The sequence below is a fragment of the Helianthus annuus genome, chromosome 7 (genome assembly GCF_002127325.2).
Source record: "Helianthus annuus cultivar XRQ/B chromosome 7, HanXRQr2.0-SUNRISE, whole genome shotgun sequence".
Lineage (NCBI taxonomy): Eukaryota > Viridiplantae > Streptophyta > Magnoliopsida > Asterales > Asteraceae > Helianthus > Helianthus annuus.
In genome coordinates this window covers 97,066,701-97,138,789 of record NC_035439.2, presented here as the reverse complement: position 1 = coordinate 97,138,789, position 72,089 = coordinate 97,066,701, and the positions used below count along the sequence as shown (strand labels likewise).

At 36.8% G+C, this 72,089-nt stretch overlaps 2 long non-coding RNA genes and 1 pseudogene across 6 annotated transcripts; all 3 read right to left on the bottom strand.

The window, feature by feature from the left end:
* Positions 1-31,841: 31,841 nt before the first annotated feature.
* LOC110865367 lies at positions 31,842-37,093 on the bottom strand. 5 transcript variants are annotated; one of them, XR_002550573.1, is made up of 8 exons: positions 36,660-37,093; positions 36,407-36,510; positions 35,928-36,223; positions 35,766-35,829; positions 34,852-35,014; positions 32,394-32,458; positions 32,092-32,184; positions 31,842-31,956 (listed from the first exon to the last, which is right to left on the bottom strand). It is a non-coding gene; the product is annotated as an uncharacterized LOC110865367 (long non-coding RNA). The 5 variants fall into 5 exon arrangements; XR_002550571.1 differs by having other exon boundaries at positions 31,842-32,184; XR_002550574.1 differs by having other exon boundaries at positions 31,842-32,184; positions 36,780-37,093.
* A 3,284-nt stretch (positions 37,094-40,377) lies between these two features.
* On the bottom strand, positions 40,378-42,063 carry LOC110944685 (annotated as a pseudogene).
* A 3,927-nt stretch (positions 42,064-45,990) lies between these two features.
* On the bottom strand, positions 45,991-54,717 carry LOC110905627. Its single transcript, XR_002573287.2, has 3 exons — positions 54,509-54,717; positions 54,326-54,427; positions 45,991-46,087 (listed from the first exon to the last, which is right to left on the bottom strand). It is a non-coding gene; the product is annotated as an uncharacterized LOC110905627 (long non-coding RNA).
* Positions 54,718-72,089: the final 17,372 nt, after the last annotated feature.

Genomic DNA, 72,089 nt, shown 5'->3' with positions numbered 1-72,089 from the left:
AAGGTTCTCCCTTTCATTTTGAGTTTGAGAAAACTTCTCAACTACCATTTCTACATACCCTCAAGGGTTTGTTTCTTAAATGGCTTCCCCCCCCCCCACATTGCTTGCATTTTAATTTAGTTTGAGTAATACTACTCTTGATGACTTTTAGACCCGCATGATAGGATAAAATTATCCATATCTTTTTGTCAATGCAGTCATCCAATTATATTACTCTACTCAGATTAATATTGCTCATAAGAGCTTCTGAGCTATATGAGTTCTTCACATATGAAGTTATTTATAGTTTTGTTTTAGCACAAAATTCGTTATTATGTCATCACATATTTGAATGTTTAAAGTTAATTTAATATCCGTCGAGCATATAAATTAACAAGTATTAGTCTAGCATGCTTTAGACCACAATACTCTAACATGTGAACGGAAGATGCATCATTCCGATTCTTCACAGCCTTAAGAGATAACGCACTATCTCTTCCGAACATTCGTTTCTTAGTTTAGACACAATAATGAAATTTTATTTCACCATTGCAAAAACATCGGTTTTAGGAAGGCCTCAAAACCATAGTTAACTCCATCCATTAGGATCATAACTCGTTTGCCGTTTTATCTCCAAGGCTTCACCATTGACTTCCTAAAGACTTAAACATAAGTCTTAATCCAAGTCACTTTGATGAAAGATCTTTGTATAAAATCACTCGAGTCTTGAGATATAGTCAATTAGATTGACTCTCAACAACAAGACATTCACGTATGCCTATAGTGATATATACATTTACGTTGTTGTTTCATTAATACCATGTATTAGGATACTCTCCCAAATTGAGGACCAACCCTCCACATTGTTTAAACAACATTGATGGTGGTAGAAGAATCTACAAGTCCATCACTATTGTAAATTTCCCTTAATAAATTTCCCAAATTTATTAAAATCATTTACAATATTAACATATATTTCTTTCATATGTTATATTCTTTGAAAACTTACATGTGCATTTCCATGTTGATGCTCTCAATATTAGATGACATATCTCGTTTTCGTGCATTTCATCTCAAACCATTCACCACGTTTCTTACGACGTCGTTATGCATTTGATGTATGATTTGTGACTTATTACATAAGTCATGGTCACAACCCGTTCGTTGTGTTTGTGTAAATTTTTTACACTTTATATCAAAATGTGTATCCTTTTGAAAAATTATTAGTAGTCCAAGATAAATATTTATCTTTTACTATATTTTAATCCATTTGTTTATGTAAAATAAACCCAGACGGAAGTCCACCATTTTAAATAAAATAAAAGCGAACATATATAATAACGGATACACCAATGACATCTAAACGTCAAATCCCAAAGTGTTATTATCTTCAACACTTTCGACTGATATAAACGCAATTATATCGTTTCGTGTCATGTTTTGAGGTACTCCTTCATAGAACACATAACTTGTTGCAATTATATCGTTTCGTGTCATGTTTTGAGGTACTCCTTAGTGGAGAGTTCAAATGAGAAGGGATTTTTTGTAAGAAGAAAAAAGAAGAAATTTCAACCAATAAGAATGCTTTATTTTACTTTATTTAATACAAGTATTTAATGTTAGTATAAGGGTACATTGGTAAATCTACATAGGTCATTAATTTGTAGTCTTCCTCTTTAATAGCTAACTACATTAAATAATTTGTAACTTATCTTCAAAATATATATTTAAAAAAAATAAAATAAAATAATTTAAAGTGTAGGATAAATTTCGAGTTGTGTAGGATAAATTACGAGTTGCGTAGGATAAATTTCAACATGTAGGATGAATTTCGAAACATGTGGGATAACTTTTGATGTGTGTAGGCAAAAAAAGTTAGTGTGGAGGATAATAGTCTTTATGACTAATTAATTAGTAAAAAATGATATGAGATAACTGAAAAACTATTTAATGTTTTACAAAATTACCCTTTGTTCTTTATCTTCTCAATTTAATTTTCTTCTCAAATGAACCTTCCCCATAAACCTTAATAGTTTATTAAATAAACAAATTTCAAACTCGCTCGTTTGAAACTAAAACGAATACACATCGTTTTAATAATTGGTTTATCATATTCAAACCATTTCTAACCGCTGTTAGATAATAATGATTACCAATCATTAAAATGAGTGGTTTGTATGATAACCAATTCTAATATGCTAATTAGAATTTAAATGTTTAACAAACATTCAAAATATTCGGTTTTTATAAAGTAAACCGTTTCTAACGCGCTCGTTATAAATAAAATGAATAAATATATTCACTTTTGGTTTAAATGAACGTTTTCTAACACGCTCGTTAGAAATAAACACAAACCTTTTCTAACACGCTCGTTAGAAAATATATAAAACGGATACAAATCATGTTAAATAGTTTATCATGGTTAACCCGTTTCTAACCCGCTCGTTAGAAATTAACGATTGCAAATCGTTAAAAGGTTTCTAACACGCTCGTTAGAAAATAACGATTACAAAATTTTGTTTGGACGTTTATAAAATAATATAAACATTTCTAATACGCTCATTAGAAATAAACAAATACGAAACCGTGTTGGTGCACTTTGTGTCTGTACTTTGTCTGTATTTTGTAATGTATAAAACGATGTCTTTTGTCTGTTGTGTTTACGTCTTTGTATGTTGTTTATGTGTTGGAATGTGTGTTTGACCAAGTCAACCATCCTCCTGGTTTGACTTGGCCAAACATCCACACTTAGTGCTTGAAAGATAATGTGTTTCGAAGGATGTCATCGAAGGATGTTATGTATCCTTCGATGACTTCGAAAGATGTCTTTCGATGGATCTTTATGGACCTCGAAGGATATACAATCCTTCGAAGTATGTTTGGATCCTTCGATATCCTTCGATGGTATTTCTGGTCGATAGATGATCCTTCGACCAGAATACCTGATCCTTCGTGCATGGTTGTCTGTTATGGGTATATATATCCCATGAGGGTTTCACTTCAAGAGAAGTTCTGTGTAAGTGTGTGCAAGTTGTTGAGAGCTTTTGTGTGTGAACCCAAGTCTTGTAAGAGAGCATTTCAGTTTGGTCAAGGTCTGTAACCGTGTCCACTGAAATACAAGAGAAAACTTTGATACTTTGCTTGTCTACTCTTTCTCTTTGTAAACTTTGCTTTCATCTAAACTACGGTTTGCACTCTAGCTTGGATTCCGCACTTGCTAGAGTGTTGAACATAACAAGGAATAGGTTTATCCTCAACCTCCGAGGGACCTACAAGTGGTATCAGAGCCGTGGCTCTTTTCCTTGTTAAAACCGGGTTTGTGCAAGACTTTGGTTGTGTTTGGACAAAAACTTTCTTGGTTTAGCACCCGTTTTTAGTGTGTTTTCTGCATTCTTATCCATAAAAACGTGTTCTAAACTAACCGGGTGTGTTACGGGAAGGTTTGGGTAACTTAAAAAAAAAATCTTGTTTGAAAAGGTTTGTGTTTTCCGGCCAATATTCCGGTCAAACTCCGGTTGCTTGGTGTGGATAAGAAGCTTCCTTTTTGGGCATTATTTTCAAAGTCAAATCCGACTTGGTGAAAAGTTGTTGTCAGATCATCCTCTTTGCCGAAAGTTGGTCACCAACCACATCACCTTTTCACCAACCTGTCGTCCTTTCTGTCAGTGTGTCAGACCATCGAAAGATACCTTTCGAGCTCGAAAGATCATCCTTCGATCAAGGAGATTCGAAAGATAACCATCCTTCGAACATCCTTCGAAGTCAGTGAGTTATCCTTCGAGTCAAGGAATCTTTTCGAAAGATACATCCTTCGAGTTACTGTTCATTTCGAAAGATAAGGATCCTTCGTGTAGGTGAATCTTTCAAAGTTATCTTTCGAGGTTATTGTTCGAATCTCAACAGTGATCCTTCGAACACTGTTGATCCTTCGAACAAGTGTCATCTTTCGTGCATCCTTCGAGTCTTATTTGTTTAGACTTAACAGTTGTGAATTTCAGGTCTTTCGATCCTACATCCTTTGGCTGTTTGTTATCCTTCGAAATTTTTAACATAGTTTGTGAAAATCAATTTTTCTAAAGTTAATTTTCATCTAATATATTAATTATAAAATGGGAACAAACGGTCAATGGGATCCTTCTGCGTGGACTACAACAACTTTGACTCCACAGTCATCATCTACGCAATCATCAACCACGCAATCTGCGCCAGAGTTCAACAAAACTGCATGGATGCAGGCTATTGCCCCAACTCAAGCTGCAATGATAACTGCAAATCAATGGGCATTGGTCACTAATCAAAGCAACAGCATTCAAGCAATGATGCAGAACGATAGTGAAACTGGTACAAGCACGAAACCGCCAAAGCTTAATCACATCAATGATTGGGGATGGTGGAAAGAAAGGCTGAGAACTTATGTTCAGGGGCAAGGTCAAGACTTATGGATGTGTTTCTTCACTTCATCTGAAAATGAGTTGGAAGTTGCAGGATCAAATCCAGAAACTTACAGCACACTGTCTGACGAAGATAAGAAGAAGTTTGAATTGGAAAAGAAAGCATTTATGATTCTCACGCAGGCTCTTCACAGAGATATATACCACCAATTCGTCTACTGTACGACTACCAAAAGTTTGTGGGATATGCTCACGTTAAGGTGTGAAGGAAATGCTCAATCAAGGAAGATCAAGCAGGAGCTGCTAAAGAAAGAGTTTGAAGGTTTTACCTGCATGGAGAATGAAGGTCTAGCAGAGTTGTCTACAAGATTTCACCATCTGTTGAGTGAAATGTTTGCCTTCAAAGTCTCTGCCACTCCACAAGATATGGTGAAGAGATTTGCTGATGCCTTACCAGCAAGGTGGAGCAGTTATCTTGAGATTCTCAAGGAAAACGGTGTTCTGGATACAATTACCATTTATGAGCTAATACAGAAATTGGAAAACAAAGATGTTGAAGAAAAGCTCAAGGCGAAAAGAACAATCACTCCTCAGAATCCAGAGATGTATTTTGGGATTGCAGGTGGTATTACTGGAGAAAAGCCAGCTTCTCAGCATGCTAAGCTTCAAACAGCGTTCATCTCCAACACCGGACCTCCAACAGCAAATCAATTTGATCCTTCAGCATACACAATGATGTATTCAAGACCAGATTCTTCTTCTTAACAACAACAACAGCAGACGGCTCAACAATTCACTCCACCGCCTTTCTTGGATCCTAACAGAGCTCAACAGCAACAACCACAACAGCAGGGATTTTATGGAAGTTCTTCAAGCTTTCAAGCTACTTCCAATCCGAACACTGTCAGATTGGATACTTCCAATTTTTCAAAAGTCAGTGTTGAGATAGCCAAGGAACATATGGAGATGTTGAACACCTTGGTTAGCGCCTACTGTGGGTTGGTTGCGGGTCAGATTGGAAATATCAACCTAACCAACGAAGATTATCAGCAGGTTGATAAAGAAGAGTTTGAGATGATGGATATAAAGTGGGCTCTTGCTAGTGCTATCCGTAGAGCTAAAGAGTTTATGGAGAGAACGGGGAGAACCAGCTTGGAAAGCAACAACAACACCAAGTATGGTTTTGATAAGAATGCTGTCACCTGCTTCAACTGTGGTGAAAAGGGTCATTTCAAGCGGGAATGTCAGAAACCACCCAAGCAAGGCAATCAGAATCCTTTCAGGAATCAGAGACAGCCTCAGCAACAACAGAACAATTCTGACAGACAAATAGTTCCCGTGGGAGGAAATACATCTGGAACCACAAACTCTAATCCCCACAGAGGATTAGTTGTTCAAGCTGATGAGATTTGCAACTGGAATCTTCAGCTTGGTGAAGGAGGAAATGGTGGAACAGCATGTTATGCTAAGGTGGTTGAAAAGGTTGAAGAACCCGTGTCTGCTGGTGAATCTTCAGAAGATGAAGATAGCTCGGGTTATAGTGGAAGTATGGATGGGGAATCACTTGACGCTGGTGATCTATCAAGTGAGGCTTTAGATCTGGAGGTTGATGAGCTATTGGCTGATGCTGAAGCATTATGCAAGAGAAGATCTATTCTTTGCCAGAAAGCTGCTGGAACTTCTGAGAAGCTTTCTCAATTTTTCTCTGAAGATGGATCTTTTTCTTTTCATACAGCCTTCATGGCTCATGTTGAAGGACAAACCTCTCAGGTATGTGATTCTAAATCTGACTCTATTTCTGCTGCTGTTGAATGTGCTAAATGTCTAGAATATGCAGAAAAGGAAAGTCTTTTTGAAATCACACACAAACACAATCAAGAATTGATTGTTGATCTTTCTAAAGCAACTGAGGCTAACTTGTTTTTAACAAGAAATGAAAAGGAGTTTAAAGCAACAATTGCGTCATTAAAACATGATGTTTCTGAACTTCAAAAGGCTGTTTTGAGAAAACAACATGCTAATAATAATTTGATTGACACAATTGAGAAACAAATGGTAGAGTTAGCTACAGCTAGATGTGAATGTGAAACAATCAAGCAGAAATTGGAAAGCTATTCCAATTCCCGCTATGTTTTGGATCACATTATTGATGTCCAAAGGAAAAAGGGGGATACAAAATGTATTGGTTACAAATCATGTCCTCCCCCGATGAATCACAATTACTCCAAGTCGCCTAATGACGAGGATATGCCCCGTTTTGAACCTACTGTGCCACTCGGTCTAGATGACTTTGCAGCAGGCCTCGGGTTCACAACTGGTACATCATCCTCGGGGCAATCTGAATCTGAGAATGTGAAAAATTCATCGTCTGTTAAGGAACAGAGTCCTCCGATTATTGAGGATGCTGAGTCTTCGGACGATGAATCTGAAGAAAATGAGAAACCACAGCCTAACTCGGTTACACCAGACATTCCAATTGAGAATCACATCTTGTGTGATCCACCAGTGAAACCGAGTAAGGCTGAAACACCAAAGGCAATGAAGCCCAGTGTACCTAGCAGTGAAAAGAATAACTTGTTGTATACGCTCAAGGGAGACAGCAAAATTTATTCTGACAAAGATTTTCCAATCAAAAATGTAAATCAAGATTTAATTGAGAAAATTTTTGAAGGACGAACTGATAAGTTTTTGGGAAACAAAGGTAACAAAGTGACGGTCACTCAATGTGAACCAATTCCGTGTGAGCTAATTAGAAAACAATACGGAAACCAAAAACTGCCAGTTGAGCGAAAACAACAAGTGAATTCTGGAAAGGGTAAGGGCCAGGTACAAGAAAAGAGGGCTCAAAACAAGAATGCTCAAGCACCAAAGGCTCAGCAGCCTAAGACTGAACAACCAAGGGTTCAACAACCTAAAGTTGAGCAGTCTAAGGCTCCTCAACCTAAGGCTGCACAACCTAAAATTCAACAATCTAAGGTTGAGCAACCTAAGGTTCAAAGGGTGCAAAACAAAAGAGCTCAGGCTAAGAAAAGAGAACAGAAAGTGAACTTTGTTGGATCAAAGGGTACGGACAAACTTGAAACATTTCAAAATAAATCTAACATTGAATTTGTAAAACAAGTTAGAATTTTAAAGAGAAATGATGAGAACAATTATACCCAACACACCAATGGATGTGACTTAGATCCAAGCACATCTAGATCACAAAGTTCAGTATCTGGTTCTTCGTCTGGTCATCAACACGTTTCTCCGAGGTTTGTAGAGCGGAGAATGTGTTTTGAATGTGGAACAGTGGGGCACATTGTAAGATACTGCCCATACTTGCAAAAATTGAAAGGAAAAACAAGTGCTCCCCAAGAAACCAATTACCAAAAACAACCGGTTTCCCCGAAACAAGACCCACGTGTCTTGAAAGAAAGGGAAAAGAAGGTAAAACAAAAGAACAAAAAGGTAATTGAGAAGGCCTTAAAATCAGAGGTCAAGGATGAAAAACCTGTACAAGCTAAACCTACAAGTGTAAAATCAGTAAATACAAAAACAATTAAAACAAATACTGGTACAGGACAACAAGCTTGGAGACAAAAACAGGTAATTAAGTCAGGGGGAGCACCAGAGGTTTTATTTCCTAATCATCAAGTGATTGAGATCACTTTCCTTGATGATCAAGGACGACCCAAGTCCACAAAGGCTTGGGTCCCCCTCTCAAACTGATGTGTTAATTGCATGTGCAGGCGGCTCCAGGAGGAACTATTAATAGTCTTTGGATTGTTGATAGTGGGGCTTCCAGGCACATGACTGGCGACTATCGTCTTCTCTTTGATGTTCGAAGTATAAGAGGAGGATATGTTGCATTTGCTGGCGACAAGGGAGGTTATATCACCGGCGAGGGAATGATCTCTAATGGGATTGTGAGTTTCGACAAGATCAATTATGTGAAGCAATTGGATCACAATCTTTTGAGTGTTTCTCAAATCTGCGACAAGAAGTTCACCGTGCATTTTGATGATGCTGGTTGTTATGTGCTGAAGCCAGGATTCAAGATTCCCGCTGAATGGATTCTCTTATCAGCACCAAGAGTTAATGATTTGTATGTCCTTGATATGAGCCAAGCAATAACTCAGTCAAAACAAGTTACTTGCTTCATTTCAAAAGCCACTGAAAAGGAGACGATCTCTTGGCACAGACGGATGGGTCATATTCACCTCAGAAAAATGAATCACCTTGTCAAAAACAACTTGGTGAGAGGTGTCAATGTGAAGAACTTTCAACTTCAAGATGTCTGTGTGCCATGTCAAAAGGGAAAGCAGACCAAGAAATCTCATCCATTGAAGAAGGTTAACACTGTCAACATGCCACTCGAGCGTTTGCATATGGATCTTTTCGGCCCAGTCAAACACAAGAGTGTGCACGGAGAAGTTTTCTGCTTGGTAGTTACTGATGACTACTCAAGATTTTCATGGGTTGACTTCATGGTCCACAAGAGCGAGACTCCAGAAATTCTGAAGAATTTGATCACCTTGTTGGAAAATCTGTATAATCTAAAGGTGAGGCGAATTCGAAGCGACAACGGTACCGAGTTCAAAAACAGGGTTATGGATGAGTTTTGCACTGCGAAAGGAATCCTTCATGAATACAGCTCTCGGTACACGCCACAACAAAATGGAGTCGCTGAAAGAAAGAACAGAACCTTAATTGAGACTGCAAGAACCATGCTGGTTGAGTCTCAGCTTCCAGTTCGATTCTGGACTGAAGTTGTTGCCTCGGCTTGCTACACTTTAAACAGGGTTCTCACAGTGAAAAGACATGGAAAAACGTGCTTCGAACTCCTACACAAGAAGACTCCTGACTTGGAATATCTAGAACCTTTTGGTGCACCATGTACCATGATTGAGCCTGACGGGAAGTTTGGTGCCAAAGCTATTGAAGGTTACTTCCTTGGGTATGCTACTCCTAATCTGCGAGTATGGAACCTGACTACCAAAAGGATTGAAGAATGGGGTGAAGTAAGAGTTCAAAGATATTCTAATCTTCCGAAGCCTTCTGGAGATCCATGGATGTTTGATTATGATGGTCTTTTCGACTCATTCAATCTGCCGACATTTGATGATGATAATGTAATTGCTCAAATGTTGTCTGAAAGCGAGAATGCGACTGGCTCTCAGTTAGCTCGTCCAATCATTGTTGACTCACAAGCGTCTTCTTCTGTCAACAATCTCGCTTCAAATGAGGTGTTTAATGATGCTGTCGATTACAATTTGTCATCGGAAGATGAGGAGTATGTTGATGCAAATGATGGTGAAGCACTGCGTTCGGTTCAAGGTACTTCAGAAGCAACGGATCCAGTGTCTGCGCCAATTATCCAAGAAGAAAATGCATCATCTTCTACAACTCACCAGCTTCAGAATGATATCGGGAATTTAAATATCACTAACTTGAGGTCAAATGTTGAAGTTCCTCAAGTTACTGAAACCCGAATTCATAACATTCATCCTCAGCAGAATATAATAGGTGATGTTCTCAGTGGTGTAAGGACAAGAAATCAAATCAGAAACAACGAAAATGCTGGCTTGTATGCTGAGATACGAGAATCGGGACAACAAAATGATTGGTCTTTCGCCTGCTATGTTAGCCAAGAAGAGCCTAAATCTTGGAAGGAGGCATTGAAAGATGATTCCTGGGTGGAAGCCATGCAAGAAGAACTTCAGCAGTTTGAGAAGTTGGGCGTATGGAAATTGGTTGATAGGCCCGACAACTACAAAAAGATCGGAACTCGCTGGGTGTTTAAGTGCAAAAAGGACGACCGTGGGATTGTTGTCCGAAACAAGGCAAGGTTAGTGGTTCAAGGCTTCAGTCAGATCGAAGGTATTGACTACAATGAAGTGTATGCACCTGTTGCTCGTCTGGAGGCTATTAGAATCTTTCTAGCCTACGCATCCTTCAAGAAATTCAAGGTGTACCAGATGGATGTTAAAAGTGCTTTTCTACACGGAGTAGTCGAAGAGGAAGTATATGTCGAGCAACCACCGGGGTTTGAAGATCCATTACATCCTGACAGGGTTTTACTACTTAACAAGGCGTTATATGGTCTTCATCAAGCACCTCGGGCTTGGTATGAAACGTTGTCTACCTATCTGCTCAACAATGGTTTTCGACGAGGTTTGATCGACTGTACCCTCTTCATCAAAGAAAAAGGTGAAGATCTTCTGTTGGTACAAGTGTATGTCGATGATATTATCTTTGATTCTACCGATGATAAGTTATGCAAAGAATTCGAAAAGGTGATGCAAGATTGATTCGAGATGAGTGCGATGGGTGAAATGACGTTCTTCTTGGGTTTGCAAGTTAATCAGTCCGAATCTGGAATTTTTATTCATCAAACCAAGTACGTCGGAGACATCTTGAGCCGGTTCCAGATGTCCGATACGAAGCCAATTTCTACTCCTCTTCCGCAGAATCACGACATTACTCCGGATGAAGAAGGGGATGCGGTGGATTCTTCACTTTATCGTGCTATGATTGGATCCTTAATGTATCTCACCGCATCAAGACCCAACATTATGTATCCAACTTGTCTTCTCGCTAGGTATCAAGCGAATCCGAAGGTCTCTCACTATGCTGCTGTCAAGAGGATTTTTCGTTATCTGAAGAGTTACCCTGACACCGGGTTATGGTACCCTAAGGATGATAACTTCGATCTCAAAGCTTTCAGTGATTCTGATTTCGACGGCTGCAAGAAAGATGGAAAATCAACTACAGCATGATGTCAGTTCTTAGGCAATCGCCTAGTCACTTGGCAATGCAAGAAGCAGACATGTGTGGCTACGTCTACATGTGAAGCAGAATACATTGCTGCGTCTAGTTGCTGCTCCCAGGTTCTATGGATCCAACAACAGATGCGGGACTACGGTTTTGAATTTTCCTAACTACTCCTATTTATGTTGATAATGAGGCTGCCTTACAGATCACTAGAAATCCTGTACAGCACTCGAAAACGAAGCACATCGATATTAAATATCACTTCATACGTGATTGCTTTGAAAAGAGACTTATCGATGTGGTTCATATTCATACTGACCACCAACGTGCCGACCTTTTTACCAAAGCATTTGATAAATCAAGATTTGATTATTTACTTTTGGTAAACGGCATTAAGGTGAAGCAAGAGTAACCGACATCAGGAAATCGTTTTTGTAAATATTTTTCTAAAAACCAAAAATCCAAAAATATTTTTACTTCACTTTATTTTTGAATTTTAGGGGGAGAAAGTTTCAAGAAAAATACAAAAACATTGAAAAACCACAAAAATACAAAAATATGTCTTTAATTTATTTACTTTCTGCATTTAAGGGGGAGAAAACTCAGAAAAACACAAAAACAATAGAAAAACAAAAATGAGTTTCTTGGCAATATAAGAGAAAGTGATATTACATCAGAGGTCGGTTGAAACATGTTTCCAGAAATCAAAAGAAAAAGAAAATGATAAGTAGCTCTACTAATGATGTACCGGTAGACTCACGATCATTTTAAAATATGCAGGAGATATAAACATAACAGACTGAAAACCGCGTGGGAACCGTTCATTGGTACCGAAATTTCGTTTGATAGATTGCCGAGGTTCTGAGATATTCGGGGTTTATGCTGTTTATCATCTGGGTATCATGGTTGTTTCTATAAAAGACAAAGTCTAAGTTCTTCCATGATACCATACATACGTGTACATATCTCATACTGCATTCGACCTCAATAAGTGATAAACAATCACATGTCCATCAAATAAGTGATAAAATATCACATTTATCCGGGAGTCAAGTTCGTCTCTCTGCTGTACGGAAGTACTGACCTGTTCACGGACTTGCTCCTGTGCCCTCATGCATCGAAAATCAAGTTCCTCATCAATAAGTGATTCTATCACATAGGGCTTGTTTTCAAACTCAAATAAGTGACTTGTTCACATTGTAAATATATACGTTAAAAACGGATGATAAATGGTATACTCCCCAGTAAGATGAACTCTCGTGCATACCTTGATACGGGAATGTGTCGTGAGTGGATGAACACCGGTCGGTAAGTATAAATCATACCTTAAACGTATCTCATTGTATTATGATTACACCTGATCGTTGAGTTTAAGTGGACAACAATATCGGTAATTGTGGTAGAATACTTATCCGCTTCTGTAAAAGAATTTTAAAAGGAAGTGTGTTTTGACAAAAGACCGCAAGCTGATATGATTCTCTTCGCCAGAAACTCGCAAAAATATTGTTGTGTTTGTACATATTTACTTACTGCTTAATTTACTGCTTTAATTTTAAACAGTTTTTGTCGTTTGGTGCATATCAGCACGACATTAGCGGTGATGTCGTTTGATAACATTCAAAGGATTTTAAAATTGTTGCCTTTTATTTTATCAAACCACAAAATCCAAAAAGATTTTCAATTTAACATTATTTTTGATTAACTGATGTTGGTGCTCGATCCGATACCTGACAAGCCGAGATACTTCATAAAACTAACCTTTGCAGAACTTCATAACGGACAACTTTCAAAATGGTCATTATTGAAAAACCTCAAAATTTAAAGGGTTAAATTGGAAATTCCCTAAAAATCCAAAGTGTTGGTAGGAAATCTGATCCTTCGAGGAAGCAATGGCCCTCGAAAGATCAGATGGTCAAGAAGTCAATGAAAGTCAACTGTCGAAAGATGCTGGGTCAACGAAGGATTTGACCAAGTGATCCTTCGAGTTGACCAGACCCCTTGAAAGATGGTTTTAGATCGAAGGATATCTTTCGAAGGACTCATAAATATCTGGTATCTTTCGATCCAGATCCTTCAAATATCTGGATCCTTCGAACCATATATGGATCCTTCGAACCAAAAGTTATCCTTCGAAACAACTGTTCATCTTTCGAATGGTCTTGAGTCCTTCGAGGCGGTTCGACTTTCGAGGTCAGGATATATAAAGGCATCTTCTTCTTCATTGTTCATTATCAGTTTCAAAAGTATCACAAAAACCCTCTCAATCTACTCGAACCTCTGTCCATTTTTCTTTAGAAATCACAGTATCAGGATTTTGTATTTATATTCGGTAGGATCATCTCTATCATCATTATCATTTTAACTGTCAATAATTCAAACATAAACATGATTTTATGTTCTTATCTTTCAAAACTTATTAACTAGAAAAGATAAAATGTGAAGTCTGAATATGTTGTGAATAAATCAGTGATAGTTTTTGTTGATAATGTGGTGTTTCTTATCTGTTTGTGAATGTTCAAATGATGTTGTTGAATCTTGATAACTGGGGAGTTTGGTTTGGGTAAAACAGAGGAATGGTGAGGGTTTAGGGTTTGGATCAAAAGCATGTGTGTGTTCATGTCCGATTTGGGTTAAAATTGTTGATGGTTTTAAATGGATTATGATATAAGTGTTATCTGATATAAAATACACCTGAAACCATTTGACACTTTCACCGGAAAAATATTTAAAACCCACCGGAATTAAGGTTAAAACTCACTGCCGGAAAATTATGCCGATGAACAGTTGCCGGATCGGAAGATGATGAATCATCACCTCGATAGATGTGCTAAACAGCATCCTTCGAGGTGAATCACGAAAGATAGTAGATATCTCGAAAGATCATCTTTCGATGGATCAGCCTTCGAAAGATCAAGATATCTTTCAAAATCTCTTGAGTGTTCGAAAGATGATCCTTCGATAAGGTTGACATCTTTCAAGATAAATAACATCTTTCGAGCTTGATCAACATCCTTCGAACTGGTTTCCATCTTTCGTGCTTTGTTTCAATCCTTCGATGGATATATGGATCCTTCGAAGAGTTCAACACTTAGAATATTTTCAAGAAATTGAAAATTTTCTAAGTGTGGAATTCCAATGATTGACTGTTTGACCCTTACTTATTACGTGTCAATGTGATGTGCAGAAATGGCACCAAAGGCAGCGAAAAAGGAACGGGCCAAACCAACCAAGAAGGTGAAATCAGAGCTGGAAGCTATGTCTGAATCTAGACATAATATGGCGGCATATCTGCAACCGGAAGGAAGCATCAGTTCGGAATTTGCTGGCATCATGGAATATCTTCACAGGGCACGCATTAATTACGCTATCACAACTCAGCATGTCGCATATCAGTCTCACATTAAGGCTTTCTGGAATACAGCTGGGGTTGAAACGATGGATGATAAGGAAGTAATCAGGGCAGTAGTCGCTGAAAAGCCAGTGGTTATTACTGAAAACTCTATCAGAGAACGTCTACGGCTTGGAGATAAATCTGAAGACCCAACGTCTATAGAGCTACAGTGTCAGCGTGGGTTATTGTTGAGAATTAAGTACAGCCAGAACGTTCTTGCCAATCAAATCAACAAGAAGTTCCTGCCGCTTCGATATAAGTTCCTTCTGCACATTCTCATTCACTGCCTAAGCAACAAGCGCTCTGGGTATGATCTGTCTCCTATCGATTTGACGGGATTGTTTACGGCGCTGATACTGAACAAGCCGTTCAACATTTCTCGGTATATCTTCAATAATCTGAAGGAGAACACTCGGAGGCCACTTCCGTCAGATACACAGCGAACTAATACCAAGTTTTGGTTATACCCTCGGTTTCTGCAAATGATGATAGATGATCAGATTCCTGATCTTGCTAAAGCAGAGGCAGATGTGCTTCCTGTGAATCCGATGAACGATCGCACACTGCTAATCGTCAAGTCTATGGGGGTTTACAAGGGATCGGATCCGGATAGGAAACTGATTGGTCATCTTAATGCTCCTGACTATGAGGCTCCACAGAATCACAGATGGCGTCGTGAAGGAAGTGTTTCTGATAATGAAGAACCAGCGTTAATTGCTATGGCTGATGAGCAACTCACAGCTAAACATGGAATCAAGGCAACTAGAAGGTCTGCTGGCAGTTCTGGTGCAGCAGCTAGTACTGAGGTTGATATAAATGTGGCTGCTGAAGAGGTTCAGGATATGTCTGTTGATCCTGATGTTCATATTGTTTCTGGTGGTGATGGTGGTGCTGGTAATGTTGCTGGTCAGTCTGGTTCGGTTGCGACTGACAAAGGAAAGGGCAAGATAGATGAGGCGAGAAAGCTTATTGATGAAAGCAGTTCATCTTCCGAAGAGGAAGGAGGTTCAGGTGATGGTGATTCTTCGTCTGAGGATGATAATCCTCCTCCCCCTGGGATGATGAAAGTGTTTGATAGATGCGGGAACCCTCGGTTGATACATATTAAGAAGACGGGTGATACTGGAGACTCCGATAAGGATGATGAAGATTATACGCTTACTTCTCCAGGTTTTCGTAAGAAGAGGAAGGCAAAACGACAGGGTGTTCGTTCATCGAAGAAAACTGCTGATGACACCTCTGTTCCTGTTTCTGTTCAGCCTTCATCTGCTCCTGAGCAGCAGGTTCCTTCTTCTGGTGATCAATTTACTGAAAAAGAGACGCTGGAGCTAATGGCGTCTCCTCAGAGGTCTTCTGGGACACGCACGGCGACTGTTGATCAACAGCCGTCTGCAACTCCCACCTCAGGTACACATGCTCGACCCCCTCTCACTATTACTGGTCCTACAGGTGCTTCGGGTCAGGCTGGTCAGTCTGGTTCTTCAAGACCTGAGCCTTTAAGGCCATCTCTGGCAGAAACCTTGTCTGGATTTTCTGAAGCTGACAAGGTACAATTCCTGATTGAACAAATCAGTGAATTGGGTGATATAGTTGGTAGACACACAAGAACTATTGAAGAATATCGTGTCCTGCGAAAACAAGATGTAGTGGCACACAACCAGCTATGTAAAATTGTTGAAGCTCAGAATGTTAAGATCAAGGAACAGGCTGAGGAAATCGAAAGGTTAAAAGAGGCAAATAGGGCACGAGATAGGGAGGTGGAAATTATGAAAAGACATAGTACCAATTTGGAGACTCAGGCGAAAGCGTTGAAGGAGATGGTAAGTAATCGTGATGATAGACTGATGCAGGCTTTCAAGCCCATGTACAGCAACTTCAATAGGGTTTATTCAAGGGTTGGTACATTGTGGAACGAAAGGTGTAAAACCTTAGGAATAGTTCCCGCAAGGCGTGAGGATGATCAAGATGATGATGCTGCTAATCCAGATCAAACAACTGCCTCAGGCTCCAGTGCAACTGCATCCGGTGCTGCAGGCGGATCTGTTACTCCTCAAGATACTCCGTCTGCTCCTCCTACAGCTTCTACAGGCCCAACTGAGCAGACTGAAACACTGGAAATGTCTGTAAACCCTGAACAGATCAGCCTGGAACCGGAAACATTTACAACAGATCCTCCTGAATCTTCAAGTGTTCAAAAGTTTCATCCTGTCACGGGTGAACTACTGGAAGAGGGAGAGTTTATTTCTGAGATGACTGATGAACAGATTTCGATCTTGACCGATTTGGATGAAGTTGCTGTGTGTTTGATAGATGCTACTCCGCTGGTACAGGATCAAACTGATTTCTCCACAATTGAAGAAATCTTCATCAGTTCTGATCCTGAACGTCCTGTATATGTTGGAGAGGATAATGCGGAGGTGAATGCCCTTGACGATAACTTGGTTGCTGAAAAGACTGCTGAGTTCGACAATCTTTCTTCTGGTTCGCCATCAGCTCAGGAAAGCCGTGAGAAAACAGTTAATGAATGGCGAGCGGATTTCCTTGCTAGGAATCCTCCTCCGCTCGCTCCGTTGGAACAGGCTAACTATATGATGCTGGAGAAAAATCAGGCTCGGGGTCGGATTATTAGCTGGATGTTTGTCAAAGATCTGCACTGCATGGTTGTGAAAAGAGAAACGGGTCTTCAATATTTCAGAACTCTCCTTAGTATTCTCACACTTCCATATTATGATGTGGCAGTGTTGGCTCAGTTAGATGTAATCAATCGAGCTAAAGAACAGATGGTGGATCTATTCGTGAAGAAAATCAGGTTAGAGAGAAGATTGGGTTGGAAGGATCCTCTGTACAAGCCTCAGTTTCCAAGGTACGAGCAGATCAGGTTCACACTTGATCCAGAGACTAACACCGCTCGTTATCGTTTGGTATACGATCCTCCTAAGGTGATGAAGAAGATTCCGTTACTGAAAATGAAGACCGACTTTCTTGGAAATTTCCGCTGCTGGGTTTATGATGCGGATACTGGTGAGGCTGTGATCTTATTCAGAGATAATTCGGAGAACTTCAGGATAATCGATCCGATGTGGATTACGAATATGTCCAGATCGGATATCATTGTTTTGAAGGATCATGAAATCAACTACTTAGTTCAGGATCGAGATCAAGCTATGAAGTTTCAAAGGATGGCCCGATACTGCTTCAATCTGCTGGTGAACGCAGGAAGTGCATGGTCATCACATCATCTAACCGTGGAAAGGACGTCAGAGACTTAAGACACGAAGACCGAGACAAAGCTACAGCCAAGGGGGAGTTTGTTGGTGCACTTTGTGTCTGTACTTTGTCTGTATTTTGTAATGTATAAAACGATGTCTTTTGTCTGTTGTGTTTACGTCTTTGTATGTTGTTTATGTGTTGGAATGTGTGTTTGACCAAGTCAACCATCCTCCTGGTTTGACTTGGCCAAACATCCACACTTAGTGCTTGAAAGATAATGTGTTTCGAAGGATGTCATCGAAGGATGTTATGTATCCTTCGATGACTTCGAAAGATGTCTTTCGATGGATCTTTATGGACCTCGAAGGATATACAATCCTTCGAAGTATGTTTGGATCCTTCGATATCCTTCGATGGTATTTCTGGTCGATAGATGATCCTTCGACCAGAATACCTGATCCTTCGTGCATGGTTGTCTGTTATGGGTATATATATCCCATGAGGGTTTCACTTCAAGAGAAGTTCTGTGTAAGTGTGTGCAAGTTGTTGAGAGCTTTTGTGTGTAAACCCAAGTCTTGTAAGAGAGCATTTCAGTTTGGTCAAGGTCTGTAACCGTGTCCACTGAAATACAAGAGAAAACTTTGATACTTTGCTTGTCTACTCTTTCTCTTTGTAAACTTTGCTTTCATCTAAACTACGGTTTGCACTCTAGCTTGGATTCCGCACTTGCTAGAGTGTTGAACATAACAAGGAATAGGTTTATCCTCAACCTCCGAGGGACCTACAAACCGTTTTAACATTTATGTAAAAAACCGTTTCTAACTTGCTTGTTGGTTTAGACGAAACCGTTACAAGGTTAACTATTGATGTGTGTAAAATGCAACATATAAATTACATCAAATGAGGCATAAAACTAACCCTTTTTAAGTACTAATGTTGGAAAAAGTGTGTTTTTGTCTTCCTTTTGTATTTTCAGGATTAAATGAGCTCAAATTAACAAAAGAAGCAAAAAGTCAGCTAAATCTAACGTAGATACAAGAAAAGAAACAAAAGTGGATTGCCCGACCCCTCAACAGCATCCTCCCAAACAAAACAGAGAAGGCAGAAGACTGAACACGCCCCGTGCTCAGCGAGCACGGGGCCGTGCCCAGAAAGAAGCAGAAAAGACAAACCTGTAGAAGTTTCTATTGCACACCACGGGGCCGTGCCCAGTGAACACGGGGGGCGTGCCCAAAGTACTGCAGGCGCATTAATTGTAATTGCGAATTACAATTAATGAGGAGAGATAGTGTCAGACAGGCATGGGGCCGTGCCCAGCGGACACGGGGCCGTGCCCAGGACTCTGTTCAGCCTATAAATAGGAGTGCTTGGTTTCATTGCAACTCATCCCTTGGCACACCACCTCTCTCACACTTCATCCACCACCCACCACCATTACAACACCATCATCCACCACCATCATCCATTGTCCATCATAGAGTGTGTGAGTCATCTCGGGATCCAAGATTGATCGTAAGAGTTCTTGACAATCAAGGCCATATTTGCCTAAGTCTCTTACATCACTTGGTGAAGACAAGTGTTTAGTATAATACTTTTTATTTTTAATCTTTTGCACTTTTTATTTGGTTTTGTATTAATGACTTTAATAACTAGTTTCTTATGTTGAAGGTGACTTTTCCTTATCGTTTGTCCGTGGTGTCTTGGCATTATTTTACTGTCTATATAAAATAAAAGATTTTCACCATTCATATCTCCACGGTCTATATGGAGGTATGTTGGCTACCTGGTCGGGGGTTAAGGGAACGGTTTGGTAAGGGTCTTGCCCTTGTTCAGCGTTTAGAGGTCCTGCAAGGGACCTGGGTCAAATTTAGTAGGATCTCCTTCAATACCCAAAGGTATTGGATGGCGGGGATCCAAACTCTTTGACCCCCCTCATAAGTAAACTACTATTAATACTATAACCCGGCTATTTAGGACTGTATCCCTGCTGACTCAGACTACTTAGTCGAGGGTAACGTCACCTCCAAAAGAGGGGCCTACCATAATTTGCATTAATAACTTAATTCATTATCTTTCAATAATCCGACCCTTTAGGATTGTATCCTTGCTGACTTAAACTACTGGGTTGAGGGTAACGTCGCCTTCAAAAGAGGGGCCTACTACAATAACTAAGATAATCTCTTAAACAAGTGCAAAAGTGCGAAAATAATCAAAGGTTATACTAATACACGAGTCAGATCCAAGTGATTCATCTTGTCTATCTGTTTTTATTTTTATTTTATTTTTCAGCATTTAGTTAGTTTTATTTTTTTAGTTTAAAAATCTTTTTCTAACATTTTGATTTGATTAGACGTTGAGGATAAACCGGTACTAAAAGCTCTTGTGTCCTTGGACGACCTCGGTATCTTACCAACACTATACTACGTCCACGATGGGTGCACTTGCCCATATGTGTGTTTAGTGTTAGTAAATATCGTGTTTTATAAATTTAAAACTTGGCTAAAAAGTGTAAAAAGGGCTTAAAATATATACCAAAAATATATTACACTACACGCACATCAAGTTTTTGGTGCCATTGCCGGGGACACAGGATTTTAAGAAAGTTAGGAATCAACGGCCTAATCATTTTTTTTTATTTTCCTTTTAATTTTTTAGGATTTTCTTAGTTTTTCAGCTTCTGCAGAGCTTAGCACGGGTCGTGCCTGCTGAACACGCCCCCGTGCTCAATCATTGGAGCTGGCAATCTTGTTTTAAGTCAGACAGTAAGCTGAACACGGGGCCGTGCTCACTCAACACGCCCCCGTGCTCAAGATTCAGTTACTGAAAACAGAACCGTTAGATCCCGGCGGTTGGTAATTTCTGACACAAACATGAGTGATGGTAATTTTTTTTTATTTTCGGCACTCTTATGGTACGTGGTGTCAATTATGTGGAGGCAAACATAAAGAATTAGAATGTTACTTTCTAAATTATAAGCCCCACTATATAGACCCACCGTCTCCCTATAACCTTAAGAGGGGCGAAAGTAAAAATAATCACTATCTCTCCCTCGAATGTGCCCAGCCAGATATTCTAGGAGAAATGCTCCTTGACGAGTTATTTCAACTGGAAATCTAATTTTAAATTGGTTAAAAGAGCTTAGGAAGGATTTCAGTAATCCATCCCAAGACGACGACCATGAAGAAATGTTGGGGTCGCATTCCAACAACCTCGTTGCTCCCAAAAATACCTTCAGTTCTAGCGAAGACTTGGACCATAGTCGTCCCTGTGCCGATTGTGCCGTGAAGGACTCTCCATCGACTTCGTTCGGTGCATACATAGATCTGAGCGATTCGGCATATACCTTCTTTAACGAGAGCCCGGGAAAGGGTTGGACTTGTCCACCTAGAATAAAAATAGGAATTACCCTCACCGACAACCTCTTGCGTTCTCGCCTTAGTCTAGGACAATTAAGGTATCTTAGGCACCTTGGGGTTGTTCCAACCAGTAAGGAACCACCCGATATCAATAAGTTCCTTAGAAATTAAAGAAACTCCATAAGACAGCTTCCAGACACGGGGTCGTGTCCAGGTCAGCACGCCCCTGTGCCCACCTAAAAGATTCTCTGCTGATTTCGTCAGAATACGGACAAAATGTGTCAGGATTTTAACTGCACACGGGGCCGTGTCCAACCAACACGGGGCCGTGTCCAGTGCGCTGTCATTTTCTTTAAATGTAGCCTGATTCCTGCTCATTTTTTACCACTTCAAAAGACAGAGATTCCTGTGATCTTCACTCATACTATCCTAGGTAAGTTCTAAAAAAAGGTTCCAAAGAACCCTCTTGTCTTTTCCACTTCTATTCATTGCCTTCTCTTTCAACTTTTTATAACATCTCCTCCACTAAAGCTTGGAAACTCCATGATTCCAGCCTTTGGTGTAAAGTTTGTAAGGTTGATATCCAAGGGATCTTACTCAAAGTAAGTTATATAACTCTGTTTTAAATTATCTATGCTTAAAACTCGAATAAAAACCATAAAAATAATTTAAAACTCCAAGATTCCTTGATCTCAAAACCTGCAAACAACTGGACACGGGATCGTGCTCAGCGAGCACGGGGCCGTGTCCGAGGTTCTGTTTCATGAAAATTGAACTCTCTTCGGTCTATTTCCCAGAAATGGCAAGCAGAACTAGCGGAGCGTCTTCATCAAGAAATAACCGACAGGGGAGGAGATCATCAACGTTTCGTTAGAGATGTAAAAGTTTGAATCTTGTTATTCTTTCAACAAGGTTTCTAACACGCTTGATAAAAAATATTAAAACTAGTTATTTTATAGAATAATTACTTTCTAATATGCTCATTATAAAAAAAAAATATATATCAAGACTTTTAAAACCAACATTAATATATCAATTATGGTTAATGAACGCTTGTAATAAATAAATTGAACGTTACAAACATTTAATTTGTATGGGGTTACAAAATATATATTTCTAATACGCTCATTAGAAATTTTTAGTATTTCAAAAACATATTGAAATAAATATTATTTTGTATATGGTTCGTTTTATCTAAAAACGAAAAAAAACCCATGAACTATAAAACTTGAATCAAAACATTTGTTTTACAACCCGGTATTCGGATTAAAGATTGTACTCCAATCATAAAATTAATCCGACTCGTTGTACTAAATAAATATTTCCCAAAAAACATTTTCAAGATTTTAACAAAAATCCCAATTAATATTTTAAACTTTCGTGAACCTAAATCCTTGTAGAGAAGGGATTTAAGATTGTAGCAACAATCTTCACGAAAGTTACGAAAGTCTGTTTTAAGATTGTAGGAAGTAGGTTCACCTTTTAATAAAATATATTGCAAAATAAATAATAAATAATAACGAGACTCTCGTTATTTGTGGGAAATTCGACTAGTACAATACTGGTTACAAAAACTAAATAAACAAATATAAAATACAATATAGTTGTACCAATCTTGATTCAAGCAAGCGTCTTTGGAAACTTCAACCGCACCTTCCAGATCGAAACTCCGCTGCAAGACAAGCAAAAATTGTTGACGGTTTTGGTTGAGGCACGTGTTCAACACGCTTCCCTTAAAACAGATTCCGCGCATTCTCTTAGACGGTTCTGTCTCCCAGGGTACAACAACTGAAGCAGTAGTTGTACTGCCGGAGATGACTCTCATGCCTGAGATACCACCGGGTATAATGGTGTTCTAATTTTGTAGAAAAATGTCAAGTTGTTTAGTTTGAGAGTTCTGCTCTCAATATGACAGGAACTAGTTTCTAATCTTTTGAGTTATTGAGATTCTCTAGTATCTCTCATATAAAATGAACCCAACGTTCATATATGTATATATACTTACAAAAGATGAAACATATTAACCATTAATATTGTAATTAACAAGATCATCAATTTAGTAATAAACAATATTAATTTGTAATAAAGTGTATCATTAATATTGTAGTTAACAAGATCATCAATCTCATAATAAACAATATTGATGTGCAATAAAATGGAGTTGAAGTGGTCAACGTAACAGTCATATCAATTCATGACGATCTCGTAACTGACAGAGACTAGGTTGACTGATCGTGACCAGAGCGCAAGCGATCTGCACACTATACAGTCGGATCCACGCCTATGCGACCCGCGGGCCGCTCGTATGCCAGTCGCGCACACTGCACTAGGACATGCGTTATGCGCGCGGCACCAGACCAGTGCGCCTAGTTACTATTGCAAACCTGCGCGCGCGCCAGAACTGATCCGCCAGTTTGCGTGCCACACTTAAAGGATCTCACGCCATGCCATATGGAGCCGCGCGCCACACGGATGCCACTGCGCATACCAGGACGCCACCTGGTCATGCTCCATCCATACTCGTGCGCCACTTGCATTCTTCTCCATAGCCAATGACGTGCGTCATGCGCTTAAGGAGCTCGCGCCGCATCGACATGTCATGGCGTCCGCCTACGCTACCCAAGGGTGCGCAATAAGCGGACCCGTCATGTATCTAACCACGCGCTCATGGGCAAAAATACAATGGCGGTGTGTGAAGTTCAAAGTGCATCACATTGGGACATAACCCATATCACGCGCGCATATGGACGGGTGCTATGCACCCTTTGGGCCCCCACTAGTCTTTGCCTTTAATGAAACAATTTACAAGAAGTGTTCCTTCTTATATACCACTTTAAGTTTTGTCATCCCACCTGTGTAGGACAAGGTGACAAATCTCAATCCATTTTTTCTCATCTTTGTTTGTTCCAAACATACAATTTCAAGCTTTGATATCTCATTCATCTTAACTCTATTTGGACATAGTTTAAACACAAACTCATAAATAATTATTTATACAACACATATATAAATATTATTGATGTCCAAAATATTTAGTGAAAAACCCATTTTTACTAAAATTTCCAACATTTTATTTTCATTAGATTAGGTCTCAACATAACATAAAGTGGATTAGACATGTTATATATGAATTTTATCGATTAAGTTGTTCATATAATAGGAAGCTCGAAATTCATTAAAATAAATTGTTTGAAATTATCTCGTATAGTTTCGACTCAAGCATAGTTTGAGCATGTATAAGTTTTCTTGAACAAAACATATATATTATATAATCCACCTAATAGTCCACATAAATAAAACAACCCTATTTAAAACAGATATCACGCAACTTTTTTTTAACCATTATGCCTTTCAGACGCAAATTTAAATATACATCAATATTCATTATAGGGGTGGGGTTCTTCTACAAAATTGTGTTTTTCCTATAAAATGTAGGAAATGTTTTTGGCCATTGGATGAGTGGTTTTAATGGTTGAGATTAGATGAGTGACATTTTTGTAATATATGCAAATAAGATTGATTTAATTGATTAAGAACATTTTGGTAATTGAGCATGTTTTAAAAAAAGAAACAATCATCATTCATTATTTCTTGCAGAACTCTCTACACATTCTCTCTTTTCATTAAACAAAATCTCCTAAAATCATGGATGAAGTTGAATATAAAATATTTGATTGTGTTTAAAATCCGAACTTTACTAAATTGAAGTTTGATTTGTTTTTATCTAGGGACGAGAATCGGAGTTCAATTTTGTTTTTTTTATCAAGTATTGTGTTTTATATTAGTGATAAAACACATTGTGAAGAAACTGCGAAAAAAATCTAATAGGACCAGAAGAAACTGATAAAACACACTGAGAAGAAACAAGAAAAACACACTGCGAAGAAAGTATGAAGAAAAACACAATGCGACGAATCTTTGAAGAAAAACACATTGATAAAACACATTGTGAAGAAAAACACAATGTGAAAAAACAGTCAATAAAAACATACTGATAAAACACATTGTGAAAAAACCAATAAACATGTAAAACACAACGTTAATAAATACAAAAATGTGTCCTTCATGAAACATAAACTGCTATAACACATAATGAGTAAACCTATAACTGGTAAAACATAACGTCAAGAAACTGTTCAAGAACGATAAGCTTGTGTGTTAGTGAAGAAACCATAAAACAAATAAAACACAATGTCAAGAATACATGCACATGCAAAAAAAAAAAAAAAAAAAAAAAGAAAAGAAAAAAAAAAACAACTTAATCAAATACTGGCATGTCGAACAACTAAATCAGGATGCATTTACCATGATCACAATCAATCATTGCATTAGACATCAACATTTTTATCCGCAATATGCAAAAAAAAAAAAAAAAAAAAATATCTGAAGGATAAGAGAATGATGCACGTTTGATTCTGCGTAACTGATACAATTCCATAAATAAGATAATAGGATTCCCTTAAAAGTCTCATTTTGTTGTTTTAGATTTATCTTTTTCAAAAATAACTTATTTAGTGAATTACCATTGTACTCTTTGATTATAATTCTCTAGATGACACATGTCATAACCATATCACTTCCTACACTTTCTAGAAAAATATGACTTTGTAGCCAACTCTCACCCTTCATTATAGAACTAAAAGCCTCGATCACTTAGAGATGAACACTTACACTATAGATTATATACCATTTAATACATGTCACACACCTTAGTAAGTAGTAACTTACCTTCTCTGCTTCTTCTCACCGCATGCTCTATTATTTCCCTTTTCATTTTATTAATGCAAAGCTAAAAGACTTATTGATTTCCTTACGTTTCGTCATGTAGGTTCTCGCCTCCTTACTCGGCTCGCCCGTATACCACCATTGACTCAATCACTTCTGATGCCGCCACTCGTAGCTCATTCTCCACCAAGTTCGTTGAATATGCAAGAGATGGCTTGATACGTGCGCGACTATACATATTTTTACAATGAAATTACACACGAATTGGTTTTAAATTTATAAAAGTGATTATTACTTTTACATCAAAACACACACGAAAGGGCAAGTGTACCCCGTCTTATATGTAGTAAAGTATCGGTAAGAACCAAGTATCGATCCACGGAAATGGGCGGAGAAATAATACTAGACCTTTGCCACTAAATTACCGGTAAAAACATAAGTTGTTTTGGTTTTAATTAATCTAATGTAAGCATAAATAAATACTTAAAAAAACATAGTAAATTATATATAAATAGCCTTGTTTAATACACAACCAAAGCATGTCAACTAAGTCGGTTTTGGCACTAGAAGCATTCGGTCAATTTTCCATTTTGAGACACTTAGTATCCCTTTCGGGAATCCTAACATGACAATCATTCGGAAAGTTAAAAAGATAAACACACTTTAACCACCTAAAATTGTTCTTTAACGTGCAATTGATAAATGTCTACAAAAATCTCCTAAAAATAAGTTAGTCATCCGTTAGGAGTTTTCTAACCTCACTTAATCAAGGAAAGCGACACCGATAAACACAATGCAACCACCGAGACAAGCATAAACTAGACTAAATCACAACCGAGTTCATTTTACAAATCTTGCACATAAATTCACCAAGATAGCAATTTTGGCCGAAACTACTAACTAAGCTAACAAATCATGGCAAGAATTCATAACAACACCATCTAACCCGTTAGAGTCCTTCCGTGAGGGCAAGCTCTCTTGATTAACAATAATTACATTTTATTAAACCACTAACCATTTCTAGTATCATGGTGCCCACATTTTAACCAAGTTAAACTAGTTAACCAAATTAAAAGTTTACTAATACATGATTAATTAAGCTTCATTTTTCAACTATCTTAACTAACCAAGTACCAATCATCCAACACAATTACTTATAATCAAGAAATCAATATCAATAAAAAGGTTGCAAACTAATCATCAAAGATAATCATAGAAAATACTTCAAAATATCTTTACAAACAAAGATTAACATACTAATGGCTATAATCAAGCAAGGGATTGTTGCATTTTTGCCCAAAGGCTTACATTAATACATAATAATCAGTCTAAATGCTTAAAACATAACAAAATTATGGAAAGATTTGAGAAACCAAACCATAAACAAGCATAAGAATGAGAATTCGGATAGTAAACGAGCTAAACCGGGCAATGTGGCTTGAATCCGGGTGACTACAGAAGCCTTCGGAGCCTCAAAATCGCCTGCAAAGCTCTCCAAAATTCCAGAGTTACTAACAGAATGGTTCTGTTATGTTTTTATGCTTTTTTGCTGTCGCACGGTCGTTCTCCGATCGCACGACCGTGCACTTTAAGCAATTATTGGTGGTGGTCCACCATGCTGCGTGACATCAGCAGATCGTTGACCAGATTCGATATGGCACGACCGTTCCTCATGTGGCACGGTCGTTCTATTCCTGGGTTCTTGTTGCACGCCTGGTCGCATTGGTCGTTCAGTTCCGAGGTCTTGTTGGATCGTCGGATCCGCACGGGGTGCAAGATATGGAACGACCGTGCGTTCCCGGGTTGGCCTTCAATGCCTTGCACGCGGAGTTGCACCCTCGTTCACTGCTGGGTCATTCATGAATCATCGGAGATGCACGGTCGTGCATTAGGTGGCACGACCGTTCCACACGCCCAGGTCAGTTTTCTAGCAGAAGTTTCGCAGCTTCGTCGTTTTGTCCGGAAAGTCTTCGTTTTCGCTATCATCTTGTCTGGTATGCTGTTTTAGGCCTGTAAACAAAAATGTAGATAATTAAGTATCCGAATGACGGTTTTAAGGCCGAAAACGCATAAAATAGGGGTAAAACGGGGGACTAAAATATGTGTAAATTAGCGAATATCATGGCTCGTCTGTGGAGGCTTAGAAAAAGGTTGTTCCCACAATAGGTCTACCCCAAGGGTGTTCACAACATTATTTTGATTTATGATTTGCTTCGATTCTTTATGGTTTTTTTATCAGTATTGGTGTTTCAAGGGCCAATTTCTTCTATTTGTTTGATCCACCAAAGGTTGTTTATAACAACCTGATTTCAAGTCGGGTTGCCGATTCATGAGCGAGATCGAGTTGTAAACTAGCCGAAGTTGAACTCAAACTTTTGGTTAGTAGAGTGTATCAAGCCAAATCGAGATGGGTCAAATACTATCGAGAGCTCTAGATGATCCTAGTTGGGCTTGTTTGAGTTGATATGATTGTTCTCGAACAAAGTATATGTCTTATTTAATCCACCCAATAACTCACATAGAAATCCCAACTCATTCAAAAGCACACGTATCTCAAACCTTAGTAAACTGGCTTCTCTACTTTTTCTTACATGATGGTATATTATTTCTCTTTTCGATGTCTTCCCATACATAAACCCAAAAGAATGACCTATTTCCTCTCTCATGATCTTCGATACTACCCATAGAGCGATTGTAGACCTTATTTTGTCAAGTAGCTTCTTGCCTCCTTACTCGACCTACAAGTCTTCCAACACTAACTGACAGCTGTTGTAGCCACCACTTGTAGATTCTCCTGGAAGGTTACATAGTATGCAAGAGACGATGCGTTTGTTGAGTCTTGGAAGAAGGTTGTTCCCAAAATAGATTCACCCAAGGTTGTTCCCAGCATCATCTATGATTTGCTACAATATTAAGTGTTCTTGTTATTACTGTTTTTTAGAGTGAGTCAACTTCTATTTTCTAAGATTCACAAAAGGTCATTCCTAACAACTAGATTTTGGGACGCCTTGTCATGCCACTAGCGAGATTGCATTGTAAACCGAACTTGAACTCTGACTTTAGCTTGGTAGAGGATTTTAATTCAGTTAGAACCGACTCATATACTTTTGAGCTTGTGCCCTAGGTGAGCCTAGCTAAGCTCGTAAACAACCCTAATGACAAACAATACACATTCATTACAAATTTGTTTTATGTAGAAAATTGTAAAAAAAAAATTATAAACACTTACACGTAGTGCTAGGTGAGATACAACAAGAAAAATAATAGATTATGACGCTATATATTACCATATTATAAATTTGTAACATGTTAGTGCTTTAGTAGGTTGTAATATAAGGTTAGTGAGTTTTCTAAAAAAAAATTGAGTTTTCACTTTTAATCCAAATGTTTTCATTTTTTTTACCTTTAACACAAACTTTTCTATCTTTTGTAATTTAACCCCAATATATTTTTATTTTCAACTTTGATCTCCGTATTTTTCATCTTTTGCAATTTTTTTGTTTTACGTTTCGTTCTAATTTTGGGAGTGAACACGCAGCAACATGCGTGTGGGTTTCAACATTTTTTCGTCCGGTTTTTCCCGTTTGACAGCACTGACACAACGCGTCTATTTTTCTTTGTTTGACAGGTTCGTCGCAATGTGCGTGGTCTTAGATCGACTTAGTTATTCTTTTCTATTTTTACGTTACAGTCTAATTTCTTCGCATTATCATGCCGCAACGGGCATGCGTGATTCAACGTTTTACATATGCTTTTCGTTCGGTTTTATGTTTTTCCTTTTTGTTTATTTTGTTTTTACGAGCTTTTTCGGTGTTGTTGGTCGCTGGTAGTTGTGTAGCTTTAGTGCTACTTGGCACAGTTTATACCCCCCCCCCTCCCGATCGCAACGCAAGGGCACTTAATACTAGTTACCCTTATTTTATGAGTTTCTTTAAAATTAGGTTAGAGCCAAAAATAATATTTGTTTTATTTTTCTTACATGCAAGCAAATTGTCATGTACACTTACAAATTACAATATCAATTGATCCTATAAATCATTTTTTAATAAACATTTGGATGGATCTTTCAAAGAATATGCCCCAAAATTTAGCTAGAAACCTAACATATTACATAAAATAATTTATCCAAATGAAATAGTAGTACAAGACAATATTAGTTAGGTAGGCAATTGACTCCATTAACTGAATTGACACTATTAAAATGGTTTTGATAATTTTATTTATTGTGTGATATTATTTAAAATGTTAATCCTAATATCTCATATCAATTTGCATATTAAATTTACAAGCCAAATTCCAATTTATCATCTTCTTTGTTAAAAATATCATCCAGGCTATTCGGAGCCCCACATGACCTTTTTTTATTGTGCATGTGAAAGTAATTTTCAAAACAGTAGGAATTAATTTTCTAAACAGTATATAACGTGTTTATCTCGCTATGAAATAACGTTTTAGTAACTGTGGGAATCCAATGCAAAATGATGTCGATTTTATTATTTCCTAGACCGATCACCCTATAGGTTGGTTATATTTGTTTCTTATATAAAGATGAGAAATATAAATGAAATAAAACTAATATTGTTATCAAACTAGCCTAATAACAAAATAATATGAGAAAAAGATATGAGAGAGATCTGATAATCAAAATGTATTGTACAAAAAGATACAACAAGCCATGTAAGAGTAAGCGTTCAAACTAATATACAACTAACAACCATTTTATATAGTTTGGTAAGAACCATGAATAATAATTTTAAATTTAAAATAATATATAGTTTTTAATATTTTATTATATCAATATATTATTTTTAATATTTATTTTAACTTTTAACATGTTTTATTTTTTTTTTTCTATTTACTTTTAGCTTCACTAATTTTCTGTTTTTTCTTTTTCTAAAATCATATTTCCTTTATCATTTATTTTGTTTTTAATAATTTTTTTTTCTTTTTTTCAAATCATCTTTACTTTATCAATTAATTTGATATTTCTGTAATAACTTATGTTCGTTAATTTTTTTCTAAAAACTTAAGTATGTAGTTGTGCTTAATTTTTACCCTCGATTAGTATAAGTTTTATTAAAAATGAATTTATATTAAAAAATAAAGTATTTATTTGATATCGTAAAATGATACGATAATAAACTGAACCGATTCTAATGGTTTGGCTTTATAAACAACATGCTACATTTTCAAATAACGTTTGTTTTACATTATCATTTGCTCCTTTTCGCCGCAATGCGCGACAGAAGAAAAACCTAGTTTTTTTTTTTTGAAAGGTAAACTTTATTAATGCACCAGCTTCCTCAAACCGAGGCAACCCAAACCACAACTAACGTTAAATATTTACAAATTTACACCATGTCATTCCATGATGTTTCAATACCTTTATTCCTAGTTTTAAACCATAAAAAACCCAGTTTCTTCACTTCACCGCAAATGTACTCGAGCTTTACCTCTTTATTCTTGAATCTTGCTTCGTTCCTCATTCTCTAGATTGCCCAACACCCGATTCTAACAAGACCTTTAATAGCTTCCATCTTCATACCGACAAGACCCACATGCTTATGAATATCCAGGAGATCCCTATCCCTGAAGGTAAACACCACCAACGGTTGGCACTTGCACCAGTTCCCTAGCCAAGACCATAACATAGAAGCGAAATAGCGCGTGGTAAACAAATGCTCCACAGTCTCGTCTCCTTCTCCACACAGCCCACATACCAAGCTACTGACCTCAATATTTCGTTTAAACAAGGCATCGACGGTTGCAATCCTATTCATCTCCGCCCATATACATTTATAACATCATATACATCTATAAAAGAATAAAGTCTATCTATACAATTGTTAATAACCACACCCATATACATTTATAACAAATACTAGGTTATCACTCGGGATTGCTTCCCGGGCTCAAGAAAGTTATTTAGATTAATTACCAAAATATAAATATAATAATTGAGTTAATAGCAGGATCAACACCGTAGTTAGTTTTCTTCAATGTAGAACATTATTCACCAATCAACACTCATGATTTGCAATATTGCATTATAGAAAAAGATTAAATTAAATTCTTCATTATGTGTGTATCTTGGTTCCCCAAATGCATTGCCTTAATAGCTCTCTCATCTTCACGTTCAATGTCAAACCTAACAATTTTTCAATTGCAAATTTCATATAAACTATTCATCCTAATAAAAAAATTTTAAGAAAAACACACGCCCATGGATGTTAAACTTGATCAAATGTCCTGGGAAACATGATTGATCCTCACTGATGCACACCTGGCCCTTTGTTTGCGTCGCTTAACTGTTGCCCCTTTGGTTAACCTCAATTACTCGACAGTCGATGTGTCCCTCCAATCGTCCTCTCCGTTCCTATTAAGAGTGCCAAATGGTAGATGGTTACGAAACTAATCACCCCTCAAAATTCTGTTTTGTTTCAAGCCCAAATCACACTGCATAAAAATTTCTCTCATACAAAATAAAAAGAGCTCATGCAAAAAAAAAAAAAAATTCTATCGAACAAACAAATAGCTCATCCGTCCAGCAAGAAAATTTAAGAAAAATAATAATTGAGCGCGAACCTGTTGTTGATTGGACTTATTACTATATTAGATCCACACCCAAATAGTTGTGCAAGCCTCATAAACTACAAAAAGTTCATAAATGGAATTAGTTCTTCCAAAATATTATCAAGCTTCTTTTTTTTTGAACGATAAATTTCATTAGAAAACGGCTAATCCCACCAAAAAGAGGACCGCCAAAACAAACAATTACAACATATACATTGGGTATCTACACCAATCCTTCCAACTAATGTTATCGACTTTAGATCTACTACGAAACCACAAATAAGACCACGATTTGATGCATGCAATCATATCACAAACCCGAGGCTTGGCATCTTCGAAAACCGCCTTGTTACGAGACTTCCAAATGACCCAACAAGTCGTCATCACAATCCCTCTAATAATTTTCTTCTTCGTATTAGTACCTGGAATCGTCGAAGGCAAGGAGAAGATGTATTTGACATCAAAAAGGAAGATCGGACCCAAACGACACCATTTTTCTATCCTTGCCACACACCACTCGACACAATGCACCCGGTGAAAAGGTGCAAGGCTGACTCCTCTACCGACTGATAAAGAACACACGAGCCATCTCCCACGTTAATTTTTCTTCTGCGAAGGTTTATCTTGGTCGGAAGGCGATCCATATCGAGTCTCCAAGCATGTATATTCACCTTTAACGGAACCCACCCGGTCCAAACCATATTATGGACTCTCCTAACATTACGGTCATTGATGAGGATCTTTTTAACATTCTGCACTGAAAAACTGTTACTCAAATCGGCATTCCAGACCCAGCTATCCTTGCCACCCGAAAAAGAGCATTTAGGAACCATTTCTTGCAAATCTCTATACTCCGATAACTCCTCGACAGTAGAAAGACCGCAACGCCAATTGTCCACGAAGGAGAGCATCCCATTACGATCCTGTAATCTGTCCCAAACCGTGCATCTTTTGTTTTTTTTCCAGAGAGAAAAGACAGGGCCAGCGCTGACATAAATTAGTCATACCATACCAAATATCATGCCAGAAGCTAACTTCTGTCCCAGAACCCACTGAACCCCTTATGATGTTATGTATCTCTTTGCCACCAAGCTTCAAGTTGCCCACTAATGTAATCATCGATTTCCAACAGCCGGGTTGACTATTGTTTATCGGAAAAAAACGCCATCTACCTTTTCCACCATGAATCGCCTCTATCGTACGCCGCCAAGAGCTATGCGGATCTCTCTTGAACCTCCAAGCCAACTTAGTAATTAAGGCAATATTCACATCAGATAATCTTGAAATACCCAAACCCTCATCTGATTTCGGAGATGTAACAATATCCCAAGAAACCCAATGCATTTTGTTCACACCATTTGAGCCGCCCCAAAGAAAACTTCTCATCAACCTCTCTATTTGTTCCACAATTTCAACCGGGGCTTTGTACAACGATAAATAATAGATCGGAAGATTGGATAAAACGGATTTAATGAGAGTAAGACGACCTCCCATAGAAAGACTATCCGCTTTCCATTTTGATAACCGAGAGCTAACCGTCTCAACAACTGAACTCCAATGACACACTCGGTTCATGTTGGCGCCCACTTTAATTCCCAAGTAATCAAACGGAAAATCTCCGACCTTACAGCCAAGGATATTAGACATAGCATTTATCTCGTCCCTAGTAACTCCAACTCCAACTCCAACTCCATAGCATTATCAAGCTTCTAACTCGTAAATCAAGAAATAGCAAGCTACATACTTCACTAAAAAAAGAATCTCATGGTTTAAAGCATTGATTGTCATTGTGGTAGTAGGAAAAAAAAATTTGTAGGCTTAATTCAACTCCACCTGTACTAAAAATGACCTATTACATAACCTAACCAATACTACACATGACCAGTATCCAACCTGTTCAACCCAACCGACTTGCCACCTCTAAGAGTGTGTCGAACACTCAAATTTAGATTCATAATATGTGGTAGCGTAGATGCTTTCTAGTTATAATTAAATTATATTTTCATAGCCTTTAAGATGCCCCAATTAAGAACAGATTAACCACCTCCGCCACCGTCTTCGCGAGTATGTTGCCGCACGTCTAAAAACCAAACCCAATAATAAGGTTTTTTAAATAATAGTTTAGAACAAAATTTAATATTTCAATTGCAATCATAACATATCAAGTTTTTTTTTTAAAATCCACAACCACCAAGATTTAGAGAGTTTAACCTTCATGGAAACTGGTAAAGATTACTATGAAGGAAAAACTTTATCAAACATAACTGAGTTGAAATTAGATATATAAGGATGCTCTTGTCTCAATTTCTTTACAACACTATAAAAAAGATCCCAAAATGACAGTGGGCATGCAACTTTTAGGGAATCCGACTAATAGATATAAGACTTCCAGCGAACATTTCAGATATAAGAGCCAACAAATAGCATTAGAAGAAAACAATAATAGTTGAGTTGATTTAATTAGACTTACACGTTGATCCACAATCTGATAGCAAAGCTCATCCTTCTTGTTTATTGGTGCCTTACTAACCGCAATCCACTTCTTAACAACCCTGACTTCTATAAGCCGTGGCTTTTTCTGGGGCCTGATATCTCGCACAGGCTTGGCTGACATCTTCTTTGTGTTATGTAGGCTGCATTTTACCAAAAGTGGCATGGTTAGCAGGACTGAAATATCACTGTATGACAGCTGTAGGCTGTTTTTGTGACTTATAGTATGAAAGTAAAACATATCATTATGTAACAAAGGGCAAGACTGCCATGCGAAACTGTGACTGAATTTTAATGTATTAAATTACATGTTTTTTAACAGCAAGTGAAACATGTATATATATACAATCCTAAATTGTAATGTCATTTTGTAACCCATTTTATGAAACTAACACATGTTATAATGGTAAAAAGGATAAGGGCAAATTCAATAAGTCTTTTATGTCATTTATATAGACGAATAAGGGCAACAATCGGCCAGATGAGATGAACTGCTTAACTGCCACTGCTGATAATTTTAATTATTTCAAAAAGAAGTTTCGAAGAAAGAATTAAAGTCATGAGTGACAATGTTAGAAAGGGCTATTATAATGGTCCTTGTTTTATAGTTATACTTTTTGATAGATAACATGTGGTAGACATCTATATCTAACATTTTAAGCCCCATAACTAATGGAACATTACAACCTACCCAAATGCCCTGTTCACCATGCTATTCGTGATTATTCTATGTAGAGAATAAGTTTCTAATAGAGATAGAAGGACTGAATATACTCACATTGTCAAAAACCTATTGAAAATATGATAGTAAAAACAACAAAGAGGACATTCTGAAGAATAAAATAAGAAGTAACGCAAAACAAATAAAATGTGAAAAGTGTATAGTTATGGCACCTTCGCTGGTTCTGGTCACTGGAATGTTCATGCACTCCTTTACTTTACCCTTATTATGCACAAACTGCACTTCACCATAATTTTCAACTGTTATTCATATAACTTATAAGTTGAAAAAATAGTTAATTTAACCTTAAATCTTGGTCAAGGAAGAATATGTACCTGTAGGACTAACTACGTATTTAACCGACTCCCCAAACATATATTTTTCGTCACTCAAAACACAAGGCTCTGTCCAAGCAACACAGTTGGTGCAACAACCGCACTTAATGGTTAAACCATTCCGTGTAGACCAAACTAACTCCGATAAGGGATGATGTCCCAAAATTGTATCTGTTCTTGACCTCAAGTTTGCATTTGCACCTGCATCCCCGTCACAAAATGTCTCAACAGGTTGGTTTGTAACGCCAAGAGCAAGCCTTAAATTGATTTCATTGTCTTTCAACTTCTCATTTAAGCTATATTTGTTACAAATCATAAATGAATACAAAGTCAGGTTCTCTTAGATAAAACAATCACCCACCATCAACAATATAAAATCATAGAAAACACAACAAAAAAAATCCTTAACCGTAGGAAATATTTGACCAAAATAAAACATAGTTACGTAGAAAAAAAAGGATATGTAAAACTAAACTTACAGAACATCAATCTATAGCAATCCACTCTAGCAACCAGCAATCAATCTCTGTAGGACCTGCAAAAGATGGTATCCAGAAGAGCCCTTCGGCCAAAAGTCCCTCATCTGCAACACCCGAAAGAACACCAGCAATCAAATACCCATGATTAATAGAAATATGAAAAAATAACTAACAAAGAGCTAACTAAAAACAACATTAATATGTATGATGATTATAAAACAACATTAATATGTAGAGATAGAAAAGTAAATACCTGATGATTATAAGAATGGATTGTAGATGATTCGATAAGAGATAAAGGATTTCATCACAAACACTTCGAAATCGTAAATAATTACAAACTGAATGATGCAGATTGATAGAGAGACGGTACCGATTAAATGAAATTCGATTGATTGATGCTTTTGATGTCGTTGAACGAAATACGATTGAATGAGAACAATACATGGTACCACATGATCCAATCGGCTTGAACCACCATTGCCTTCATCTTCTTGAATCGGCAAGAGAGAGAGAGAGAGAAAGAAAGAAAAAATAGATGGGGCGGGATTTGTGATGAGATCCAGAAACCCTAATTAGAAATCAGCTTCACTAATGGAAAAAAGCAGACCAGAATGGAGAACAGAGACGAAGGAAAAAGGAGAAGAATGCCTCTAGGGTTTTGGAAAAGAAAATCAGATGCGTACAAATATAGGTCGGGTTGTATTTTGCACCGCGTCTAACCCATATTTTTTACCCAAAATTTTCCCGCCAAAAGCAATATGAGATGCAATATCACGCTGACACGTGTCCCAAATTTTTTTCATTTATTATATATAATAGATAATAGATTAATTATAACTATTAGAAAAGACGTTATTCATCATGATTTCCAGAGTTCACTAATGGAAAGAAAGGAAAAGAAACAAAAGGAAAGTAAAAATATTTTGTGTTCCAGAGTTTCATTTAAGGAAGGAAAAGAAAGGAAAATAAAACATGTTGTGTTCACGAGTTTCATTTAAGGAAGGAAAAGAAAGGAAATGAAAGAAAAATTAGGCTAAATTCTTTAGTTTTGCTTTCCTTCCGATTTGGGAGGAAATGGTGGGAAAGACATCTTTTTTTTTTCCTTTCTCATCCTTTCCTTTCTCACTTTTACTTTCTTTTCTTATCCCTCGTTAAGTTAACTCGGGAACAGAGCGTTAGTGTTTAAAATACTTATGGTAGTTGTAAATTTGAGATTAACTGTTACTTCTTTTGACTTAAAGTTTTCAATAGGGCTGTAAACGAACCGAACGTTCAGCGAACAGTTCGTGAACCGTTCGACGGGAAGTTCGTTTACGTTCGTTCGTTTAATAAACGAACGAACATGAACAAGAAATTCCGTTCAATTAGTTAAATGAACGAACATGAACAAAGGTCTTGTTCGTTCAATTGTGTTCGTGAACGTTCGGTAAGGTGTTCGTGAACATTCGTTCATTTGCGTTCGTTTATGTTCGTATGTTCGTGTTTTAATTAGAGATTTTTATACTTTCATATATTTTATCTATACTTTTTATAGTATTAAACTTTTATTTATATCATTACCCTAACAATTAAACTAGGAAACCCTCTTTCACCTTGTTTATGCACCATTTCCCTTTCTTTTCTCATTATTCACATCGACGTATATGATCTACCTCCGTTCCACAATAAGGGATTCAAGTTGTAGTGCTACTCTCTAGGCCATCCATCTTTATCCTTCATCGCGTTCGCCAAATTTATTTGTGTTCGTGAACCGTTCGTGAACACACTCATTTCCTTAATGAACGAACACGAACATAAAATCTCGTTCGGTAAGTGTTCATGAACCGTTCGTGAACACATTTATTTCCTTAACGAACGAACACGAACAAGGCCTCATTTGTGTTCGTTCGGTTTGTTTACAGCCCTAGTTTTCAATGCTCTTTGTTGACTCTTTAATACAATGTTTTTCTTCTAGTCGTCTCTTTTACTTGTTTCTCTTCACACCCTCGTAGTTCAATCAAATTGCTAAACACATCCTGAATTTGTGGCTTCTATTTCATCGATTGCTTATTGATCTGCCATAACAAAACCTTTATATCTAATCTTACTTTTAAATTTACATGTTTGTGCATTATGGGACTATATAACCTTCAAACAACTTGGAAAAGAACATCATTATGTACACACCTTGATGTCGCTAGACTACAAACCCTTTGATATTTAGTTTTACCTGACCTATCATATCTACTTATGTTCTTGAGATTGTGTTTGGTCGGACCTTTGGATGATTTTATCTCGAGAAGCATGGCCGGCCTTGAGGGTGAGTGGGGAGGACCACCAGACAGGGCCTGATATTTTGAAGGGGCACATTATTTTAAAAAAAAATCCGATATGTATATGTAAAAAAAAATAAATTAATAGGGTATACTAATACAAACATCAACATAGGCCCACTTACAAAACTATTTTTATGGTTTAGATTAGTTATTAGCCCATTGGCATTAGGTTTAGACCTTTAGTGAGCCCAATACCCAATTTCGTTAAAGCACAAGGGCACGTTTTTTCGAGCTCAAACAAGGTACATGAATTCTCAGTGCCGGCCCTGTCGAGAAGGACAACACTTATTAGGGAAAGACATACTTGATGATAGAAGTTAACTATAGATTATCTTCAAGTTTGAATGTTAGTGATTTGATAATTTGTTAAATGTCTTGATTACGATTATTAGATTATTTATTTAGTCTCTCATGTTTAGTCTTTACTGAAACTTGAAGTGTAAGATGTTAAAGTCTTTCAATTTTACTTGAATATTTAGATTGAGTATTTAGATGAAACTTGTTTGATTGCTTCATGTTTAGATGAAACTTGGTATTTGTTGATTAACGGAGGCTTGATTTTTGAATTGTAAATGAAATTTGTTACTGGTGGTTTTCATATGAATTTCATTTGGATTTGAGTAGGAGTTTATTTTGTTATATTATGCAGGGTTTATACTCGCAATCGCCAATCGGTCTTCTGTTGGATGTTTGGTGCTAGGGATGGATCTCCTCAAGCTGTTCAACAATTGCGTGATATGAATTCTCATGTTTTACTAAATATCACTTAGCTTTGTTAATTACGTTAGAAATTTTTTATAATTGATTTGCGTATCGGCACATATTTGTATGAAAAGTTTGAAAATAATGATGTTACGCACCCGATAAAAAAGCACTATAATTTACAAACCAAATAAAAAGATTTAAATCTATACACAAAAACCAAAAAAAGAAAAAAAAAATCCGGTAACAGGACTTAAGCTAGTAAAAAAAAAATCTGATGACCCAACTCAATCCGGTATAAAAGATACAATGACCCGGCGTGACAATAAAACTCCGCAGCTCAAAAAGTAACTTAGCAACCCCATGCGTATTGGCACATATTTTAGATTAGTTGAATTCATATTTAAATAGTATGCTAAATCCCATAACATTTAGCGTCACTTTGTTAGTTTTTAACTAGTTTGGTAAGCGATTATTTGTATGAAAAGTTTGAAAATAATGATGTTACGAACCAGATAAAAAGGCACTATAATTTACAAACCAAATAAAAAGATTTAAATCTACACTCTAAAACCAAAAAAATCCGGTAACATGACTTAAGCCAGTAAAAAAAAATCTGATGACCCAACTCAATCGGGTATAAAAGATACAATGACCCGGCGTGACAATAAATACCTGTTGATAGTCAACAAGTATCATCACTTACAATTTTTTCTTGATAATCACTTACAATTTTTTCTTGATAATCTAAAACCAAAAAACTCCGGTAACATGACTTAAGCCATCAATGGCCAATGCATTATGTTCAATGTATCATCACTTACAATTTTTTCTTGATAATCTTGGGGATAACCGTTTTATTAATTAGTTGTCAATATAAGCAACCTACATTATAATTGTCTGCTTGTAATTGTCATTTTAAAAATCCTTTTAGTACACAGAACAAGAATATATTGAACATTCTTTATTTACTAAACAAGATATCACACGATGTTGCGAGTACATGTATAATTAACGCATTTTACATTTAGAGATCGTGACGTGGCAAGCTTTTACTGTTTTTTTGGGCATTTGGGGACTTTACATACATGAAAAATTTTGGATTTTTAGTGTAACCACACTTGCAAGACTTCTGCTCTTTGAGCTTGCTACAGCATAATGGCACTAACATTTTGAAGCTGCTTCTTCTCCAACATATCAGAAGATATCTTCCCCATTACAGCTCTTGCTAATTTCTCTCTTTCTTCATTCATCTTCAATCTCTCCATGTATGACGATGCATTCCTCACTGTTGCTCCCATTTGCTTCAGCCTGTTCTCTTGCTGCACACTCAGTGCTATATTTGACTGTAACCGATTCAAAATCGCCATCGTTAGTTAACCGAAGTAAATAAAATTAAGATCAAATTGTTCAGTGGGTAACCACTCATCATACCTCAAGAAACTCAGCTCCCGGTTTGAGATCAGACTCTTTAAGTTGGCGATTATTATCGCCTCCTTCATATAGGTTTCTTGCAAGCGAGAAGCTTCGAACAATAACGTTTCTCTTTTGCTACAACCGCCTTCACAAATTCCTGCAACCATGTCACAACTGATTCAATACGCGATCACTTAAAAGTCTCACCTACTGAAAATGGATAAAGTGTTTACCTTATAAGCAGCAGTGCATCCAGGATAATCGAATTCGTCTGAATTCGCCTAACTCATTCGCTCAGGATGGAACTGTAAGCCCATTATAAACTTACCCTCTTCTGGATTATAAGCATCCGGATCATAAAACCCTTCGATTAAACCATCTGGTGCATACGCCATGGGCTTGAACCGTTGTAAAGATTCTTCAAACCATTGATACAAAGGGGTGTCTTCAACAATCTTTACACCATGCCTATGCCCATCATAGTTATCGTAATCCATATGAACCACTTTTTTCTCCGGCGGGAAGTTTTTCAACAATTCTTTCCGAATATCTTGATAAAGGGTACCTCCACATGCTACATTCAATACTTGTGATCCCCTACATATTCCCAAATAAGGTATGTTCCTTTCTACACAGTGCTTGATGAACCACCGACATCCAAATTCAGATCAAAGTCGCTTGGAACATAAAAAACCGCCCCTGTGTTCTGGTCATCTGCTACTGTGACTCCATTGGAGCCGGTGCTTGATGAACCACCGACATCCAAATTGAGATCAAAGTCTCTTGGAACATAAAAAGCCACCCATGTGTTCCGATCATCTGCTACTGTGACTCCATTGGAGCTGATGCTTGATGAACCAACGACATCCAAATTCATATCAAAGTCTCTTGGAACATAAAAAACCGCCCCTGTGTTCCGATCATCTGCTACTGTGACTCCATTGGAGCCGGTGCTTGATGAACCAACGAAATCGAAATTCAGATCAAAGTCTCTTGGAACATAAAAAACCGCCCCTGTGTTCCGAACTTGAACCACTTCTACATTCTCCACAGCATTATTTCGTGCTTTGTTCTTCAAAAACACCCTACAGATCATCCAGTTCTGCACACCCTGCTTCAAATTGGAAATTGGGTTATCATTTTATTTTCACAACTGGTCTTGCTTTAGCGTTAATTTTAAACTATTACCTGAATAGGGTTAGCCAGTTTGTCCTCATGCATGAACCAATCGGATAATTAGGCAAGGGAAGGATTGAATTTTGGGCTTTAGGTAATGTACCATAAGTTCTTCGTCGGTTGGTTCGAATCTGAACCCTAGAAACATTCGGAGGATGTAATTAACTGTTAAAACGCAGAGGGACAGGGAGTCCTATATATATAGAGCATAAAGAAAAGGCAGAGATTGTAAAACAGATGCTGGTATACCTGTGGCGTAGGGAGGCGGTATTTTCAAATCTAAAGCTCAGAAAAACGTCGTACTGTTGATGGAATGAGGTGAAAGCCACTACCATTTATCTTGATAGCAAAATAAGGAAAAATTAGTTGTGTGTTAGAGAGTAAAATTTAGTTGGGATGGTGTACGTACATACAAGAAATCTGACCTTTAGTGGAGTGCAGATCTTCAAAGACAACATTAACAGAGGAAATGTATGATGAAAAATTATCAACACAACTTATAATAATATGAAAATAGAGTTAGGGCTTCCGAGCAGGTTGTTGTTCAACGTTTCTTAGGTAGGGCTGGCTTCTTCTTTTAGCCAAGGTTGTTCAAAGGTGGAAACAAAAGGGTAAAGTGAAAGTAATAATGTGCGGGAGGGAATTATTGCTTTAGAGAGTCTATAAAAGCTGTCAAAATGGTATGAAAAACTATAACACAAACAACCAACAATACAGAAAGATCAAAAACACGTAGATCTACAATAAATCAACGAGATCTTTAACAGATCTTCAATGAAACTAGAACCACACACGGACTAACGGCTGAACAAGATTCACAATATGTAGTGATAATCTTGAACAGACAGAGAGAATTGTGTGTGTTTAAGATGAATCGTTGAGAGAATGAGGGTGAATGAATAAGAACAATCCAGAACCTCCTCTATTATAGCGGCCCCTTTTGAATGTTACACTTAAGTCCACAAGTTAAGCTAAAGATGAACGTGATCCTCCAGACTTTTTATAAAGCCCCTCATACTTTCCAACTTCTTCAAATCTGTTGCAACAACTCAAACCAAATGTAACAGACATATAAACACACCTGGACTCATGTGACAGCCCATACATCTCATAAGCCCAATAAATAAGTCCAACAACGTTGAATAATAAGCCCACTTGACATGTTTGTGCTATGAACACTATTATTTTTAACATCCCCCTTGATTCAAACAACACACGTCAACTAGACTTAACTTAAACCATAATAGATCATGCTGAACACAATTCAAACCTTTGTAAACACAACTGTCAACTGATCTTTAGTGGTAATTTTTCATGATTTATATAAACCGATACACTTTTACTAACCTTTAATAGGTAAATGGCAATTAACACAAAAAAATTTACCAAAAAAAAACTATACACTGCAATATACACAACATCATAAAGAAACAAATCAAACAGTAGGATACTTATAACCAATATCCTAACTCAGACATGCTATGAATCCAGACAAACTACAATACGAGACAAGAGATTCTTTGAAGAAAACACAAATACCAACAATAAATCAAAGAATTCTCTATAACAGACAGTCAGCAAAACAATGATAGCAAAACAGACTCTGGCAGAATACACAATCACATAGTTGTATAACTAGAAAAAAAACATCTCTTACACAATAGAAAAAATACAAGGAGGCTAACATTACATACATTCAAGAAACAATCTTGAAAACAAACCACATTAGACCTATACAATCCATGAGATATGACAAATCAGACAATATGATTTACAGATCACATTCAGAAAACAATTTTAACAGTATTTAAGTCAAGAAGTTATCACATAATGCAGAACAATTCTGTTAAAATAAGAGTCACCAGATTTGAAACCATTTATCATACTCATAAACTGATCAAACAAATATACAGACAATTCGAGAAGCAATCTTCTACACAAAGACGCTAGCAAGATAACAAGACACATATCATACACAGACAAAATTTTCAGATCAACAGATCAACTAAACCAGAATACAACTGACATGAAAATCTTGTAAATCAGAATCACCTAGCACATACTTGAATCAAATCCTCAACAATCACAAGAAGTTTCAATAAAGATCTTTTTTTTAGCGACAAACAACTTTTAAATGAACAAGACAACACACAAAATACAATTGAGAGAACTCTTCTAGAAACATTTCTGACAAACTAGAGATTCATAAAAAGACTACATAACTAAGAACAAAGTCTGAAAAGACAACGAATCACATGATTCATACATATACAAAACAAGTGAGATAACAAACAACTAGAAAACATATTCTAAATTGAACAATGAACCACACAGTCCATCAACAATACCATAGTTATATCATTTAAACTAAAAATCACACGATTGTTAAGAATTTGAGACCAAGACCGAAAGACTATACTTGTGAAGAACTCAAAGTCTAATTTGACTTGATTAGAAAAACTTTTACAATTTTTCAAGAAATACAGAATCATAAGATTCATACCAACACTGATACACAAGTAGTACACTTTCATATTTGGCAAGAGGTTCAGCCTATCCAAAAAACAAATGATATAACATCTCACACACAAGATAAGAATAACACGACAATAAGACACAGCCAAACAAAATCACAAAATAACATATTTTGCACAAAAAACATCTCATGAGAGATAACATACAAGGCTGTCACAAATACAGAATAATCTTGACAATACCATCGGTTAAACATGAACCATACAGCTCAAACTAACCATACAAACAAGATCATAGACAAGCAGACATCAAGACTGCGAATAAAAGACATTTAACAACATAAAAGACAAAGACCCTCAACATATAGATCTTATAGCTAGGTAGACACAAACATCAAGAACAATCTTGAAAGAACAACAGATTAAAGAACACTCAAACCACATGGTTTGACTAATCATACCACACAAAAACAACAACATTTTCAGGTTTATACTTAATGAAAGTACAAGACCATATAACCACAAAAATAGAATATTACATGAAAATCAACCAATTAAACATGATTGAAAATACTAGATCATACAATGAACATACAATATTCTATTATCAAAACGAGGTTCAATAAACCAAGAAAACTTGTACCAAATTATTGAACATATCGAAAAACATGAAGCTTGAACTGCACGTAGCATATAACACTTCTCATACTTAACAAAGAAAAACTTCATTTGAGTTTAAGAAACTTGATGACAGGACAGACTGAACATTCATAGAACAATCCAACAATAGAAGCAGATATATAAACACAATACAACACTACACAAAAATGAGTATTAGAGACTGAAAAATCAGTATCTAACACATCAAAATCAGTCCTGAATGGTTATCAGAGACTCATTTGCCAGTCCCTAGCCAGTCTCGGATACCTAGTACTAGATAGTGGTATTAGTAACCAAAAATCAGTCCCGGTTGTATTACATCAACAAAGACTGACGGCCAGTCTCCGATACATATAAATTCAATTCTAAATTAGTTTGGCGGTACCACATGGTTTCAGTCCCTGATATATTTTTATGTGACTAAAAATCAATCATTGATTCTATGAAATTTCAGTCCCCGACACATTTCTTTAGGGACTGAAAATTGGTTCTTTAAACTATGTATGTTTAGTTTCTGATACATTTCATTAGGTTCGCGATTCCATAACCATTTAGTCCCTAACAAATGTTTCAAAGAATGAAAATTAGTCTCTAATGCCACATCATTTCAGTCCTTAATATGTTTCTTTAGAGTCTAAAAATCAGTCTCAGATAACATTTATTTTCATTCGTTAATATGTTTAAGTAGTCTCAGTATCCAAAAATCAGTATCTATTATATTATGTTCATTGAATAACTACGTCAAAAGTATTCCAAAAGCAAATAGCATAAAAAATCAAACCAGCCCAAATTTTTGTACAAGTTAATGAAACTTCTTCAAATCACTACTTTTTACGTAGTATCTTAAATTTCTACAGATCAGCTAGGAACAATGCCCTCAACTTATGCTTTGAACAAGCTTTCATCACATAAAACTCTAGTATCCATTTCTAGTTCTGCAAAATATAACAAGTTTGTTATAATAACACAATATTGAAAGTAAGATTAACCTTCTGAATAGGAGAACTTCAAAGCTAAACATCAGCCTTCGTTAGTGCATCATAGACTAAACCAAACTTAAACTTTGATGAAAGTAAAGATTAGTAAACTTCCTATACAGCAATTCCATATACAAGTTCCTAACATATAACGCGTTCATATCGTTATAATAGTGACTATTATGAATTATTATATGTCAAGAAAGAATATGAAATGGGTACCTTGGATTTGGCCTGAATGATCATGTTTTGAACAAGAGAAGTTGCATAAACTGTGAAGATGGTGACTAATTCTTATCGCATAGTGTTCTTCCCTTATTATTATTGAAAAAAGAAAGTAAAAGTAGCTATAAGTTTATAACTCTCTACTGAATCATTGTACTTCCTCTCACTGAACATCAATCAGATTATTTTATTTTATTTTATTTTCTTGAATGGCAATGATTACATACTCCTAAATTACATTAATAAATCCTAATTTACTCCTTGCTTGGGATTGAACCCAACATCAATCAGTTTATACATATTACAAAATGCACATAAATGTCAAAAATCCAACCAACAAATTTTGAGTTGTGATACCATAGTGACAAACAATTCTACTATTAATATAGACCAAGGCTATGAAATTTTATAGCATAATAGGGGTGCAAACAAGCAGAGCAGAGTTCGAACTCGACTAGGCTTTTGAGTTCGTTTAACTTATGAAAGCTCGAGCGCGACTCGGTTTGAGATTTGTTTCTAAAGCTTGAGCTAAGCTCGTAGTCAATTTTTCAAGTTCGGGCTCGACTCCAGTTGCTTGCGAGTAGCTCGACTCATTTACACCCCTAAGCACAACCAAACCAAATTTCGTCTAGAATAAGAAATTCCAACATTATGTCATCCACAAATTTTCAAATAAATTATAATTGTATAAACATATACGATTAAGAATATAAGGTTGGAATTATACAACTTGGAAGATCACAAACACAGAAGCACAAGTTATGTAAAGATGTAAACAATATGCAAACATAAGTCCTTTGTTGGTGCATCCGTCTGTCGCCTACGTCTTGTATCGAGTCTAGATTAGTGTTAGTGAGAGTTAGACACGGAATCCAAGAAAAATGTTTAAACAGGCGATTCCGCTCTAAATGACAAACTTGTCATTTGGAGCGAAACCCAATATGATCCTGATTGCTCGTAGTGTCTAAATATTGATTTCGCTCAAACGTGTAACTTTGTGATTCCGCTCGTAATGATCTTGTATGTTCGAGCGGAATTAGCACACTATATATAGGTGTTCCTTGGAACGATCATAACAATTGTCTTCCGGTGAGCCACGAAGTGCTGCCGAAGTGTTGTCAGGCTTGTAAAACGTTTGCAGATCAATAAAAACAACAGTTTAAAGTGAATACGGCTGAGATTGCACCGAAACATTAGTTTCCGCCTCTTGTTTTGGGTAAAAACTCTTCTGATCGACTCGTTCGGGTCGGAACACGATCCTACAAGTGGTATCAGAGCTCAGGAGGAAGAGTTCTTGCCATTTCAGCTGTGTTTTCTGATTTTCTACACCTTCTTCTTAAAATTTGAAAATTTTTCACGGTAAAACAGGCTCAAATTTTCACAGAACACGGGTAATCATGTTTTGATAAATCCTTGAAAGTTTTAGAATTAAAATCAAAGTAAAACTTAAATTTTGTGGGGTTCCGCTCTAAAACGATCGTGCAAATGATGACGTCATTGTGACTTCGCTCGAAATCAGCACCTGATTCCGCTCAGAACTTGATTCCGCTCCAAAGATTTAAGTTGATTCCGCTCAGAACAGTGATTTCGCTCCAAAAGTTCAAGTGATTTCGCTTCAAAGATAGTTGGTAATTCTGCTCCAAAGTTTGTTCTTAATTCCGCTCCAGCAGCTCATCAAAAGAGATTCCGCTCGAACGGCATATTGTGATTCCGCTCCAAATCTGATTTCGCTCAAAACTTGAAATTTGTGAACATTTGGACAACTGAACAATGGACAACGAATTTTATAATGCCTTTGCTGGACCAATGAACATTACTCAGAGTGCATTGCTTGAGAATGAAACGGGGACACCACAGAAACCGCCTAAGCTTTTGGATATTGATGATTACAATGCATGGTCTGAACGTTTTGGAAACTGGGTTGAGGCATATCATTTGGATGCATGGGATCACACTGAAGAACCATATGTAAGGCCCACAAAAAATGGTATTCAGACAACAATTAGAGAAATGAGTGCTGATGAGAAAAAGAAGTATAGAGATGAAAAATTGATGGTGAGTTTGCTTCAGCAAGCAATTAAAGAGGACATTTTGATATTGCTTCAACATGAAGTGTTTATTCGATCTGGACTGAATTGGAAGCAAAATTTGTAGGAAGTGATGATATGCTTAAAAACAAGATGTCTCTCATGAAGAAAGAATTTGATCTTTTTCGGGGTTTGAAATCTGAAAACACCAAGCAAATTATTGAAAGATATTGTAACTTGGTGAGAAATGTGTCGAAACTTGGCATTAAAAAGGATACTGATGAATTGATTGAAAAACTTGCAGATGCACTACCACATGAAATCTGGGGAACTTTTCTGATGATGCTGAGAAACAACAGAAAAGAATATAAAAAGCTAACGCTGGGAGAGTTCATCAAACACCTGGAAGCTCAAGAGATGGAGCAGCGAAAGATTGCCAGGATGAAGAACTATGATGGAGAACAAGACATCAGTCTGTATTTCAAGAGTGGTATTAGTGAAAAGACAAATCTTTCTCCAAAGGTTGAAACAGCTTATAATGCAAAAGGTTCTTCTGAAAAACCATACCAAGGATCGAGCAGCACAACATGATCCTCTTCATTTCCAACATATGATCCTCAGTTCACTACAACAAAAAGTGGCAAAGTTCTTCAATGCAACATTGCCTTAAAGCTTGAAAATGATCAGAATTATACTGAGGAGGTTGCTAAGAGCCACATGTCTTTGTTGGTTACAGTGCTTGAATCATACGGAGGATTAGTTGTAGGGAGGATCGGTAATCCAATGCTCACGAAAGAGGATTACGATCAAATCGATGCCGAAGAAATGGAATTGATGGATATTAAATGGTGCATGGCTATTGTGTTGAGACGGGTTGAAAAATTCAAACAAATTACAGGCAGAGATGATTTTCGCGAGGCACATATTTCAACTTTAGGTTTTGATAAGTCTAAAGTTACTTGTTTTCATTGCAGGGAAAAGGGGCATTTCAAAAGGGAATGCACAAAATCGAGAAGCGAATGGAGCTCAAAACCCTTTCGGAAACAACGACTACCACAAAAAGGCGATTTATCATCAAGTCACACCACAGCCGTATCAACAACAACAACAAGCACCACATCAGGCACAAACTGCACATGGGAGAAGTATGATTGAAGATTCAAAAAGAGCGTGTCTAGTTAATCAAGGAAAAGATGGTGATTTTAGTTGGGATAAGTATATTCCAATGGAAAGCAAAGTGTGTTTGGCAGATCAAGAAGATAAAAAGTTGGCTGAAGGTTTTAGTTGGGACAATTTTTGCCCAGACAAAGAATTCATGGCCAAAGAGATGTCAAATGTTAAAGCTTTTATTGCTAATGCTTACGATCTGAAATGGGCAGAAAAATGCAGAAAAGTCAGAGAAGCTGAAGAAGAAAAATGGAGAAAAATTGAAGAAGAAGAAGAAGAAGAAGAAGAAGAAGAAAGATTAAAAGCAGAAGCTGAAGCTGAGAAAAAGAGAAGAGCTGAGATGTTTCAATTGAGTAGAACAGTCAAAGAAGTTCCGGAATTTGAAATCAAAATTGATACTGAAGCATTCAAAGTTCCTGAAAAGTGCTTAAATTGTGATTCTTTGATCAAGCAAAACAATGAACTGTTACACAACATTAAAAGATTGAAAGAATCATATGATACTTTGAATAGGGAGATCAACAAGTACACTGAATCAAACAGTGAACAAGCTGTAGCATTGAACACACTCAAAGGAGCTTACATGAGATAGCTTGATGATGTCAATTTCTACACAAAGAAGTGTGCTGAGTTAGAATTGAAATTGGCAACACAAAGAATTGAAACTGAATGTGTCAAACAGTTTATTAAAAAGTTACTCATGTTCTACTTTTGTTGTTGACAAGATTTATCCGATTGTAGAAGAATTGAAGACATTTGAAGAAGTAAAGACTTTGGAAGAAAAGAAATCTGTGACAGAAGACGAAGTGAAAATTTCTGGTAAGAAACCAAGTGTGGTCTACAACAGATGTCCGCCCCCGGTCGAAAATGGATATTAGCCTCGAAATCCAAATTCTGAAAGAGTCAAAAAGGCAATTAATCTACAATGGGAGTCTGGGCCATCAGATAAGTTGCCAGAAAACATTGATGTCACATACACATCGTCTGACACTGATCACGAGTCAAAGTTGATAAAAAGTGTGGTCGATCAGGTGTTGGATAAAGATGATAGTGAGGAGTCAAAACCGGAGTCAAAACCCGAGTCAAAGTCTGAGTCCGATGCGTCAAAGCCAACAATCAAAAAGGACAAACGGGTTTATGATAAAGAATTTTTGCTATCAAAATCTAATTTGAATGATGAACCGGTCAAAGTAGCATATACTTTGAAAGATTCTGACAAATTATATTCTGATGAGAGTTTTCCAATAAGAAGTGTTAGATTTGATATGATAAAAAAGGTTTTCAAAATCACAGAAATTAATATTTCTGAAATAGAAGATTTAAATCTTTCTGGAAAACCTAAACAATACACTTCAAGAGATTAACAAAGAATTAACAAGAAAATGGGTTACAATTGTGGTTATAGTTTCCAAAATAAACCAAACCATAATCGTAATTTCAAAAAGAAAGGCCTTGGATTTAATCAAACAAAAAATTATAAAAATGAAAAGGTTTATAAACCAAAAACTGTGTTTGTTTCAGGAAAAACGACAGAGGCTGAGAAAGAGCAAGCATTCAGAAAGCAGACGAATCAAGAATTCCTTGCCAAGAAGCAAGAGGACATGAAGAAGAATGTTGTTCAAAAGAAGATAGAAACGAGAACATGTTTTCAGTGTAAAACTGCTGGTCATGTTGCTAGGAATTGTCCGAAAACATTCAAACCAAAACAGGAAGTCTCTGGTAAACTAAAAGAGAAAGTTGTTGAGAAAACTAAACTTTCAACCCGAAAATTTACAGGCTTTGAAAATTCAACCTTTGAGGTGGGAGAATGTTCAAAGAATGTTTTAAAAAGAAAAGAAAATTTGAAAAATCAAAAATGGGTTGTGAAAGGTTCAGATAACAGTTCTGGTGATGAATCTGATTCCATAAAATCAGAGGAGCCACGTGTTGATGGAAAGATTGAAAAATCAGTTTTGACAGTGGATGATGAGAATTTTCCACCACTGAATGCTAAAAACTTCAAATCTAAAATCGGAAAAGTTGAAATTTCAAATCAATTCTTTCCTAAAAAGAAAGAATTGGATGTTGAAAAAGCCTTTAACCCTGCTGTGAAAAACATTTTTGGTAAAATGATTGAGGGGAAGGCTAAAGGGGTAAAAGAGTTTTATCAAGCCAAAAGGAATGATATAACCCCAAATGAGACTGAAAAAGTTACACCCAAGGCTGGTCAGGCTTGGGTGGATATATTTTTTGTTGAATAGAAGCCTGACTTGCCGGAGCTCCCAAGTTGGTAATCGCGTAGCATGAATCGGCATCATTCTTGAAAATGTTTGTTAAAATTAAGTGTGAATTGCCGGAACTCCCAGGATGGTAAGTGTGGAGTAGGAATCGGCACCTTGAGAATTCAACCAACAGATGATAATTGGTTGAAAAGGTTTGTGGCAGATGTTTGGTTTTCGATCCTACAAGTGGTTAATCAAGGTCATTAAGTTGAACTTGAGTTAACTATCATTAAAAAGTACTGGTAAACAAAGTGATGAAGAGACCCCAAATCTACTAGTGGTTGATAAACAAACTAATTTTCTGGAAAAACCATTCTGATTAAAACAAACTTAAGTGTTTTGAAATCTTAATGGGAAAGTAGTTTGTTGTGAGGGGAAGTTCTGATTGTTTATGCCAAGTAGGATGGAGAATTGAGGCGATTCATATCAGTTGTCATGTTCTATACAGTTTGTTTTCAATTTTGTTAAATGTTTTTGAATTTTAGGGGGAGTAAGAAATTTTCAGAAAATCAAAAAACACTAGAAAATCTGAAAAAGCCAAAAACATGATAAAATGAAAAACGAGTTCTGTTGCATTAAAGAGGAAATGATAGTACATCAGTGGACTATCACAACACGCTAAAGAAATGTAAAGTCGAAATGTAATAAACAATCTCACTGCAGATGTGTCAGTAGGTTTTCATACATTTAATAGAGTGTAACGAGATATAAACCTAAATTTCAAAACTTGCTTATTTCATGGGGAACATTTCTTGGATATATGGGTAACCCCCGAAATCTTGTTTGAAAGGACCCTCTTTCTGAGATACTAGGTCTTTATACTCAGTGATATCTGGGTATTATACCAGGACTTCTGCTGAATGGAAATTCTGACCTAGTCCCCATATAATACTTTCTGCTAATTGCTTGAAACACAGCAAAAGCCCTCAGTAATAATGATTAAACAATAAAATTGATAATCAATGCTGTTGAAGAAAAGATCCTCTAAAGAGGACACACCAAAAGTCGAAGCCGTCATCTCTCTGCGTATACGGAAGTATCGACCTGAGCTCTCACGGCCCTCGCAATTTAACCCCTTTATAGATGTCATCTGTGGTATACTCACCTGTAAGACTGAATATTGGGATCTGGATACGGGAGTATATTCAAGTGGTGGGATACACGAATAAGTTTAAGTAATTAAGACACTAATAGCGTATCTCGAAACAGTTGAAATTTGTGTGAAAATTTAAGAGGACAAACATACTGACAATCTAGGTGATTGTTTAGAACTTAAAATGAAATCTAGCTTAACAGTGTTGGTGATGTGTCTCAAAAACTGATATGATCCTCTTGCACGAACTCACAAAAATATTGTCTGTAAATATTTCATTACTGCATTTTCTTTTATTCAAAAATTCAAAAAGATTTTAGTGTGTTTTAGCATAAATTTTGAAAAATTCAAAAATATTTTCGACAAACTGGTGTTGAAAGCTGATTTTCAAAATCTCAAGTGCTAAACATGAAGAACAGGTTTGGGAGAGAGTGTATGAAGATGTTATGTTTACAAGAGGTTTTCAGAGAACAAATCATTTTGAATATTTTCTGCAATAGTTTCTGAATTTTAAAGATTTAATCTTTGAGAAACTTATGTGTTGGGTAGAGATTATGTAGATATCCTGAGCTGGAAAAGAGCCAAGTCACGATCTTGGAATGAATTCTGAATCTATGATTTCCAGACTACAATCCCAGTAGATTGAGAGGGGGAGTCTGAAGAACAAAATGCCAGATTCTGATTCTAAAATTGCTGATGCTGATGAAGTTTAAAGATTCAACATTCGAGGGAGAAGAGTTTGTTGGTGATAAAGATTGATAAAGACTGAAGGTTGACAACCGAAGACTCGACACTGAAGACTCCGTCAACATCCGAGGGGGAGTTTGTTGGTGCATCTGTCTGTCGCCTACGTCTTGTATCGAGTCTAGATTAGTGTTAGTGAGAGTTAGACACGGAATCCAAGAAAAAATGTTTAAACAGGTGATTCCGCTCCAAACGACAAACTTGTCATTTGGAGCGAAACCCAATATGATCCTGATTCCACTCGTGGTGTCTAAATATTGATTTCGCTCAAACGTGTAACTTTGTGATTCCGCTCGTAATGATCTTGTATGTTCGAGTGGAATTAGCACACTATATATAGGTGTTCCTTGGAGCGAAATCATAATAATTGTCTTCCGGTGAGCCACGAATTGCTGCCGAAGTGTTGTCAGGCTTGTAAAACGTTTGCAGATCAATAAAAACAATAGTTTAAAGTGAATACGGCTGAGATTGCACAGAAACATTAGTTTCCGCCTCTTGTTTTGGGTAAAAACTCTTCTGATCGACTCGTTCGGGTCGGAACACGATCCTACATCCTTCATTATCACATGATCACATTCAAAGAATATACATCGTAATTCAATGGATACACATTCGGCTAACAATTCTATACATGTAAACCACACAAGGACATAAATTACTCAAATGAAATTGAACTTACATTAACTTTTGTTTAGATCACTCTTACATTTTCATCTTCTTCTTCTTTAGCGGTGTAGAACTAAGCGAAAAACCACATCTCATGGTCCTTTTCAGGCCCCACCTACTCAACCATAATAAGATAATGAATCAAAATTGGAATCAAACTAAAAAAATCCAAATAAGTTTAAGATATAAAGCTCACCAATCATGACTTATTCGAACTCCCATATGCCATAACCAGCATCAAAACCACCCATCTTACAGACATTAGATCATAACTAGCTTAAGATTCATAAAAAAAATAGTCATGTACAACATAAAAGTGTATGTATGTGTTTGGTAGTTTTAAATATTGTTAGATATGAGTGTGGTCTCTTGCAGACCGGCATTCAAGACAAAGCACCTACGCTCTTATTTCTTTCTATAATATATATAATAGAAAATCAAGTATATAAAGATCAATAATATATATAATAGGAAATCAAGTATATAAAGATCACTTTATAGAAAATACAATAAACAACCAGTGTCAAAAAATTATAGTAAGTTTTCATCCGTTTTTGGGGAGCGACTAACTCAATCAACCAGTCCGACAGTGAGTCATTGGCAAGGCGAGTTAGAAACCCATTGGTTTGAACCCAAATTATAAATCAACAAGATCTACATAATAAATCTAAAAATTTGCCATCAGTTAAGAAGATCCACCACCTAAATCTAGAAATAGACCCCCCCCCCCTAAAAAAAGGACTGGATTAACAATAAATTAGCTATGAATAAAGTTTAAGAATTTATATGAATCAAACTTCCTGCAGGTAAAAAATGGAATTAAGAATTAATGATTGCTCTTCCAGTAACAAAAATCTGCATATACTATCATGAAAAAAATCAGGATATTTCTTTCACACAAAAATTTGAATATACTATCATTAAAAAATCATGATATTTCTTTCGCACATTTCTTCGAATACCTACCATGCCTCCCAACAGGAGTTCCTTTCCATACACAAAGACTAAGAGTATAAAACCTAAAACAAGAAAATGGTTTACTACACCTTCGTTTCTTCATGTAGCCATCAAACTACAAATTAAACGAGATTACATGAGAGGCTATAAAAAAATATATCAAAAAGCAAACTACTTCAAGGATCCATGGCACTAGACAAAAACATCGATAATCACAACATGAAGGAGATTTAATGGTAATTTTGGTACATGTGCAGAAAAATGAGAAAAACCTTACAAATTATCGGAGCAGACTAGTAGATTGTAAATGGGGCATGGCACTAGGTCCGGATTACAGCAGCGAAGGGTGATCAACGGTCAGGAATGGTGATGCAGGGGACATAGAGATATAGAAAGCCGGTGGTGGTGGTAGTCCACGTTGGTGCGATGGTCGGTTCGCGTTCGGTGGTGGTTGTGGTGGGAACAAACACCTATGGTTTAGGTTTAGAGAAGGAATATAGATAGAAATACTGGGGGTGGGAAAGTATAGTGTAAACCATGGAGGGAAATTGATTTAGGTTTAGAAAAAACTTAAAATGGGGAATTTGGGGGCGGAATTTTAACTTTTTCGATCAAGAGGGAAATTAATTTATTTTTAAAAGAAATATTATTTTTATATTTTTTTTCTTATTATTTCATTATATAAAGACTCAAAATAGGTAAAGAAATATTATTATTTTTTATTTATATTTCTTACTGTTTGATTACATAAAAAGTCAAAATAAGTGAAGCATAATGCTTAAGTTTTTCAAATTATCTTCTAATATCTCATATTGAGCTTATGTGGGCTTTACAATATCATACATAATAGATTATAACAGGCATAAAATACATGTTTTAATATTGTATATAGAGTTAATTGCCAAAATCGTCCCTGAGGTTTGGGCAGCTTTGCCATTTTCGTCCAAAATGACACTTTTGTACCAATTGCCCCCAACGTTTGTAACTTTTTGCCATTTTCATTCAAACCACTAACTTAGTTTATTTTTTCTGTTAAGTTGAGGATATTTGGATGAAACTGGCAAATATAAAACCACAGGGATGATTTTGGCAATTTACTCAAACTCTTTTAAATTTCTTTTATTTAATTAACTTTGTTACATATATAATAAAAAAGAATATACATGCAATTTTTATATGAAAAAAATAATAGCTTTGTCACATAATTTTTATAAATTTTCATCCAACCACTAACTAAGTTAATTTTTCTATTAAGGCGAAGGATGTTTATAAACAAAGACAGAAATTAATTTCTAATTTTTTTATATAGATCAGTTTTATAAAAATAAAATTTACTCAAACCTCTAAATTTTATAAAACTAAAATTTTGGTGACCTTATTGAAAAAGATCAAATAAAAAAATCTTATCATATGTACCAAGTTTGTAATTCATCTTCTACTCTTTTAATTCGCTCCTAAGGAAAACCAGAAGCCAGTGCCCCCCCCCCTCCTCTATCAAACAACGTATCGTTACCAAACCTTAAAATTACCAACCAAATTGTAATTATAATGCTATGAACCAAAAGTTTCTTTACTCAAGCCACCCAGAATAAGTATTAATTAGTTACCCTCATAGTCTTAATTAAATAAATATTTTATTTCTATCAACATATTTCTTAGGTGCTCAACACATTTAAAAAAATATGTAACGTTTTACAATTTTTTTCTGTCTCTACAACGGATAAATACTAAAAGTTGTAATCTATTGTTATGTGTTGCACACCAGTAACGTTTTCTCTTTATAAATCTGATTTATATAAAGAAGCTGTAAATTAATTTCTGTCTTAATTTATAAAATTTAAAACATCCTTCACCTTAACAGAAAAAATAAACTGAGTTAGTGATTTGGATGAAAATTTATAAAAATTATGTGACAAAATTATTAATTTTTTTCTAAAAACTCCATGTATATTCTTTTTATTATGAGTAAATTTCTGTTTTCGTCCTTGAGGTTTGTCAATTTTAACTAGTTTAGTCCAAAAATCTAATTTATAACAAATCCAGCCCTGAAGTTTGCATTTCTTAACGCTTTTCATCCTTAAGGGTGCTTTTTCATTTAATTCTTAGGGATGAAAAGGGTTAAGAAATGCATACCTTAGGGATGAAAAGCGTTAAGAAATGCAAACCTTAGGGATGGTTTTGTTATAAATTAGAATTTTGGACTAAACTAGTTAAAATGGACAAACATCAGGGACGAAAACAGAAATTTACTCTTTTATTATATATGTAACAAAAATAATTAAATAAAAGAAATTTAAAAGGGTTTGAGTAAATAGCCAAAATCGTCCCTATGGTTTTATATTTGCCAGTTTCATCCAAATATCCTCAACTTAACAGAAAAAATAAACTAAGTTAGTGGTTTGGATGAAAATGGCAAAAAGTAATAAACGTTGGGGGCAATTTGGTATAAAAGTGTCATTTTGGACGAAAATGGCAAATGTGCCCAAACCTCAGGGACGATTTTGGCAATTAACTCTATTGTATATTAGATCTTAAATAGTTAAAAGGGCTCGGATGCCTTTGTTTGGTCATCCATACTTGGCGATGATGGGATATAATAGAATATAAATATCTCAATAAACGATATTGGATCTTAATACCCTAGTATGCTTTATTATGTCATATTGGTTCTTATAAGAAGTAGATTCGGTTGTGACGAGTCATATTATACCATAATATGCTTTATTATGTAATTGGCCCCCACACACGAAATAGTTGGTGCTCACCAAGAACTTGCTAAAGGTGATGAGGGTGCCCTCCTTTATCAAGCACGGGGGTGGTGTTAAGGGCTTTAACAAGCTGATGTGGAGGTGGGCGTTAACCAACACCACTCAACATTAATGGGTCATATATGGCCTTAACAGTCATTATAGCTCTTAATGAACCATAGTGGAAAAATGTTGCATCTTCTAACACATTTTTTATAGTTACTTCATTGAAGTTTGTTGGTGCACTACATCTGGAATTCATTGACATTTCTTACTTCTACACCTTCTTTCATTATTTCAGAAAGTTTTAACAGTCAAAACCTGCTCAAAATTTCACAGAATATAGACAATTGGACATTATCAAACCCTGGAAAGTTTCACACCTAAAATCGGACTAAAAATGGACTAAAATTGAACCCGAGTTGATTTCGCTCGAACAGGATATTCCTGATTTCGCTTCTAGTTGCCAAGACTTGCTGATTTCGCTCCAATCTAAGTTATGATTTCGCTCCTGGGTCACATAAGTTGAGGGATTTCGCTCCTGATTGCATATTGATTTCGCTCCGAGCTGTCATTCTGTCTGATTTCGCTCCAAAGTCCATCAGATTTCGCTCCAGGGTGTCCAAACTCTTGATTTCGCTCCTGTAATTGTTGTGATTTCGCTCCAGGGTGTTAATTGTAGTGATTTGGCTCCAGATTGTGTTGTGGGATTTCGTTTAAAGCTGCAATCAGATTAATTTTGCTCCAAAGTCACTGTTTTTGAACAACGTGTTGACAAATCATGGATACCGAGTTCTATAACGCGTTTGCAACTCTGTCTGCACCAACTGTCATTGCTCAAGCCATGAACTTAGAAAATGAGACGGGAACTACCCAAAAGCCCCCGAAACTGATGAGCATAGAAGAATATTACGGGTGGAAAGACAGATTCGAAAACTGGGTTCAGGCAAATCATCTTAGATCGTGGGAATGTATTCTGAAGAAATATGTGTTGCCTCAAACAGATTTGCAGGTTATCAAAGATCTATCAGAGTTTACTGATCAAGAACGGGTTATGTATAAAGCCGAAAAGATGATGATCAGTTTGCTTCAACAAGCCATCAAAGAAGACATCTTCATTCTGCTACAACATGACAAAACATCAAAGTCAATTTGGGATGCTCTTCGTGTTAAATTTGAGGGTAGTGAGAACATGATAAAGAGCAAGAAGGCATTGCTCAAAAAAAGTGTTTGATCTGTTTAGTAGTCTACCGGGAGAGGATACGAAGAAGCTGATTGAACGTTACTGCCACTTAGTGCGATCCATGTCGATGCTGAGGATTACAAAAGATCATGAAGAATGGGTAGACAAGCTGGCTGATGCGCTACCGCAAAAAGAGTGGGGAACGTATTTGATGATCTTGAAGAACATGGGTGTTTATGATGGGCTAACGATTTCTCAGTTTATTGAAAAGATCAAGAGTCAGGATTTGGAACAGCAGAAGATCGCTAGGATGAATAGTCCAAGTGGTCAACAGGACGTAAAGATGTACTACAAAGGTAGTGTTCCGGTTCCAGAATCTGAGAGAAGTCCTAAAATCCAGACTGCATTTAGTGCTGGGGATTCAACAGAAAAGGCTGATCAGGGTTCTAACAAAAGCAGCAGTGGATTTTCATCATTTCCTAGTGTTAATCCTAAAGAGTCAAATACAAGTTTTCATTCTCAGAGCACAAAGATAGGAAATGGCTACTTGATTCAGTGCAACATCGCTCTAAGTCTTCCAGAAGGTCAAACTTTTTCGGAAGAAACTGCTAAAGACCACATGGCTTTACTTGGTTCTGTGCTTCTCTCATATGAAGGTCTAGTTGCTGGCCGGATCGGGAATCCTATGCTCACAAAGGAGGATTACGATCAAATAGATGCCGAAGAGATGGAATTAATGGATATCAAATGGTGTCTAGCTAGCGTTCTTAGACGTGCAGAAAAGTTCAAGACAATTACCGGGAGAAATGACTTTCTTGATGCACATGTTTCTACTTTAGGTTTTGATAAATCTAAAGTTACTTGTTTTCGATGAAGGGAGAAAGGCCATTTCAAACGGGAATGCAAGAACAGGGAAGCTACTGGTGCTCAGAATCCGTTTGGAAAAGACGATTACTACCGAAAAGCCATTTATCAGCAGGTTGGTCAATCACAAGATTCACAGACGGCTCATGGTAGAAAGATTGAAGATTCTAAAAGAGCATGTTTGGTGGATTTTAACTGGAACAACTACATATCACCTAAAAGCAAAGCATGTTTAGTCGATCAAGATGAAGAAAGACTACCTGAAGGCTTCAGCTGGGATATGTTTATTGATGAAAAAGGAGAATTCAAAGCTTTCATCGCTAAGATTGTCAGATAACCAGACATGTTTGCCACGTGGATGAAGTCTATTGGTGAGACTGTAAAGAGTGTGGAGGAAGAGTCTGTTGTTTCTGATGAAAGCTCACAGAGTTCAGATGAGAGTGTACAAAATGATGTTAGTTCAGAAAAAGAAGTTGTTTTTGATCAAACACCATCTAATTCTGGTTTATCAGATGCTAGTTCTGAAAAATCTGTACAGTTTGATCAGTCACTGGTTGATGATAGCAATGATGATGAGGAGGAAAAACACATTAATGTTGCTAAAACTCATCTTTCTCCTGAAAGTTTTCATTTCTATTTTGCAGATCGCTTGGAGAAACTGAAGGAGAAACGGGCTGCTAAAGAACAACAAAAAAAGAAATCTGAAGATGTTGTTCAGAATGAGAAAGTTGAATGTGTTACTGAGGAGTTGTTGAAGATGAGAAGGTGATTGAGATAGAGAAAGTGGTAGAAGTGGTGAAAACAATAGAAGTTGAAAAGATTGTAGAAGTTGTCAAGCCTTGTGTAAAGTGTCTTGAAGCTTGCAAAGAATGTACAGCAAAGGACGATATAATTGCTGAGTATGAGAAAAAGAAGGAGCAGTTATTGTTCAACCTCAATTATGTGAAAGAATCTTAAGATGTCTTGAACAAAACAGTAACTGGTCTCCAAAAGACAAATTCAGAAAGAGAACAAGCACTAACGATGATGAATGCAGTCATGATGACAAAGCAAAAAGCTATAAATTTCTACATTGAAGAGAGTGCTAAGTGGAAGCAAGAGTTGGAGACAGAAAAGATTGAGAATGAGAGGATTAGACGTTTATTACAAAGTTATTCTAGTTCTGATTATCTCATTGATAGAATTTATCCAACTGTTGCAGGTATGGAAGTTTTTCAAGATGACAAGCCAAAGAAGAAAGATAGTGGTAAGAAACCGACTGTTAGCTATAACAAATGTCCGCCTCCAATTTAGGAAGGGCACTCTCCTAGAAAACCAAACGGGGAACAACTTGAAAAGGCAGTCAATATAAAGCTAAAAACCGACACAACTGATGAACTACCGAAAAACATTGACGTCACGTTTACCTCGTCTGACACTGATCATGAGTCTGAATTAATCAAAAAGGTGGTCGATCAGGTGTTGTATACTGATGAGGAGTCCGAGTCAAAGTCTGAGTCTGGAGGGTCAAATTCGTCAGTCAACAGTTCAAAGTCGTCGGTTAAACGGTCTTATAGTAAAGAATTTTTGTTATCAAAAGCAAATTTGGATGATGAAACATTTGAAGTCGCATACACTTTAAATGATTCTGACAAATTATACTCTGACAAAGAGTTTCCAATAAGAAGTGTTCATTTTGAAATGATCAAAAAGGTTTTCAAAATGACAGAAATTAATATTTCTGAAATAAAAGATTTAAATCTTACTGAAAAACCTAAAAAATACACTTCAAGAGTTCAACAACGTCTAAACAAGAAAAAGGGTTACAATTCTAGTTATGGTTTTCAAACGAAACCAAACCAAAATCGTAGCTACAAAAAGAAAGGTCTTGGTTTTGTTCCACCAGAAAATCATAAAAATGTGAAAAATTCTAAAACAAAAACAGAATTTGTTTCAGGTGGAAGTGCTGAAGATGAACAGAAGAAACCATTTCGGAGACAATCAAATCAGGAGTTTCTTGCTGAGAAGAAAAGGAATGGAACTGCAGTGTTTCATTCAAAGGAAACTCGAACCTGTTACAAATGCAATGAAGCTGGTCACATTGCATGGAACTGTCCGAAAAATGCCAAAACAAAATAGGGAGTTTCTAAGAAATTGAAAGAAAAAGTTGTTGATGTTGAACCACCAATCGAGAAATTTAAAATTTTTGAAAATTCAACTTATGAGATTGGTGAGTGTTCTAAAAAGAATTTTTATAAAAAGAAAGAGAAAGACAACCAAGTGTGGGTTGTTAAAAAGGTTGATGAGAAAGTTGGCGATGAATCTGGTTCCACAAAGCCAGAAGAGCCACAGGTTGAGGTGAAAATTTCAGTGAATGATGATGAGTTTCCATCACTGAAGTTTGAAGAAGTTAAACAAATGGTTGGAAAGGTTGAAATCTTGGGGCAATTTTACACCAAGAAAACTAAGTTTGATGTCGAGAAAACATTCAATGGGAATGTTAAGAAAATTTTTGGGAAAATGTTGAATGGGAAAGCAAAGGGGGTTAAAGATTTTTATGCAGCTAAAAAGGCAACATACAACCCCACTGCACAAGAATTGAAAACCATCAAGTCTGAAAAGTGTTGGAACTGTAGGTTTATTCATAGAGAAATACTAAAGTTTAGGGTTGATCTTGTAATGTTTAACAAGTTAGTTTTGGGTCGAATGTAGTAATGGGTTTTGTGAGATCTCGAGTGGGCTTAGGATGGTTTCGGTCCATCTTAGGTACTAGATAAACAAACCCTTGTTTTGTTTAAGGGGTTAATCGCTGGGTAGAAGGTCAGAACCCACTCGAGATCCTTGTGCATCCTGTATCAGTCATTGGTGTTAAGGTGAATGCAAGATCGCATTTTGATTTGATTATTGTGTTTATTTTACTTTGTTGTTTTCTTGAATCCACTTGTGTTTGGATTCCGCACTTACACAAGTTAACATTGATATCATTGAAAGATCCTATCGGGTTTTACAATTGGTATCAGAGCCAAGAAACCAAGTCTTGGTTCGGTTTTGATATCATTGGATTCAAGAAGGCATTAATTGGTACTGATCTTGTTTGCTAAGTGTTTTACAGAATTTCAGTATTGTTACTGTGTTCGGATTCAACTGTTCTTCACAAATATTGATTAAAGTTGTTGATTTTGGATTGTGATTCGTTGTTTAAGGTGTTTGCTGAATTAACAGAAGTTTGTTGAGGATAAAAGATTCAAAGATATCATATCTTTGAATTTTTGGAAGCTGCAGAAAATCAGGGATCACGGTTAATGTTATCTCATCAAATTTGTTTTGCAGGGTCTCGATTGAAAGTCTTTGGTCTCGACTCGCAACGACTTTGTTCTCGAGTATTGAAGCTTTGTGTCTCGAGTGGATAGTTCGTCTTGTCTCAACTCGCAACTGCTGTGGTCTCGAGTATAGAAACCTTCGGTCTCGAGTGAATAGTTCGTCTTGTCTCGACTCGTAACTGCTGTGGTCTCGAGCTGTCATTTTTGACTCGCAACGTCAGTCTCGACTCCTTTCTCGACTCGAAACGTCATTTGGAACGTCATTCAGATCGTGAACTTCGGACTCTTGGACTTTTGAACTTAAATAATTAATTAATCAGTAAATTAATTAAGTAATTGAGTAACAATGACTTCAAGTAATCAAAGTGTTGACCTGGCAGCTATGACTAAGCATCAAGAATTGGATTCCATCATTGGAACCACCACTCGTGTTCCCCGGTTGTTAGATGGAAATGAATTCCCTGAGTGGAAGTGGCGTTTCGAAAAACATGTTAAGGTCAAAGATGCAAAAATCTGGCGAAGTATTCTAAGAGGCCCAAGAGAAATTATGATGGATAGTCCTACTGATGCTGGTGTGAAAGTGAAAAAGCCTGTTGATCGGTATACTGAAGAAGATTTTAAAATTGTTGAGGAAGATGATATGGCATTTTCTTACCTGACTATGGCATTGGGACCAGACATTGCTATTGGTTTTCGCACTTGCAAATCTGCTAAGGAATTATGGGAATCATTGATAGATGTCTATGAAGGCAATGAAGATATGAAAGAGAGTCGTAGAAATCTGCTGAGTTAAAGTTTCAATAATTTTAATCATATATATGGAGAGACTGTTGATAATGAAATTCAGAGATTCGTTAAGTTGGTTACTCAAATGCAGATGGAGGAAATGCACACGTCAAATGCCTCATCTAATAGGCAGCTTCTAAATGCTTTACCAAAAAGTTGGGATCATCACGTCGCAATGATCAAGAAAACCAAGGATCTAGCAAGATGTAGCTTATCTGAAATGATTTCTCACATTAAGTCTTGTGAGCTAGATGATAAACAAAGAGAAACAAATTACAAGAATAGCATGTTGGCTGCTGGATTCACTGCAACACCCTCGACATCAAGCAATAATACTGCTTTTGTGTCTCACGCCGGTTTTCAAATGTTCAGCAACTCTGCTTCTGCTAAAGCTGCTCCTACTTCACCAAATCTGTACTACTCTGGAACTCCAGCACCTGCTGCTGCTGCTGCACCACCTTCTGCTAATGCTACTGCTGCTGCATTGTCAACTCCCCCTGCTAAAAACGAGATGATTGCCTTCTTCTCGCAACAGTCAAAAGAAAACCTTGATATAGCTGCCTCTGTCATAAATTGCTTGAATGCTTTTGTTGCTGGTAAACTTAGTCCTCCTAAGTTTTCTATGGATGACTTAGATCAAATTCATCCCGAAAATGTAGAAGAAATGGATATAACTTGGCAGATGGCTATGGCAGCTTTTAGAGCCAAAAACTTTGTGAAGAAAACCGGGAGAAACAAATGGGAAGGTCTTACTTTTACTGGACCTACAAAAATGCCATTTGAGTTTCGTTGCTACAATTGTCATGAACCAGGTCATTTGGCAAGAAACTGTACCAAACCTAGGGTCAATAGTGAACAAACTCCAGCCCAACCTGCTACACCTGCTACACCTAATCGAGAGAGAGAGCTCTTATGACCACATCGAATATGTCTGCTGATGCTGCTGCCAGTGGAAGTCCTCAACCTCTGGGATTAGCTCAAGCCTTGGGGGATCAGCCTGATTCGCCCTTTGATTGGAATTCGGAAATTGAGCGACTGAACATCTCAGCTCCAGAAAATCAAGCTGATTCAAGCAACATTGCTTTCATGGCCACAGATGATCAAGTTTCAGCGCCTGAGGATTAGACTTCAGCACCTGAGGAGGAGATTTCAGCTGAAAATCTTGCTTTCATGACTCAAATTCTTTCAGCTCCAGTCAAGGCTCTCACCAAAGAAGAGGTAATTTCTGTTTTCTGTACCCCTGAATGTCGAGAACGAGTTCACTACAAGAAAAGTGACCATTAGAGACAAATTATTAGGGACTATTTTATTAGTCTCTAATGCATAATATCTAGGACTGATTTATCAGTTACTAATAATATTGGGGACTGGTTTCTATGCTACATATATTAGTGACTGATAGTCAGTCACTAATAAATTGACACCTTATTTAAGACTAAATTTCAGTCACCAATATTTCCGTGCAATAATACAAGGTTTCGGAGGGAAGCTTACTGGCGATTGATATTCAGTCCCAAATACGTAACGAAAAATGGTAAAAATGTATGGAGACTAATCTTCTGTCTCTGACATGGAATAAACATATTAGTGACTGAAAATCAGTTCTTAATATTTCTAAAACAGATCAATTAGGGACTAAAATTCAGTCTTGAACGCCTTTTGTATATGAAATATTGAAAGACTAATATTTGGTCAGCGCAAGTTCTACCATATTAAGGAAAATGTATTTGAAACTAAAATTCAGTCTCAATAACTTGTAATTGACGTTATTCGTGACTGATCTTTTGTCTTCGAAGTAGGGACTGATATTTAGTCTCTTATAATTAACTTATAATCTACCATATTAAGAAAATGTATTAGAGACTCAAATCTAGTCCTAGCAATTTATGTAAGAGATCGTATTTGGGATTGATAACCAGTATTAAATGCCTTTGCATGTGAAATGACTAAAGACTAATTTTAAGTATCCCGAAAATCATTGTCAATTCAACCATTAGCTACTAAAGGAGCAATTCAACCATTAGCTACTTGCAAGGTATATTAGGGCTTGATTGTTATGCGACTTATGTTAGTGACTGACATTCGGTCTCTAATAAAGAATAGGAACATATTAGTGCATGTAATTTAGTTCTTAAATATTCTTGAAACGATTCCAATTAGGGAATAATATTCAATCCCTGAAGTGTTTTGTACATGAAATAATTAAGGACTGATATACAGTCTTTGAAGTGTTTCATATACATAACACCTTTCGTATATGCTAATGATCAAGGATGAATTTTCATTCTTCAATTATTTGATGCTAATGACAGAGTTAGGGTCATTATTGGCCAAATACAATTGACTAGGGTTTTTATTGGTTAATTAGGATGTATATTGCTCAGTTTGAGTCGTTGATAGTCAATTAAGGTCATTGATGGTCAAGTGGTTCGAGTTATGGTCAATTATGATTAAATAGAGCCAATAATGGCCAAATAGCTAAATATTGCCAATTAGGATTGTTTGCAACACTACTATAAAGTAAGTCTAATGCAACCTGTTAGAAACAACATTTTAAAATGACTTGCATTCGATTATAATGAAACTTTGTAGGATCTGATCTGACCCGAATGAGTCGTTCAGAGGAGTTTTACTCTGTTTCAGGAGCGGAAAACAAGAAACAAAGCTAGAAACAGCTGATTCATCACTTTAACTACTGATTGTATTGATAAAATCATGAATACAAGCAGTCTTCACACCGGCAGCACTTCGGTATGGAAATCGTACAACTGTTTCCTGATTTCGCTCAACATGACCTATATATACTATTCTGATTTAGCCCGAACATGCACAGGAGCATAGGAGCGAAATCATGACTTTGTGATTTCGCCCGAAATCACCCAAGACACCCTAGGAGCGAAATTAGACACTAGACACACTAAACTTTCCAATTTTCTCGTAAAACGTGCCCTAATCTATACAATGCAATCTAAGACTCGATACAAGACGAAGTCGACAGATGTAGTGCACCAACAGACCCCCCCTCAGATGTTGACGAGTCGTCCGTCGAGTCTTTGACAATGCCATATCTTCACTTCTTCAGTCTTGATCAGTCTCTGGGCTTCTCCCTCTCTATCTTCATCAACACTCTCCCCTTTAACAATATCTACTTGAATATCTTCAGACTCCCCCTAAGAATATGCTGGCATTTCTTTGTTCTTCAGCAACATCTGCTACAGGATCGTTGTCTGGCTTTCACAGGTCCAAGACTGTTGCCTAGCTTTAACTTTGTCCACAGAATCGGAACCTGGCTCAAACTCTATCCATAGAATCTTCAGGATCGATCAACCTCTGTTCAGGAGATTTTACCAAGATTATCACTTGGCTCTCGTTCTGCTCACAAACGATAGCTTGGCTCATACTTTTGTCTTCAGAGACTACAGGAATCAGAAACCTGGCTTTCTTCAATCAGAGTCCTCAGGTATCGTAACCTGGCTCTCATTCAGCTTAGATCTTAGGATTGAATTAACCTGGCTCAACTTAACCTGCATAAACTCTACCTCAAAGTAAGATTTATATTTAACAATTTGAGTATAAACGTATGCACCAACTGCGACTCCCTCTCATAAAAATTTCCTCTTTGATGAACCATTTGTTGATTTAAAAAAAACATTTGATGTTCAAGACACACTCCCCCTCACAACAATGTCATCATGTTTAGCACTCGGAATTTTGAAAATCAGCTTTCTAACATCAGTTGTCGAAAATATTTTTGACTTTTTCAAAAGTTTATGCTAAAACACACACAAAACCTTTTTGGATTTTCTGAAAGAAAGTAAATGACACCAATTGTAGAAGCAAGAAAATACAGAAATGAAATATTTACAAACAATATTTTTGTGAGTTTGTGTAAGAGGATCATATCAGTTAATAAGACATGTCACTAACACCGTTAAGCTGTGATTTCATTTTAAGTTCTAAACAATTCACCTAGATTGTCAGTATATTTGTCCACTTAAATTTCCACACAAATTTCAATTGATCCGAGATACGATGTTAATGTCTTAAACACTTGAACTTATTCGTGTGTCCCACCACTTGAATATACTCCCGTATCCAGATCCCAATATTCAGTCTTACAGGTGAGTATACCACAGATGATATCTGTCAGGGGTTAATTGCGAGGGCCGTGAGAGCTTAGGTCGATACTTCCGTATACGCAAAGAGATGACGGCTTCGACTTTTTGGTATGTCCCCCTTTAGAGGATCTTTTTGATTTCAACAGCAACGACTATCAATTTTATTGTTTCATCAGCTTGCTGAGGGCGGCGCTTAAATTTCAAAGCATTTGCGGAAAGCATTATCCGGGGACTAGGTCAGTATTTCCATACAGCAGAAGTCCCGGGATAATACCCCAGATATCACTGAGCATAAAGACCTAGTATCTCAGAATAAGGGACCTTTCAAACAAGATTTCAGGGGTTACCTATATATTCAAGAAGTTGTTACCCACAGAATAATCAAGTTTGAAATTTTATGTTTATATCTCGTCACATTTTACTAAATGTGTAAAAACCTACTGACACATCCGCAGTAAGATTGTTTATCACAATTTTACAATCCATTTCTTTAGCATGTTGTGACAGTCTACTGATGTACTATCATTTCCTCTTTTCACAACAAAACTCATTTTTGATTTTATCATGTTTTTGTCTTTTTCAAATTTTCTAATGTTTTTGGATTTTCTAAAATTTTCTACTCCCCCTAAAATGCAAAAACATTTCAAAGGAAATTTGAAAACTTGACAAGACTCTCGACCCAATTGTAAACACAGAAAGTAAAATAAACTATACAGAAACTTGACAACCCACATTGAATCGCATCAATTCGCCATCCACTAAGGCATAAACAATCAGAACTCCCCCTTTCAACAAACTATTTTCTCATTTAGATTTCAAAACACTTAAGTTTGTTTTAATCAAAATGATTTTTCCGGAAAATAATTTTGTTTTTACCACTTGTAGGATCATCAATAATCGATTTGGGGTTATGGTTCATCATTTTGTTCATCAATCACATATATAGTAAATCAAGTACAACTTAATGTCCCTGATTTACCGTTTTGTAATGAAGCAACCTCTGTACCAATTGTAAGTATATCCGGAACAATACCACTTGTGAAAATACACACAATACTAACTGTAGCAATGTCACGTCTACATAACCATTTTACCAATCAGAATGCCGATTCCTGCTTCGCACTTACCGACCTGGAAGCTCCGGCGTAGTCCTCCAACCTGTAAAATTTTAACAATTTCAAACATTTTCATCACAACCTTATTAAACATAAAAGATGCCGATTCCTGATCCACGATATAAACTTGGGATCTCCGGCATAGTCCTAAGACTTCAAGGAAAACAAACTTCCATCCAAGTCTTTTTGTAAAACCCGATAGGATCTTTCAATGATATCAATGTTAACTTGTGTAAGTGCGAAATCCAAACACAAGCGGATTCAAGAAAACAACAAAGTAAAATAAACACAATAATCAAATCAAAATACGATCTTGCATTCACCTTAACACCAATGACTGATACAAGACGCACAAGGATCTCGAGTGGGTTCTGACCTTCTACCCAGCGATTAACCCCTTAAACATAACAAGGGTTTGTTTATATAGTACCTAAGATGGACCGAAACCATCCTCAGCCCACTCGAGATCTCACAAAACCCATTACTATATTCGACCCAAAACTAACTTGTTAAACATTACAAGATCAACCCTAAACTTTAGTATTTCTCTATGAATAAACCTCAAGGTTCCAACAATCTCCCCCTAGGTTTATGCATAGAGAGTCTTAAGACTTCAATCATCACGAGCACCACCCAAACGATCCTTAAGTCCACCAAAACCTTTTGTGCGAATGTGAATGGCTGAAGCAACAGCTGCAGTCCATTCTTTAGCAACTTCTTCATACTTCTCAGTAGCTCTAATTTGATGCTGAGCTAACACTTCCAGATCTTCATAAGCAAGATTCAATAAATCGACTTGATCCACCAAGCGGAAATTCACATCATCATCACAAACAATCACTGCCTGCCCTAGACATTCATCAGAAGCCCAAAAGCGCAACGATTTCAAGGCGCCTTTTGGAATCTTTCTAACTAAGGGAATCACTTTCTCCTTGTCAGTTGCAGGCCAGTGAACTATCTTCATACGCTTGTTTGTATATGGATCTCGAACACCTTTAGCTGGTTTAACAAGAGACTCTGCAGTATGCATGGAAGGAAAACCACGAAGAACCTCCCTCTTCAATCTCTCATAAAACAAATAACCATGACCACCAGGCTTATCATCCACATAAGGTGCATTAGACAAATTTGTCAAATCAATCTTGGTAAACGTCTGAAACTGAGCTGGGGCCTTGTACCACTCAACAGGACCAACTTTTCTCTTAATCCACCATCTCCTACGATCATGATCAAATCCCCAGCTAACAACACCAGATCTATTTCCAACTTTATCATAGAGAGTTTCACCAACATCCATTAAATGATGAGTTGCCTGAGCATCATCATCATCAGGATTAAGATTCTTGTTCTTCAGTATAACAAACTCCCTTTTCTTCTTAATTCTCTCAGCTTTTTCTTTTTCTGCAACTGGATCAGTTACCCTTTCAAAGTATTTTTCCATTGCAGCACTTCTTTCAGCATCATCCTTTTCAAAAGCTTTTCTTCTATTTTCTACATCAGTCGGATCAGAAAAATCTTGTCCAAACTTCTTTTCCAACTTTCCACGTAAATCATAAACCATAGTAAACAACAAACTGACATCTCCTTGAAGCTGTTCAATCTGTTGATTTTTTTGCACTATAGTATCTTCAAGTTGGATGATCTTGGCGTCTTTATGAATTGAATCTTGCTCAACCACAATTAACCGTTTCTTCATTTCTCTCATACTAATGAAATCATCATCATCATCGCTTGAATCATCATCAAACGGCACTCTAAACGGCTCTTCATGTCTCTTACCACTTGAACTGCTAGGCACATCAAGAATGACTCTAGAAGGACCTGCAGATTTAGAAACACCTAGTGGCATTGTCTCAACAACAGTATCAGTATCAACATTTGTAACCTGAACATCTGCAGTGGCGGTCTCCAAAACATTTCTTTGAGTGTCAGTGTTGAACTCAAATATATCTTCAGTATTGGTGGTGGTGTCAGTAACATTCTTCTGAAAATCGAAATCATATAAACCATCATCATCTTCAGCAGTGCACACAGATTGATCTTTGTTTTGCTCAACATACATTCCGAGTCGAGGATCCCTCCTTTTCCGCTTCAAAGGCAATGAATCAGGATCCTTTGGGTTCTCACTAGGCTCTTCATTTGATACTGTAAGATCGGAAGGAGGATTTCCCATCTTATCAGTCACTGATTTTAACAACAAAGCCAAATTTTCAGCAGTAATCACCGATGGAACAGTAGAAACAACATCTTCAGCTTCATTTTCAGGAGGAAGCTCTTCATCATCTCCAGAATCACACATAATTTCTATGCCCTCATCGTCAGAGTTGATTGTTAAAATCTCTGTCTCAGGCACATCATCAACAGCACCCTGAACATCATGCTCTTCAGCAACCATTGCATTTACAGGAACAGGTTGTACTATCACTGGATCAGCAACTACATCCTCAGTCTCAGCAAACTGACCAAATTTCTCCAGCGGAATCAAACCTTCAAACTTCTTTTCAGTACCCTTTTTCGGAGTCAGAGCACCAAAACAAGCAGGACCCATAAGCTTCAACTCCAAAGTGTCTCCAGATCTCACCAAATCTGGATACCTAGCATTTAGAATTGTTGGGATTGAACCCTACCAGAGGAACAGATAATGTAAAGCCAAAACCGGATCACATCAGTGGACTAACAATAAGCAGCCGTCTACACTTTGCTTTCCC